This window comes from Papilio xuthus, unplaced genomic scaffold, assembly GCF_000836235.2.
Source record: "Papilio xuthus unplaced genomic scaffold, Pxut_1.1 DF825928.1, whole genome shotgun sequence".
Classification (NCBI taxonomy): domain Eukaryota; kingdom Metazoa; phylum Arthropoda; class Insecta; order Lepidoptera; family Papilionidae; genus Papilio; species Papilio xuthus.
In genome coordinates, this window is record NW_013532721.1 from 3,366,699 (window position 1) to 3,438,787 (window position 72,089).

Consider the following 72,089-nt stretch of genomic DNA (forward strand, 5'->3'; position numbering starts at 1 on the left):
TAACCTAGAATATATCAATGTTATGTAGGACAAGGTATGTACTGACCTTCTTTCAGGAGATACGATAGTTGAACATCCTGTTACATTATCATTTTAGGTTATAATATTGTATTTTACAATGAAAAGAATAAACTGTCTTCAAATTGTGACATTGAAGTTGACTTGTCGAAGTTATATTCTCTCAGAAATTGAAATAGGAAAACTTATTTCTATCCTTTTTATTTGTTTAATATTCACTATTTATTTCATACACAAATTAATCAGAAACATATACTATTTAAGATTTATTAAAACAAACATTTACATAGATTAAACATTTAAAAATAAAAGAACATCAATTAAAAAAAATGTGTTTTTAATTTAAAAACTTGAAGGAACAAAAAACAGGAACTTATAGGTCAAATGGAACTTAGTAGAATTAAACATGGTATTATACTATTTTTACACACTGCATTTTTTTTAAATTACTGTGAAATAGATTTATCTTTATTGACTAAGCATTGTTGGTAGGGTACACAGACACCGTCCTTCCTCCAATATGTCGGTTGGCATCGACAAGTCGGTAGACATTCAACGACAATTAAGAATAATCCAAATAAAGGGCATTCGCCGTTCGGCGTTGCCTGACTGCAGTCGTCTGTAGGGCAGTAACCAGGACAGGGATCGTATTCTTCGTTTTCATTAGAACAATCGAATGCAGCTGTGAAAAAAAGAAAATTATTAACATCCTACTATCTGACTAATATTATAAATGCGAATGTTTGGATGGATTGATGTTTGTTGGAACCACCGGAACGGCGCAACGGATCTCGCTGTAATTAGGCATAGAACATAGTCTGGAAGAACACATAACCCTTTTTTGATACCGCGCGGACGGACAGCTTAGTATCTGAATTTTGATTAAAAAAAACAATAGAATTCAAAGTAAAGTTTGGATACTATAATAGTATATTTATCTGTAAATTTTTTATCATTAAATTAACTATATAGTCACACATAATTTACAGTACATATAATTTTCACATATACATATTTTCCGTGTTGACTGAACGTGTTGTCACGGTGGGCTGATAGATAATTGATTCGTTTTCTATATCTGACGTAAAAAGGTAACAATTTATTTCATTCAAACTATGATACCAGTAAACAAATCATACCATGGGGAAATTCTAGGCATGTTCGGTGATTAATTGGTCTTTAGACGCAATTAAAAACTACTTATAAATTTAGTAATATTACAAATGCACATGTTTGGATATACGGATTCATGTTACAAGGTATCTCCAGAACGGCTGTACGGATCTCTCTGAAATTTGGCATAAATGTAGAACATATGAAAGTAATTAATTTTATCTAATTCCTCGCCGACGGAGTCGCGTGCGACGGCTAGTTATTTCATATTCTAAAATATAATGGTGGTCCAAAAAAACCATTTGAATCAAATTGTAAATTACATCAGCAAAAAAGAAGTGTGATAAATCACAATTTATCGTACGTCCGTCGTAAAGTAAAAAATAACTGTTAACTATTGCGTGATTGACAGGAAGGTTATGTTTTTCACGGTTCTAATAGTGTTTGTATATCTTACTGGCTGTTGTCCGCGACTCAGTCCGCGCGGAAATGAATAAAACCAAATAAATACCCTATGTATTCTTTCAGACTATGTTCTACATTTGTGCCAAATGTCATCACGATTTAGTCTTTCCAGAGATAAATTCTAATAAACATCCATCCATCTAAACTTTCGCACTTATGATATTATTAAGATTAATATTATAAATGCGATGGTATGATGGTATGGATGGACGGATGTAGAACACAATCTGAAAGAACACATAGGCTACCAATTAAGTACCTATTTTTTAACTCAAAGCAGACGGAGTCGCGGGGCGACAACTATTATATTTATATATTTTGGTTTTATTAATTCGGAAATGGATGGTGACGGTTTATTGTATAATACTATTTTCGAAGTTAAGTACTACAGAATACTTACGGCATTCTCTCGCTGGTATGCAGGTTCCATTCTCAGCTCGTCTGTAGTTAAACTGACATACACATTTCGGAGGTGGGCAATGTTGTCTGTTCGGACGTCTGCAGTTGTTGAACTCTCCACTCCTTGTTGGACAAGCGTCCGAGCAGTTTGAGGGACAACGATTCAATTCCTCATTAGGACCGCATGTTACTACCGCTGTTGATATTATAAAAAGTTTCTTTTAATTTCACTTTATAACATAAAAGTGATTGTTTGTTTTTAATTCTTAAAATATAAGCGTCACAATCCTAACAATCAGGGTTCGATGACCTTTATTTGACTATTGTCATGAACCATATGGTTTTCGACCTAATGGTGAATTTTCACTAATCAAAAATATTTAAGACAAAAAAACATAATATAAATAAGTATAAGTGAATTTAATCTTGTAAATATTTATGAAATGCCACAAAAGCAAATAACAAGAAAGTTGTGACAATATTGTTTCCTCTAAAAACTGTAAAGTCATTATAAATTATCATGAATTTAATTACCTGCGTATGCCGTGTAAATAAAAACAACTCCAACCACTAATAATATCTTCAACATTTTGCTAAATTAAAAAAAAACACTACGTTCGAAACAAATGAATATCGTGTATATTTCTAGTCACCAAAAAGTCCAAAAGAAACAAACAAAATAACCAATAAATTGTTTAAATTAAGAATAAACAATTCGTGAACTGTCTGGTAGAAAATCGCGATGTGTATTGACAAAAATTAAAGCTGCGGCTTGTATTTGTATATGATTTAAGCGGTAAGGGATTCCCTCGTTCCTAATACTGACGTAGTCAATACGGTAGTTTCACTGACGATACGATTTGGAACGCTTCTGGGGGAATGGGACTTAGTGTACTTGTGCCAAAAAACATACTTCAACGACTTAGTTATTTTTAATAAATCACGATTGTTATTAAAACTAAACTTACTTCGCGTTTCCATTGCACTAATATTTATAAAAACATCGTCGAAATGGAATATTTTCGTCAAAAATGCAGAAAGAACAGACACTGAAAATAGATTTGCATTTTCATGTTGTTACGATAAACAATTGAAGCTTAGAGTTTCCTAATTGACGTAAATTATATTTTACTAATGATAACAATTATTAACAATAGGTTTCTAAGATCAAAATTTCTGTATTCTTTGACAAAACACAGATAATGATACGTTTTTAACGGGAATTTCAGTCTGTGAAACCCACATTAATTATATAATATGCATTGAATAAATATGTTTATGTAAAATAGTACAATAAACATATACATAACAGTGCCACTCATCCTGATGAAGGGCCCCCGATGGGCTCGAAACTAGTCGGTGCCGCCACCGGACTATCAGTTTAATATAATGTCTCACGAAAGTTTGAATAATTTAATATATATAATTGTGTTATCTTCCGCAAAATATTATTATCAGCCTGAACAAAATACAGCCGACGTAATGCAGAAAAATATAATTTATTTCTTTATTGAAAAAAGCCAATTTAAGGGAACGAATTGATAAGAAATTGGATGATTATTTTTAATATAGTTTGTGTAATGTTGGCATAGAACTTATACGTTATTATTTCTCTTTTATCCTTGAAATATTTCTATTATCTTAATGTATGTTTTTTAAATAAATTGTTTGTAGTTTTTTTTGTTATGTCTCGCATACTACATGCTGCTGAGCATGTCACATCTTATTATTAAAAACCAATGACACGTTCACATCTATTACATAAATGGAATTACAGCTATTAGATACATTCTTATCCTGTTATTCTGTTTATTCAAAATTCCTTACTTGTTATCTATATTTTAAAATGTTATGTTCGCTTATAAAATTGATGATTTAATTGCGTCATACTATGACTATTAAGAGAAGAGTCTTGTTAGCTAATAAGTGTAGGTACTTAGTTAATAAGTTTAAAAAATCTTAGGAATTGAAAGTATAAGTAGCTCATAAGTTTATTAATATGTCTACAAATTTGGATGTCATTACATTACAGAGGTTATAAAATTTTCATCAAATCATATCACTATTATATTAATTGATACGCAAACAAAAAAATCGTATTAAAAATAAACATGTTCCAACCAAAAAACTACGCCAATGAAAAGTATTCCATAATAAACTTGTAAATGACGGCGAATCACATTTCAAGCAGAATCTCAACGAACTCTAAAACTGGTTATTTACGGTTACTGGCCAGTTGTGACGTCAGTAATTCCATGACATATGGTTTTTGACGTATTCTCCATATGTGCTCTAACATCTGGTTTTCCTGAATGATTATGATGATGGAAGATTTCAATTTTTATATGTATACTAGCTGTCGCCCGCGGCTCCGTCTGCGCGGGATTTAAAATATATGTTGGCCGATTCTCAGAGCGACTCAATATGCTCACAAAATTTCATGAGAATCGGTCAAGCCGTTTCGGAGGAGTATGGGAACGAAAATTGTGACACGATAATTTTATATATAAGATTAGAAGGACCTAATATATTCTTCTGTTTCAATTTTTCTATATTAATCCTAAGCTGATATAAAAAAAACAAGCAACTATTATCAGTAATACTTACTTATATTATAAATACGAAAGTTTAGATGGATGGATGTTTGTTTGAAGGTATCTCCAGAACGGCTGAACTTTCGCACACATATAGAACATAAGAAGAAGTGGAAGAACACATAGGCTACTATGTTTTTTTAATTCCGTGCCTATGGAGTCGGGGGCGACAGCTAGATGTTTTATATTTTTTACATACAACTAGTTCTACTATCTGGCCAGTAGTAAAGAAAAATAGTCTAATTAAAAAATGCTTAAATATAAAGTGATATTTATAAGTATTAATGTTTATATTGATTTACCATTACATCACTAAACGCGCATTTCACATTGACCTTCAGGATTGCACGTTCGACAAGGTTAGACATGTCATTTCTGTGTCCGGCAATGGCCTATCAGACGTTTAGTTTTATTATTAACTATTATACATTACTGCAAAAACTTCAAAGCAGCTGTTAAGTTAACTTTCCTGATTTAGTTTGATCAACAATTAAATGTTATTTTAATATTATAATATTAATATGAACAATTCTTTCTCGTGGAATATTTTTGGAAAACCAAAATATAGAATCCGCCATCTATGGAACATAGGAACAAACAAATATTTTACTTTGTTAGGCTTGGAATGTGATTTTCATCACAACCGATAGATGGCGCCATAAAGATATGCTAAAAAGTTGAATACATTTTTAAGATGTGATGTTTAATAATATTGTTTATTATATAATACTAGTTGTCGCCCGCGACTCCGACCGCATGGAATGTAGAAAAAACCTAAATAGTTCCCGGAAATTATTCGAATTTTTCTCACCTATTAAACCTTCACTTGACCTCTACGAACATTTCAAAACAAGATAAGGTAAATCTGTTCAGCCGTTCTCGAGTTTCAGCGAGACTAACGAACATCAATTGATTTTTATATATATAAGACAATGTCTTCCTATATCTTAGTCTCTTTTTATTACTACTACTATCAGCTCCATATCTGCAAAATATATCCCTTCCTCATCCATCCCTCCTGCACTACTATACAAGTTTATTTACTTTCTCTCTGCTCAGAAAGGTCCAAAATGGGGCGAACAATATCCGGTCAATTCGCTTCGAAACGGATATATTCCAAAAGTTCGGACTGAAAAAAGTCTGGTTTCAGCAATCTAAGCGCTAAATTTCTGACGAGAGGACGTTAGTTCAAGCGAATCATGCATAATTCTCACTCTAGAAAATTTCACTATTATTTTTCTACTTTACTTTGTTTTTTCAATATTAAAAACAGTGAATGATTAATTTCAATAAATTAAAAAACTTTATGAAAAGATTTAAAGATAAAATGCTTATTGTTTTCATTTAATAAAAATTGATGCATATTCAAACATGAACTCTACTTAAGTTAGTTTGTACCAGTGTTTTCTAGAAACACAGATTCCACAAAGGTCTGTGGCAAACTTCCAAATAAAGTTTGTGCGCAATAGTCTTACTTGCACAAGTGTAAACGAAGACAATCTGATACAACATTGTGAAATAAATGAATTTATAGTTGGCCTAGATATCCCGGGCTTATTAATTAAATGATAACTATATAACAACGCTATGAAAACAAAACATCTTTGCTCGCCTTTCCCAGTAGGTCGATAGAAAATACAATGAAAATCTTTCGGATCGTAAAACTTAATGTAACAAAGCTTTGAATTGAAACGGTCTTATTACTAAGTAGAAAGTCTCACTTAAGATTTCATTAATCGATAAATTATTTTTTATAATATTAGGTGACAGTGAGCTAGCGGCCAGCTGCAATCCCCGAAATAGCGAAACAACCGCTGCCCAAAAGCATCTGATATTGCAGATGCGTTGTCTACCTTTATCGACTTAGGAGGAAAAGATAATATTTCCCCTTCCTATCCATTACCTCCTCCATCAAATCTACCTCCCCTTCCCACCCTTTCGTTATTAGATAAGGGTGGAAAGAGAAAGAAGACTAAGCTAGGCGAAAGTTAAATAACATAACGTCTCAATCCTAATTAATTTAAGTATCGTCTTTATGTTATTAAATTTAATTCTCAAAGCCAACGTCAGATAACAACTACAGTAATTTCCGACTTCATTGAGTGTTTTACGTGATTAAAGACTCCATTCGTTTTGACGTAATGTACATTTTTATTTACGCACATCTACTAACAAGAAATAATAAAGAGTTCAAAAACACAATAGGTCTATGTGTACACAGCTTTTCTACGCCATATTTGTTCTGCTATTTGCAATAATGTGGGTCTTCAAACTTCAGTATAATTTTGATATTCAAAAGAATTGCTGTACGTAAAAATGTACAGTAAATTCGTTGTGTTTTATACGCTAGTGTTTTATTTAAAATCCGCATGTGAGTAATAAATATTCCATTAAATCGTTCAAACGACTTAAAAACAATTAGAGATAATGTTAGTCAATTTTTTGGCTAAATGTGATTTAATTACTCCATTTTCAAATTACAATTGTTTCAGTGTCTGGTGTTAACATTGACAATGGTTTAAATCTTAGGAACACACAACAAATGTATTTGAATAACCAAAATAAGCAAAATGGCCAGAATACAAATAGACCTTTGGATCTATCCCGTGCTGCTAGAAATAATCACCAGGAAGAAATTTTACGTGAACAGCATCAGAATATAAAAGTTCCATCTGTTAACCCATTATTTCGACAACCAATAAGTAAAATTCGAAATCAATTTCCAAATGAACATGTATTATTACCAAATAAAAGGGTTGACAATATTTATAATACTGGAAATCAATTCGCAGTGACTTCGACAAGGAATGATAACGAATTTAAAAACAATATAGTACATCCACAACAAAATAATTTGAAGCGAGAAGACAATGGACAAAGTAATCACCCAGAGAACTTTAACGTGATACCTGTTAGGCCTACAGTAGAACATAAAAATATAGTAAGATCTACAACAGGTCTATTTGAAAACAAAAATAGGAAAATTTTAATGCCCTCAACGATACAGCCTGTGTCCAGAGTACCAGATATTGACGTTAACAATGCACTTTTAAATAAATTAACGCCCCAAAGAAATAACATCCAAAGATCTGTTACAAACGATGCCTTTGACCGTCAAAAACCAATGATTAATCACCAAAATGTATATAGTCATCAAGGTACGTACAGCAAGACTAGAAATTTAAAACATAGTATTTAAAGTGTTGTAAAATTATCTATCGAAACATATTTAATACATTAATAATCAATGTCATATTATATATTTTCCAGAAAATATACAGCCACATCGAACGTTACAGAATCCCAGAAATAATATACAAACAAGTCATTCCCCTCAACATAAACGTTTTGCTGTAATTCACGACAATGGATCCGTCGAATATTTTGATAACTTAGAAATTATTATAAGAAAGTATCCCCATGTAAGGATGGCAGAAAATATTCGCAACCTAATTCCAAATCTAAATCCTAATACTCCTCTATCCAAACCCTTGGCACATAACTCTGATTCCAATGCAAATATAAAAAACAATCTGCCGTTAGGACAACATCAAAATCTACCAAATAAAAATGTACCACCGAAAACGCACACATTAAAAAACACTGTAAAACCAAAAATAGAAACTATTATCAAGAAGAAAGATATTACAGTAATGAACAAATCAAATGATAATTCTGGAACACTGCAGACAACGATATTACCAACTAAACTAGATAATAAAAAATCAGAGCACCTTAAATCTTTAACCAAGGAATCTATGAAACCTTCAAATAATACTCGAATTGCACCAATGAATTTGCAGGAAAATAAAAAGGAGAATATCGTAAGGAATGTAACAACGGCTGAAAATTCAATAAATATTGTTCCAAAGCAATCCAGTGATGTTTCTAGCAAGAACAAAACAACGCCGCTTGATGGTAATAAGCAAAAACCACCAATTGATGTGATATTAAACAATGATCAAACAATACCATATCAAGAAAATAAAATTAACGTTTCACCAGTGATTTCCAATAATAACAATGAACATTCTGAAAATGTAACTAAACTTGAAAAAGAGGATTTACATTTAAACAATTCTGAAGAAGTAATATCTCCTATAGTTGTACAAAGTAAAACTAACAACAGCACTGTTCATACACAGGAAAATAAACCAGAAATTTTAAAAATATCTTCTTCTAATAATGGCACGGTAGATAAAAGTAATGAAACACAATTTAATTGTACGAAACAAAATAGAGTTAAAAACAAGATAAAAACACAAAACCTTACTGTAATAAACCAGAAAGACAATAAGGAAACGGATGACGATTATGATGAAGGTTAATTTAGTTCTTTCATAATTTCCTAGCCTTGCAATTTTTACAGTTGCAACTTAATTATAAAAATTAATCTTGAGTTCAGATAGCAAAGAAATTAATTATTATTTAATTACGTTTAATTTTATTCAAAGATAATTTCAGATTTGGTGTCCCTTGGCGAGCCACTAATGTGGTTTAGTTCAACAGATCCTGAGTTTTGGAAGAAACTTGTTAGTGTTGATGGAAACCCTAATTTTATTTACATCATCAACGTTCAGTCTCAGCCTAAAATTGAAAAAGACAGAAAAACTATAATACATGCAAATGGAACCACTGTTGAGGAGATAAAAGAAACAATCTGGGATGCAGGAGATGGTAAGCAAGAATCTTATAGTTATTTATTAAGTAGGATTGCCTACGTGACTAGAGACCAAGAGAAATTATCCAATACTTAACGAGAAGTGACTTCTTTAGATAAAAACACCGATATAATATTACTAATGTTATAAATTCAAAAGTTTGTAAATATGGATGTATGTTTGTTAGGAGGTATCTCCTGAACGGTTCAACAGATTTCGATGGAATTTCGCTCAGACGTAAAATAAAGTCTGGAAGAACATAACTAATACTAGCTTAGTTTTTTTAATAGCACGCAGACGGAGTCGCGGGTGACAATTAGTAATGATTATAAAAATGAGTATGGCTATTGAAACACAACTGATTGCATTCATGGTCGTATAGTTAATGATATTTAATCCGTGTCTATAAAGCACTTCAATCTAGAATCTAGAAAGTTTCATGTGCTATTAATAAAACTTTACACATCGTACTAAGATGTCGATGATAAATTTTATTAAAATTAAAATTAATTTCTTTGTAGATGAGCCACCGAAAATTACCAAAACTATAAAAGTGACTCCCGCAAACGATGTTTTGGATGGAACTTAAAGTTAAATCTTTTTTAAAACGGAAATTTATCTCGGATTATTAAAAATTACAATATTCTATTATAATTTATTACAGTAATCTATAAAATATCTGTTAATACTTTTTTTATTAATAAATCTATTAAAATTTTATGGTATTATTATTCCTCATTACCATTACATTGACTACTATAAGTCTGAGCTTGGACATGCACATCGGACAAACTAAATATATGAATTTAGCCGATTAAATTAATCTATATACATATTGATAAAATTGGACTGTCTATATGTAAGGTCACAAAAAATATTACGTGCACAAGATGTATTTGCACAGCTGATAACGAAAAACAAATTTTTAATATTTTTCTGTCTGAATGTCCGCAAGGTCACGTTTCTTCCGGGTGATCTCCGGAATAGCTGGGCCGATTTCGACAGAACTTGGACGGGTTGCTTATGCATGCGGGCATAATGTTTTTTTTTTTTTAATTTAAAAATATTACCAGATTTTTTTGTAAATTTACTTATATTTTTTTTTCCATTCCAACTAAGCTCTAGACTTGTGCTAGGATATGGTTTACGACAATAGTGGAATGGCGGTATTCGAACCACCGACTACGTGGTGGGATATACGTACCCTTAGCCATTGACGCATAGGCTATTGACGCTTTAATTATAGAGTACTTTTTTACTTCTGCGCTGATCTTGTCACGGGTAACTGTTAGTTCATAACGTGTAACGATAGTTTGAATGATTTTATTCCTTTTATTATGTATATAAAAAGATAACAGACAAACATAAACAACAACATAAATGGTTGAAATACGCTAAACAGTTTTTGTTCGTTTGAAATCAGCTCACAAAGCTCTGCTCAGTTATACACGTTATGTGCTGCGCAGTTGGCAAATGTTTCATATAAATATTTATATTACCCAAAACCGCTGAGATGAGTCTGACGCATATATGTTCATAAATATATGTTGTTTAATGCAAAAGAAACATAAACCAGCCAGTGCGTAATGTCAATTAAAGAAGAAAACTTAATTCGAACGGGGGTAGAGCCTGTAATAACTATTGCACGAATAGGCCGAATCGCCTGGTGTATCCATGAGCACAGAAGACGTGAAGTGGAAGGAACTTCGTGTTCCGTCTGGTCAGCGTGGATGCCGCCGTATAAAGAAGGCCTTGTTTCTTCCGAGTAATCTCCACAACAATGGGACCAATTTTGTTAGGACTTGGAGTTGGTAGCTGTAGGTAAACGAGGGCATATTATTGGCAACTTTTTTTCGTGCGGGTGACCACTACTTAAATATATAAAGAATTATGACAGGTAAGACATCATCACCCTCCCTTTTTCATCTCTATCTGATATCACTTCCTGTATGCATACATTATTCGATTAAACCATAATTTTTCCCTACTTTTTTCGGTTTACATAAGTACATATATATTTCAGTAAGTATATCTGATTAATTTGATATAAATATTCGCGCTATTGGTGACTAGCTTAATATTTCTTTAAAATTTATTATACATTTTACGTATTCATTCTATGCATTTAATAGGAGACTTTTTTTTTGTTCGGTGTAAAAAAAATCTGTTATGTGTTTTTGGAGTTATTGGTCTTGAGGTGTGTTTATTGCCTATTGTTTATTCATGGTTTGTTATTCATCTTACATTTATAATCATTGTCATCACTGACTTTTGTGTTGCGAATACTTACTTACAAATTAAAAATGTATGGTAACGTTTGCAACGGTATGTTGAGTCTTAGCGTCTAAATATAGATGTTGTTATCGTTATCCAACATAAGTGTATGTAAAATGTACAGAAAAGTATATAAAGCGAAGTCTGCTCCAGAGTTTGTTAGTCTACATTTATTCTCTCGTGTCGAATGTAAGTTGTAGACTAATTTTATTAAAATTAATTGTCTTAGAACCGAACAAAATAACAACGTAAAGGTTATATACAACGATAAGGTTATGTTGAAAAGACGTGTATTTAATATTCTAATTAAAAATGAACTTTGAAAGTCTTTCCTTGTTTGAGTAGAAGTGTATTTTGCAATTTGTCTAACCCAGTCTTTCCCAAAGTGGGCGATAACGCCCTCTTGTGGGCGCTGCAGTTGCGGGTTATAGTAAAAGTTTCGTTTACAATTCTCCGTTAATCTTTATATACATAATTCTTCTGTGAGTGTGTATGTCACTGAACTTCTCTCAAACGACTGGACCGATTTTGATGAACTTTTTTGTGTGTGTTCAAGGGGATCTGGGAATGGTTTAGATTCACAATTTTCATCAAATATTATATTAATTTATCCAAATTAAAGACGTGTAGACAGGACAACGTCTGTCGAGTCCGCTAGTATACATATATAGGTCACAATAATTAATTAATTTAATTTGAAGTTATAGTGGTTTTTAAATATGTGAAAATATGGGGTCGCTAAAAAATATTTGTTCTCAAAGTTTGCAGTAGTCAAAATAAGTTTGGGAACCACCGGTCTAACCAATCTGTTTCAGTTGTTATAGTCCTAAAAACTTACTTGGCCCGTGGAGAATAGCGTAGTTATTGTGTTAGTTCTCACAAAAAATATGGAAAAAATTACTACGTACTTAAGCATAGAAAATAACATCCAAGCATCACCCAAGTTCCTTTGTTTTAATAGTGAAATGTTGCCTCGACTTTTAACTTTCTCACAAACCGTGGGTTTCCGAGTTCAAAATCTCAATTTAAAACATATTGCTATCTCAATGTTGTGAAAGATAGTGACATAGATAACGATATGATTTAAACAAGAATTTTGGTTTCAGAAACTCGCAGTCAATTATGCCCTTGTATACGATGAATTATTTTCTTAATTACAGATTTGGAGAAAAGTAACAATATGGATTTCATATCTAATATGTTAGCTCCAGTGGGTGCAGCACTTACAGGTTCATCTACTTCTACATCTGAAGGTTCCAACAAGAAAGAGGAGATGACAAAGGCAATCGCAGTGGTAGCAAAGGCTGTTACTGTCAACCCGCTGGTTGTTAAGGCGGTAACAACACCGTCAAAGAACAATTAATGGTATTCGTGAAATAACTATTCTTTTCGTATTACTATCGTCAAAATTTGTGTTTATTTTGTGTATTTTTCACTAACAACTTCAATCACATTTCATATGTTTTGTATATTTTTTAATAAATACTAATTGAAGTTTGGTTTTATTATTAGACTACACAAGGTTTGAATAGCATTCCTTTATTTTTGGCAACTATATATTTTGTTTGATATATAGAAATCTTATGTATAAAATTCTCGTGTCACAATTTTCGTTCCCATACTCCTCCGAAACGGCTTGACCGATTCTCATGAAATTTTGTCAGCATATTGAGTAGGTCTGTGAATCGGCCAACATCTATTTTTAATCCCGCGCAGACGGAGTCGCGGGCGACAGCTAGTGATTACATAACAATATATCACTAGTATCATGTTTACTTAGATTTATTGGCGAATTATTATATTTTCTATCGGCTTGTACTTTTTCCGAAGTACAAGTCACTAGTGAACTTCTTGTAAGATACAATAAGAAGTTATGGCAATCTTACTAATATTATAAATGCGAATGTTTCGATGGATGGATGTTTGTTTGAAGGTATCTTCGGAACGGCTCAACGGAGCTGAAATTTGGCATACATATAGAACATAGTTTGTCTTATTAAGTATTTTTAATTCTGCGCGGACGGAGTCGCGGGCAACAACTATTATTATATAGAAAGATAATTCTCATAGTTTTCTAAACCATAATGAACATTAGTTATTTCTGTATAATCAAGTAAAGGGTTAATTGTTATTGTATAAATACGGTTAAAACAATAAACAGTACATCTGGCGTCCATAGTTTGCTTAATGCAGGCAAAATTGTAGTCTCTGGGGAGTTGTAACAATACGCAAATTCAAGCGAGAAAAATGAATCATGGCGTAGTACCTACGCAAAGAGTTATAGATAAATCCCAGCTCATTTACAAATGGATATATAATATTAATGTCGAGTACAATTAAGACTATCTTAACTAATGATCTGTTACAGATTTCTTCAGATTCTTTCTGTGCATCCTCTCCTCCGTCGATTAAAGGTAGGCAACGCATTTGCAATTGCGTATGTCTGTGGGCAGCGGTCACTTCGCTATTTCAGCGATTTCAGGTGTCCGCTCGCTCGTTTGCCACCTTATGATAAAAAAAAAACAATTTAGAATAGAAAGTTATAGGGTTTCTTAATATTTCATTAGTTCAATATGATATCCATTCAAACACAAATCAAAATGTACTAAGGACTCTTTCAACACGGACTTAAAAATATAGTGACCAATGTCATCTTCTAGACATCTGTGTCAATATTGATCAAGATCCGATTAGCCGTTCCACACTTACCTTCAAAGGAACATACATCAATCCATCCATCCATCTAAACATTCGCATTTATAATATTAGTAAGATATCCAGAAAGAATATATCTTAAAACTTAAAAGTATACATTGGATTAAAAAAAAAATTAAAACGCGTTCTCTGAAAGCAATTAATAAGAACTATTTTGAGGAAATCATTAGAAGAATTTGCAGTATTTTGAAACAAAGGAACGCAATTATAAAACTTTTTCCCAAGCAACGAACAAAAGCTAGTGCAGTGATTATTTCTATACTGCTTATTAAAAACTTGTACACTATTCATATCTTAATAATCTCTTGAATTTTAGTTACAAAATACATTAGTCCTGTATTTAAAATACTAAACTTTATAGTATTTAGCACATTTAAACGTAAGATCAGGTCAATAAAAATGAAAAGGTCAACAAGGAAGTTGACAACTGCTAATCCGTGTAACTTTCTAATATTATAAATACGAATGTTTGGATGGATTAATGGGTGTATTTTAGTAGGCATCTCCAGAACAGCTGAATGGATCTCGCTGAAATCTGTAGTATTCATTGCTACTAATTAAGTTCAATTTTAATTACGGGCGGACGGAGCCGCATGCGATAAATAGTGTTTAATAAATGTATTAAAATATCACCTGAATATTCATACATAATTTTCAATATCATTAACTTTTTAAAACCTTGGTAAAAGTTATTTAATTAGCAAAGTTTTCGTTCGTTCGCTGTTGTCATTTTGCTCCGCCATCATTCCAGGGGCCTTCATTTCTTAAGGCACCGAGGCGAGGGCTCAAAAGATTGTTCCGTCTTGCAAGCTCCAAGGGTAATTAGTACTACTACAATATGCAGCTACACTCATGTTCTCTCTAATAATGTACTTCATTTTTTGTGCTAAGATTTTATTAATATTGCTACTTTTCCGACTGCCAAGATGTGTTTTATGTATCTTTTATTTATTGCCAGGGTGAAAAGATAATTTTATTTTAAGGTTGAGGTAAATTATAACTCCAGCGAGTACTCTTCCTACAATTGCTTGATTGTCTTGGTTTAGTATTAAAGGTTATTTATTCCGATGGAATGTTGTAGATGGTAAGTGCGAAATACTCCAACAGTGTTTATTATTATTTGTATTTGAAGCTGTCACCCTCGACTTCGCCAGCACAAAAGGTAGTCTATACTGTCAGTTACCTTCTCGTACCAGTCCTGTTAAACTTAGTCCAGTTCCGGAGATTATACGGAACAAATGCTGCTTTGTGGATAGACAGACAGACAGACAAAAATCTGAAAAAAAATGGTTTTTGTTATCTTCTTCTTCCATGGTGAACTGATGACTAGGGAATAAATTATACAGTGGTTTCCCGTTGCCTTCTGCATTAGACTTTTATTATACGCAAAGCAAATTTCTATGAAATATGAATTTCGTATTTCGATGTTACATACACACACTCCCAATCTTATTAATATGTAATCTTTCTTTATCATTCTTTAAGACGTATGTGTTTTAATATGAACCGTGTATGATTTATTTGTGGATGTAATCCACATAATTACCTATAATTATTAAGAGGAAAATCCGACACTGTGCCGGCGTACTGGCGCAACACTAGCCTTACTAAAATGTCGACGTTCATGTCCCCTCACTAATCATTCTGACATCTGACTTTGTAACGAAAGCACGTCATTCGCGCCAAATAATTCTAACTAAAAATGTATAAAATTATTATATATACATTATTATTACACTCGAACGCAATCAATACTCAATCTAAAGTTTATTTGCTGATTAGCGGGTATTGCACGTTCACCGCAAACTAAATCAAATTACGTCACTGATAACCGCACTTTATTTCAAATTCTATATATTTCATAGATATTAAATCTATCATGTAGTAAATTAGAAATTATAGTGTTACCTGAGCTATCCAAGAATAGTTATAATAGAATTTTTATATCTTGGAAGTTGCTGGATGTGGAAAGAAGACTGAAGAGAGAAGAGACCAAAGAACGTGTGGGTAGTCTAGTGTGAGCATCACTAGATTATCCAAATTAACCATAAATGGTAACTTAAGTTTAATTTAATTTCTCAGTTATGTGCAATTTTTATGTTAGTTGTTATTTCTTGGTTTATTTTTTATTACCTATAATAAAAACTTTTCTTTCTTCTTGTTCTCCTTCTTCTTCTTTAACGGAGAAATATTACTGAAGGCAACGCGGTATGTCTATGTTCAGTAGTACATGATGGTGATGATGTGACTATGATAGTAGATGATGATGATGATAAAGATTTAAATCTACGTGAGTATTCCTTCTCTATAGGTTATGTTAATTGTCGTGACCACCTTTTTGAACCTTTGTTGTGACGGCATTCTATATTTGAATATCCGGAGAGCATAGTTCAATGAAATCCAGTTATTCTAGACATCGTAATTATTAAAAATATTATTTTTATTAACTTAATCAAAATAACTTTATAATGAAATAAAAATATGTGAAGTTAAGTGAACAATTTTTATAGAAATAAATTTTCAACGATTATAAATGTCGGTCGTTATAGTATATTTTTACGAGTTAATTTAGAAATTTTATTTTAACGTTGAAATATGCTTCTTCCCTCTTTTAGAAGCGTAAAACCATTTCACTTAGTTATATTACTGGGTCGATAGTTCATTGGATAGATGATTGCTATTCTCGATAATTCATAGTAGTATATTTATAATTCTATTAAGCCAGAGTGATATTCGATATTGGCAATGATGGTAACACAAATCGCAATTTTAATTGCCACTTAAGCATTGCTAATAAATGTATTTGTCAATATTTCCAGAAATGAACATTTTTATTTAGTACTAGCAGTCAACCGCGACTCCATCTGCGCGGAATTAAAAAAAAACTTAATTAGTAGCCTCTATGCTTTATTCCAGCGATCTCCATTTAGCGGTCTCCGGAGATACCTTCAGACAAAAATCCATCCATCTAAACATTCGAATTTAAAATATTATTAGTATGATTTTTACATAATTTTGTAGTTTTTTCGACCGTAATATTTAACTCTATTATCAACACAAATAGATTTACAAAGTTAAATAAATATTTAATTAAAATACGATGGGCAAATGGTCCAAACATTATCTTTCAAATAAAATTGGAGGGGAAAAAACATCATCTTTGGTTGTTAAAAGAAACATAAAAATTTATTTGAATAATTTAAAAAGAAATTCAAAGATAATTTTTCTACAGGTACACTTTGAGAATAAAGTAATATAATTTGGTCACGACGTCAGATTCATTCGTAAATATTAATTATTTTTTACGACAATGGCCGTCAGAGGGCACTTAATTTTTATAATCCGTTTTTCCATAGTTTATTTTAGATAGTCATTTTTTTACGTTTTACAAGCTAGCGCTTGACTACGATCCCACCTGATGTTAGTGGAGATTTGGTCGAAAGGTGGTACGCGCTAGTTTAGTAAGTGCCTATTCACCCTACTTTTGAAGGTCCCAACATCATATTTGGACGGAAAAACAGAGGCTGGCAACTTGTTCCAATCTTTTGCGGTACGCACAAGGAAGTCAATTAACATTAAAAAGGATTTTTTAATTAAATATATAGCAAATTTAGGAAATGATATGTATTAGATACGTTTACTTACCAATTACTAACATTTGAAGATATAACGTTTGAAAACCGTCCCTTAGGAGAATTTTACCTTAAACGGCTGTTTACTTAAAGCTGTAAATTACTTTGATAAAGGCGGTTACTTTAGTTTCAATTTAAATAATCAAAAGCATAATTGAATGTAAAAAAGTACACAAAAAATAAATAAAAAAGTACTGCGAAATGTCTATGTGCTAAAATTTTATTTCCGTTGCTGAAATAAGCGTATGTTGTCAACTTTGTCACGTCATAAAGTGGAACTTTATGCCCTTGTAAAAATCCGAATTCGGGATTTATGTGCGTACCGTACCGTACCGCCTTACTGTAGAGTTAAATTTTAAAAAGCCTAGTATTTGAAAATACTTATAACAGACAAACAGAAAGTGATTATATAGAAAATGTCTGCTATGTTGAATTGTTACTAGTTATCGGAAGGTAATAAACGTTACGATTTTTGATTGTAAAAAAGTGCTTTATTGACTACTACTACTACCTTAACGTCATCATCATCAGCCCACTATACGTCATAGTCCAAGGGGCTCGGAGCCTACCCTAAGTTTAGGGTGATTAGGCCATAGTCCACCACGCTGGCCAAGTGCGGGTTGGTTGACTTCACCCATATCTTTGAATTTCTTCTCAGATATGTGCAGGTTGCATCACTATTTTTTCCTTCACCGTAAGAACGTCGGAACTACTACAACCTACGTTAGATTTATTAAACATCTTAAAACTCATATAACTTTCAATTAACGATTTAAACCATATTCTTTTGTGTTTTAACCCCTTGGGTACGGATTTATTTGAAAAAATATTTGCATGTGGAACGGAAATAATTTTTGGTTGCTTGGAGTTGAAGTAGAGTAGAGTAGTATGTAAAGGCAGTACATTTTTGTAAGAATGTATTTCTTTCTAAATACGTCTTTCTAGATACGTCATTAGCTCTTGGGGGAAAAAAGTGAATGTCGTGTCTCAGATGTCAAATGTACCCAAGGGGTTTAGCCGATAAAAGTAAATTATACAAAATGCTATATTTATTCCGATTAAAAATCACTAATCACAATCTACCTATATGTTTTCTCTTTCTGCAAATATTTAAATATAATTCTAACTGTAAACACATCCGAACAAAAGAATATTTTTATATCAATTTATGATAGAGTGAAAGAGATGATAATATACATGTGTTTCTTCGGTGGATACCTAATTTAATATTCATATCAAAAGTTCATATCATTTCATAAAAAGTTAATAGGATTCGTTAGAAGTGGGACATTGTAATGAACAAGGTTTGACCCTTCTCATCCTGACAACTGACAGTATACGTAATGAATGAAGAAAAATATTATTTAATGAATAAATTAATCATACTGTATTTCACTGTTGTTTGTATCACGATAAGTATCGTTATTTTTTTTAAATATACTACAAAAGAGAAAAATATACAAGAAATAGAATGTTGTGTTCAGCCAGTATCTATTATTGTCTGTAGGCACTGGTTACAGTAAGTCATGGTTAAGGTGTAAAAGAGTTATTCTTTTGGCTATGATGTGAGTTTTGTAAAAATATTGTTTACTAGAATATAATTTCAAAAACGCCAATAGCCTAATGGGTAAGGTTGCCGGTTACTGGTCTAGTAATCGTGGTTTCGAATCACACCATCGACTGTCGCAAACCATATCCTAACACAAACTTTAACAAGCTATGGAATTACACGAAATGTTAATATTTTATTAAAAAAAAACTTTAATATGTTGATTTACCACACCGGGAGTCTGTAAGTGTGGTTTTAGTATAACAAATCTAACAGTACACACCTAGGGACACCTTAACCAAGAAACAATTCAGTGTTCAGCAGTTATATTTACGTTTGATGTTTTTTTTTTAATCTTTTGATTTTTTTAAAAGACATGAACTAAAAGAGAAATATAAATTAGATTACTTGAAATTGTAGAATAAATTTCTTCTATTTTTGCGAATGAATTGAAAATCCTTAGAAACGTTTTATAATACCTTTGTAATGATATTACTGTGAGTAATTTTCTTAATGAAAATATAGATTTAAAATCATCTCAAAATTTCCTTTTTATACTTGTTTTATCAAACGAAAGATAAAATGCGTTACTTTTTTGTTTATCTGAGATATATAGAATTACCTACCTAATCTTCCTGCTATTTCCATAAGAAAATGGTGGTAAGAGGAAGAGGACTAAAATTAGACCTCCACGCACACTCATCAGGTGAAATGCGGAATTATTTCCCTTCACGCTCTGTGTGGTCGCGACACCACACCGGTAGAGCAGGCCGATTTGTGGAAAAGATGGTATTAATTTTTTCTATCTAGTTAGGCTGTTCCGACATAGTGGTAATTTATTTTTTAAAAATAAATTAAATTTTTCCGAGATATAAAAAATTCTATCATTGAAATTAAAATTTCTTAAGTAAGGACATAGGTTAAAAAAAAATGTACGCTGAAAGTAATTCAGGTAAGACTTTAAAAAGTAAAGAAATACGTATAACAGAATTCAGCACAGACTATTTTCATTAAAGGAAACAATTATAACATAAGCCTTTGTTTAACGCTTACGCTTCGAGTTTCATAAATAGTGAATCCTTTGTTTTAGAACGTTGGAATGTGCGATAATGATTTTCCATTAAAACAATTCTCATGCAAGAAGTTAAACTATGATTTAACCCGAAATTAATGTATCTACATAAGTATAGAAAATTATTAATTACATATACTGTATTCTATGATAGCTTTTATAACGAAAAATTGCCAAATAAATGTAAATTATATCATTTAAATTAATATCATTATATATTTCTCTGACGTCACCACAATTATACCGTAATTTACAATATCGCATCTTAATATATGAAAATAGTAAGCCGACCTTAAATGATATAAAGAACAGAACTGAACAGAACAGAGTAGAGAAGAGCGCCCACTCCTCCATCAAATTCGCCTTTAAAAACTACGAATTGCTATTAATTCCGAAGTGTTAAAAACATTTCGGTATAAGGTAAAATGTCCATCTAAGTCTAAACTTCCGACATAAATGTTAAGTAACTTTTGTACATCACCTGAACTTGCAAGTGAACTCAAAACTAACATCGCCGATGTTTGCAGAAAGTGCATTGGAAGTGAATTTGCGTTTAACAAACTCCAAGCATGTTTACGGAGTGCATGATGTGAGTTTTCGTCGTGAGATTATCGATCTCACAGCATCCAACTTGGAGATACCGAGACACTCTGATAATAACAAATAAGTTAAGCTTATTTTTTTAATCTAAAGGTTCATGTGATCTACAAACGAATAGTGGTTGATATTAGAAGCTGCGCTGACGACTCCGATATAAACAATCATATCCAACAATTTCGTAATTTTTCGATCTCTATGATGTTTTTCACAAATACATCTATGTAAAATTAAAAGTTTAATAAGAAAAAATAGATTTCTCTAGATATATACGATCTATCGTATATTGCTTTTGCATGCGGCGTAAGTTTATAGTAACAATTTATGATTTTACTTAATTTCTTTAATGCATAAATCATTGGAAGACTGGTAGAGTAAGACTTATAAGTAGGATTCTCGAGCTACTTTCCGTAGTCGAAAGCGCTCAACCGTAAATTCAGCTAAAGTATTCATCGCACAGTTCTTGCGGCGACTTAAACGCTCGGATAAACGTTATTACAGAGTCAATTGCCGCTCACCTCGCACTGATCGCAAATGAAACGGAATTTGAAAAAGAAGAAGCAATAGAAGTGTGTTTTATACTTAATTTTATAAGATACCCTTTCAGCTACGTTAAATTATCACATTTACTTTACACTTCGTGTTTTTATAATAATATTGTATGCATTAAGATTGCAGCTACCAATTCTTCATAGTCTAGTTAATTTTTTATTATGCATATATACCTCCAAACCAAACTGCCGTATATATACGTTTTACAATATATACATGTAGATTTTGTATGTATGAATTCAATGTTTGTACTTAGTAAAAGTCCAAAGTCCTGTTGCATAATGCCTCTACTGCAGGCTAATTAGAACAGCTGCGAACTCAATGCGGACCTTAAACTTTCTGCGCAATGAAAAACGTTTGTACAGCTTTAGTATTTTTACAAAGTTATTTAGATACTAGCGGACCCGACAGACGTTGTCCTGTCTACACGTCTTTAATTTGAAAATTCGAATATTATTTAAAATTTGACAATGCGATGGTAGCGCCGTCTGTCGGATCCAATGTAAAACATTCCAAAATCAACAACTACTAATAAATTAAAAATTTATTAAAAAAACATTGTCCAGCGGACAAAATTATGAATCTAAACCATTCCCAGAACCCCTTGAACACACACAAAAAATTTCATCAAAATCGGTCCAGTCGTTTGAGAGAAGTTCAGTGACATACACACTCACAGAAGAATTATATATATAAAGATAGCAACAAATACGCTAGCTTAACGAACGTATGATCCACAAAATTATTGAAGGAAATGACACGTTTTAAAATATGTTTCGACTTTTGTTTTATTAAGTTTCCTTATACGTTTTATATCGACCCTTAATTCAATTATGCAGACATTTGTCTCGGTTAATGAGTACAGTCAGGGCCTTTTGCAGTGTTCAAATTACAGAAAAATATACTTGTTTCACCCTTTCTTACAGCATAACCATTTAGGTAGCAGTGAGTTGCGCAAATGATGGCATAACAGTAAAAAGTAATTACCGTGAGTTTCAGAGACTAAAATGCCCGTTAAAAATAGTGACAAGGATGACGATATGTTTAATATAGAAATGTGGGTGTCAGAATCCATCTGTAAGAAGAAAAAATACACAAATGGTTTTAGTGTTTATTTTAAAATTATCTTTTTATGGTCTTCTTTAAGAACACAATTTTAATCAGCCAAACGCTATTTTTTTTACAAATCATCGTTTATACTATTTACAACCTTTGTATACAAAGACGGTTTAGATAACCCATTATTAAATTTCCCTATTTATCATTATTATATAATGGCATGTGTTTATTATTATTACATTATATACTCTCCTATAATAATATAAGAAACAAGTCATGTAAAATAGTAAATATTTCCTGTAATATAGTAAACATAATATCAGCAGTGCATTAAAACTAATGTGCCTTATAAATATTAGGTACATAAATTAATATATTTTCGTAATACAATAATTAAATACATAAAGATGACTTATATCTAGAAATTTATTCTATATATTGATAATGATACAAAATGTTATATAAATTCATATTAATAAATTGTAAATAATAATTTCAAACTAGCGTTAAATTTATTTGTGATAGATAAAGCAATTTCTAACAGCATAATCGCGGTTGGTATTCGTAATTTCTCATATGAATAAAGTTTATTACTCAATTACACATATATTAAGTTGTAATATTATATCTTTTGTATGCGTTTATCATGATTCAAAGAATTAACAGTGGTAGACTCCGCTTTAACATCTTCGCACGAATCGGCCCGGCACGCCCGGTGAAATACCACGACCACACAGATGACAGGCGTGAAGTGGAAGCAATTCCGCGTTTCGTCTGATGAGTGTGTGTCCCGGAGGCCTAATTAAGTCCTCTTTTCCTTCCCACCCTTTTTCTTATGGGGAAGGGATGGGAAGTGTAAGTGGACTTTCCGGATGAGAGGATGCATGGAAGGGGAAGATATTTTCTTTCTGTGCATCCCCTCCTCCGTCGATTAAAGGTAGGCAACGCATATGCGATTGCGTATGTCTATGGGCAACGGTCACTTCGCTATTTCAGCGATTTCAGGTGACCGCTCGCTCGTTTGCCACCTTATGATATAAAAAAAATTAGAATAGCTTTTGTGATAAAATAATTGGAATGTCAATTCATTACCATTTAAAAGATTTAGAGATTTCTTTGGCTTTTTGCATATTTGTTAGAATTAAACATAAATTACTTTCCAAAAAAGGTTGAGAGGAATAATATACGGTCTACTATGTTATGTTTACTCTGTTTCCATTCAATTTCGTTGTGACAAGGGACTTAAGCGTATGCTTAAAATATCGAGAATTTGCTAAAAAATTCGAATAAAATGAATTTACTTTAGTATCTTGAGTTCGACTAACTTGAGTTTATATTTTGCGACCGTGAAAATTTAACCCACTTTGCTTTATAGTTTATAATAAAGCAAAAGTCTCGGAGTAATTATTAATCTTAATAAAGTCCTAAATCTCTCGAAGTTATATTTGGCACATTTAATTTATTTTTATGTATTATTATTTATATTTATTTAGAAATACTTAAAGAAAAGACATTGGTTTTGGCACTATTACAAGCTCCGTCAGGGAAACTAGAAATTTTGTATTATTACAAAATGATTACTATAAAATAATAATCAATAAAACATAAAAATATTTAACAATTATATTTAAAAAAAAAAAGTTAAGCGCAATTATCTGATTATATTAATCTAATAAATATAAGTAAATAAATTAATACAAAAACTAGTTCACATAATATTAGTTATTATACAATTCTTTAAAAATAACCTCCTGTATATTAATGTTGTTATTATTTCTATTTAATATAAACTAATTATAATTACTTTATATTTCATTTTATATCATATCTAGTTGGTGTTTCATTTGATCTCGTTTAATGTATTTCACAAAATATATTTTAAAAATATTTTTTTATCTACATTTTAATATAGTTGACTGTTACAAGTGCAAATCGCTTTTCAGCGAATAAATTGAGCTGCCGATTTATTCTTATTTTATTTTTTGTTATTTTACATCAGTATCTTTACATGTCCACTTAAATATAATTTAGTTTATTTATATTATTTCTTTACACTATTAAATAGAATTCAAATTTTATGCTAACACATATCCACAAAGTACAACTAGACATTTAAAAGGATTGTTCTTAAATCTAAAAAGATATTTAGTCATAATTAATAGGTAGAGCACGGATATGTTTCCCAAGTGGTCGGCGTAGTAAGGTGAATGTAGATTCGGGCGCATTGGGCATGTAAGTTTAGGTAGCCTTCTAGTTGAGTCGTTCAGCTTAGATAGCGAGTGAGTTGGGTCGTTGAGCTCAGATGGCGGGCAGCAACGGGCTGGGCGAGCGCGAAGAGCGCGGGGAGCGCGGGGAGCGCGCCTGGCGCCGTAAACTGCCACTCCACTCCATCATATCCTCGTCTCCCTGCACACGCGCACTCGACATACTCTCACCATCATACTCCTCAAGTTCCCAACTCTGAGATCGAGATTTTGAGATTGTTTAGCGGTAGACATGCTGCTTTTTGATACATTATTCTACAATACCGTTTCCGTAATATTTATTTCGATTCATGGATAACATTAACAATTTAATATATCATAAAACAAATGATCAAAACAGGAAAACGAAACTTTTTACAAAATAATATTAAAATTGTAATCAACTTTATAATTCCATGCAATTCTATAAGGATCACAAAATTACTGAATTAGATAAAATAAAACGACATTTTTTTCGTTTACACGCTATTCTATTCTATTTGTACGCGTGCAGGTTTGGGGGCCAGAAATTTAAATCACGTATTACGGTGTTAACACTTACATATAAGAGGTAATTACCATCATCGTGTGTGGCGCTGCAGTCGTGGCGTGGGTCGCGGGCGGTGCGGGAGGCACCAGTGGCGGAGGAGGGGCGGGCGGTGGCTCGGGGGACGCCGCCGCGGGAGAAAACGACGAAGGAGCGAGTGGCGACTGAGCTGTAAAAACACTTTAGCATTTAACCAAAACTTTTTCAGTAAGCAACAAAATGTTATATTCCTTATATTCCTAAAGACGTATAGATGGACTTATTAAATACCTGCAGCTGTAAGAGCAAGCACGAACTGACTCCAGTGCACGCAACACCCGCAACAGAGCTGGAGGGCGGCACGGCGCAGCGCTCGGTGCAGCGCCATGAACAGCAGTGGGTTCACCGCCGCGTGCACATACGATATGTGCAGTGTTATTTGGAAATACATCTAAACGTACAAACAACCATAAATATAAATATCATATAATTTTGCACCTCGAAATGCTGTTATTTTTGTAATTAAAAAATAAATATGCAATTTGGTTAGGTAAAAGGAGATTATAAGATCTAACCACAGTTAAAAACTTCTAAGCCCAAATACAAAACTTTGTACGTATAAGAACGCATAAAAATGAAATAAAATCTTACTTCATAAGCTACATGCGAAGTCAGGGCCGGATGATGTAGCAGCGTTATAATAAACAGCGGGCCCCAGAAGAGGACGTAAGCAGCGGTGATGACTAGAAACATGCGTACGCGCCGCACGCCCTCTCTCTCCACACGAGCGAGATACCCTCGTAGACGACGGCCACCGCCCAGAGGTAAACTAGCACTTCCAGGGCACTGACCATCAGCTATTGCGCCATCTACAGTCTAGAAGTTATTTTAATCACAAGATAAATATACAAATAAGCCATAAATGTTTGATTATTTTTCTAAAAGCAAACATCTTTTCCTACTACTTTTTGAAATTAGTGAAATTTGCGAAGGCAATTGAGTAAACCAAAACTCATTTTGATTATTTCATACGTTTAGTAATGAGTTTTTTAGTTATCACAGCATAAGACTTTGAAAATGAAATAAAAAATAACAACGAAAAATACTTAAATTATTAAAAGTTAACAAAGTTATCTGCACTTTGAGAGCATAAATATTCTTAGCCCATCGGGACTCAAACTCTTTAAACAAAAGATTGCGGAAAGAATTAACAATACGAAACATTTTAAAATTTTACCATAACTACATAGATTCCTGGAAATTAGAATAAAGGCAGAAGGATTAAGGGTGCACACAGATATAATATTTACTGTGACATAAAGACACGACAGCGAGAGATGGACTATTTGTTCCAACATGCACGGTACTCACTCTTGGTCCGACGCTGTTGGGCAGCGAATCCATGCGCCTGTTGTCGCCAGCCATGCTGACAAGCGTGGTCACTAAACCAGCTACCCGTACAGCTTCTACGTTAGCCTGCATGCCATAAGATTTAAATTATCGATACCTAAAATTTCCTTTTTCCTAAGACCGGCAAAATGCCAATGATAGTATAATTTGAAAGAGAACATCAACATTACAAGAATCCAATCACGTTGTACATCGAATACGAAAATTTAAATCTTATTTGCTTATAGAATACGTGGTGATATCGGCAGATTGCCAACGGCAGAGTTTTGATGTTGTATTTGCATTTTTATAAAATATAAATTTCACACAAAATATTACGAAATTGTTAATATAGAATTAATTTTCTTTGCCAGTACCTGTGTGCTGTCAAAACTACAATACATTGTACACACTTATTACTGTATCTACGACTCTATTGTTTCTTCTTGGAGCAAGCGCGATGTGATTCATGTTAATATCTGAATCGAATGATTGTGAGGAAGTGGGAGATCAATGGTAGCTTTTTATCTAAGCCAGAACATAAATTAATGCGACAGCAATATATTCAACAAAGCGCCATTTATACAAATTACTCAAATCAAAACTTCTCCGTGCTATATTTATTTTATTAAGCCAAATAAAAGTTAAATACGAACCTTCGTAAGATCGCGGTGAAGTTTTCTTAAATGGAATAAAGTAAGTCCAATACAAACTGCGTTGACACCGATCCAAAGAGCGTTGAGTACGTAATGCCGGAAAGGTCCACGTACTAATGGGCAAGATGGGGATGGACCGTAAGAACCATAGGAGCCTGCGCTTGCAGCTAGAGCGCCGGATAAGAATGTTGGTCCTAGATTTATAGTTATTGATGCAAACCATATCATAAATGTTCCAAAAAGTACACACTGAAACAAAACAAATACATTTAAAATAATTCTATAAAATATCTACTAATTGTGAACTACGTATATTGGAACGAACTAATGAAGTACTTGTGGGCTATCCATAAGTAAGGGAGCGGTTAAGTCGGCTTGCTCTTCTTCGTTTTCAGGAAATATAGGACTATCATTTAATACAGTAGTTAGCATATTAACTGTTGACACAGTGACCTAAAACAAAACATTATATATTGTTAGAAAAATAAATTTTCCATCAAAATTTCTCTACATGAATGAGTGCTTCAATTTATTTGTCACATATTGCAAGAAAATGCTCTCCCTCTAAGCTTATATCCATGTGAAATATCATATTCCTAGTTTTTCAAACTTACAAGTAATAAGAAAGCAGTTTCTACTAGTGAACATTTATAGACGGGTTGGCAACGAAACACAGCAATGCCAAGAGGTAGAAGAATAGCGGCGCGCGCACAGTCCACGACCGCCTGGTGAAAGAGGAGACCATGCGACCATCTGTAAAAATTTAAGAAACGCATTTAAGAAAATTAATTCGTACATGAATTACTTTCGATTGTGTCACTAAGTAGAGTTTCCAAAAATTCTTACTATCTATTTTTTCTACTCTGTGACATTACGAGAGATTCTTCGCTACTTAAAACTACTTAAATAATCTTCCAAAATATTTCATCAAAGTAAACTTATTGGGGAAAGTTAAACAAGATTTAAAAGCTGTTTTCACTCTTCACAAAGTATTTTAACTAAAAGTCAATACAGATCTGATCAACTGTTCTAGATCAAACGGATTCACAGACGATGTTTAAACTTACGTCGGTGAAAATAGTTCCTCTAAAAATTTACCGTACCCTGTCAATTGATAGAATAATAGAGTGGCACTTTATGCTTAAAATGTAAAATCAGTTTCTATTAAGAATTATTTACGTTATTGTTTAATTTTCCGTCTGAGTATTTTTGACGAACCAAAATAGAATTCAGGTTCGATCAGACGCAGTATTTTTGTAAAGTCATATAAAATATTTAAAAATCAATTCATCGTCTCGGTTTTATCTATTTCATATCTAAATTTAAACGGAAAAAGAGTCTAGAATGGCCTGAAGCTACTTTTAAATAATTTGTATTATTTAGGATCATCAATAACACTGTCACTCCTAACTTAGGGTAGGCTCAGAGTCCCTCGGTGGGGACATATGGTGGGTTGATGATGAATAACAAGTTGTCAGTGGTACACCTACCTCCTCAATTGTTTTTTACTAAGTATGACAGTCATAAGCGCGATGTTTGCTGACATGCCGAGACTGGACAGGGCCAGGAGTGCTGCAGCACTGGCCGCGCCACCTGGCGGACAGTGCCTCGTGTTGTTTATTATTGATGCATTGTTTGCACCAGACGAACCGAACCGTAGGTTCGCTCCTATCATAGCAACCGCAGATCCAGCTTAAATAGAAGAATACTTATTACATATCAAAGAGATTGCTCAACAGAACTGGCTTGAATAGAAATATATTTGTGATTTATTATAGTGCCGATACATCGATCTATTTGCAAATTCAGCTGTGACAAGGGATAAGCAAGATTAAATTATTATGATGTAGTAGGTATAATCTAACTACATATATCTTGCAAGCCACAAGCCAGACGGTGTCGAAGTTCGATGTCTAATTGGCTTACTGAAGTGTCGATGTGTCACAGTAAATTCACAACGAACTTCGGACTTTACTTATAATTAAGTTTAACTACCTGGGGATCTTTTGCCGTCACTTTCTCAAATATAACTTCTATAAACTTGCTTCAATGACTGCTAAGGAGCTTCAAAAATATGCAAAATGATACAAAGGAATATTAATAATGGAGCAATAATTTGTAATAAATATCAACTTTAACAACAAAACTGAACAAGATTTGGTTCAGTCAAGTCTTTTAAAAATAGTCAACGTTATCTTTTAACCCAGATATTTTTATTTGGATTAAGTAAAAATAAACTGAAATGACATACCTGCAGACATCATGTAAATTTTTTTTCGGTTTTGTCTCTTCTAGGTTATAAATGGCTTTAATTAATAGTGGTGGTAATTAAGTCCGTATATGAACTAACACCAGTTACATCTTCGGTAATCGATTGCATTTTTTAATATTTCACGCCAGAGTCTGTATTTCACCATTAGTGCAATAAAATAGAATTATTTAATTATGCAATTACAAGAATACGGCCATTTTTTTTTAAACTTTATTAGTTCTGGTTACGCTGACGTATATATGATGTTTTTGCCTGAAACAATAAAGAAAAAATAAAAAATATACAGGAATTTATAACAATAATTTTATAACATTATATGGATGTAGTTTTGAATAACTAATCATATCCCTTCGTTGTATTCTAGATTAATCTTATTAATCTAAAAATACATAACCTCAAAAACGATCAATTATATTCCAAACTTGAAGAATTACAATTTCTACAAAATCAATCAATCTTTAAAAGTAACATACAGTTATATTTCAGTAAAGTAGAAATAAGTTTTTAATTTCACAAGACGCAGTGTTAGAGGCTGATGTCGAAACTTCGTTGTAAGTGTAACAGATTTTAATAAATCTTAAGCACCTGCGGAATTTTCATTTTAAACTTTCTTTGATTTGTTTGCGTTGAAATATGAATCCAGCTGTATTTACTGTTCGCTTATCCGAACGTAATTTAGACGTATTTAAATAATTTATCGTTACAATTTTCTATATTTGGATAAATTTTAATCTTACTAATATTATAAATGGGAATGTTTGGATGGAAGTGGACTTTCCGGATGAGAGGATGCATAGGAAGGGAAAATTTTTTCTTTCTGTGCATCCTCTCCTCCGTCGATTAAAGGTAGGCAACGCATATGCAATTGCGTATGTCTATGGGCAGCGGTCGCTTCGCTATTTCAACGATTTCAGGTGACCGTTCGCTCGTTTGCCATCTTATAATATAAAAAAAGAACGCCTTTGCTTCTTTGAGTAATTGGTCACAGATGTATAAAAACAGGAAAACTATTATATATACATATGCTACTATTTTTATTTTAATTCAGCGCGGACAGATTACCCGGCGACAGCTAACATATTGCGTCGAAAATTGTATTTGGACCCATTTAAAAAAAACTTTATTAAAACACAATTTTAGACTAAAAATATTATTAAAAAATATGTATTTTTTGAACGGTAAGATACTGTGCGTATTACAACATGCCAACGAAGGAATTACTGAGGGCACCTTTGTTTGCATTTTTACGACCGAAGCACGCGCTTGAAAAATTCTATAAGTAACCGAGGCTTTGTTTATCTTTTAATGAATCCAATTATCTCATTAATTGCTTTACATTGCTTTTTGCTTATTGGAAAAATTAATATGGAGAATTTGCTTTTTCGTTTGTATATTTTTAAAATCGACAACTAAGTTATAATTCGTAATATCTTGACTTAATTTTATCTATATTTAGGTCTGTTACCAATGAAATACGTTTTTTGAACTGTAACTGTACTGACTGTATAAAATTTTTTTATGCGAAAAAGCTAATTTTAACAGCTCATTTCTTCATAAACTCAAGACGAAATGTCAAAGAAATGAAATCGTTGGTTTGCACAACAAAAAAATCACACAAAATGCCTTGAACTCGACGGCCCCATTAACATTTCAGTGAACCTGTCCCTTCGCGTTTTACGTAAATTTCTTTGTGCACCTTTTGGGACAATTAATTCACGTTTTAAAGGCGAAGAACAAATTTGTTTTATTTTAGTGAATTATGTGGGTTACCTTTTGTGAGTCATTCAAAACTGATGTCGATGGGAAATGGATTAATGTTGATCTTAAATGAGTCAGCAGGATTAATTGTTGATTTTTAAAATTGCAAATGCCTTTTTGTTGATAGGGTTAAAACAAAATTTTGTTGTCTACTGGTTCCGATTGTGATACTACGTTTAATATATGTTAATTTGTATCAAAATAATATGATTTTTCCTCAAATAAAGTCAACAGAAACAGTCTGCAAAAAGAATAGATGGAAAGCTTGTTAAACAAAAAAAATCTGTGTTATTTTTTGAGTTTTGAAATAACTTCTCAATTCAAAAAATTTAAAACGTCGCTGGTGGTGCCGTCTATCTATCAGAAAAATGCCACCTCCGTTACAACGATTGTGTAATTTATGGCGCTTTTTTGTAGACCTTCAAACGCAGCGTTTTCCGAAAAGGGAAGATAAAACAACAGATTTGACAAATGATGTTTCATCTTTTTCATCATAATCATTATCATCAGCGTGTGTCTGTTCACTGATGGACACAGGGTTGGACTTTGATTTTACTTATTTAATAATAAATGGCTAAAATTTAATAATATATTTAAATGATAAAAATATATGCAAAATTAATACATAAATATTATTACGTTTATATTTAATATTGAAATAAAAGCAAATAAACCGTTTTGTAATTGATTTTTATTAAAATATAATATGTTAATTGTTGAAATCAGTGAATGGAAAGTCTATTAAAATTTTATTCGAATTCCGTGCTTTCATATGATAATGACTATCAATCATATGTGTAACGTTTAAAAAGTAAGAGAAAATATTACTAAAGCTATTTATTTGGTTTTCATATTTTTTAAAATATCAAAATAAAATATAAACTTTTCAAACTATTAAAAAAAAGTTAAATGTGAAATGTGGTAAATAATATATAACAAAATAAAAGGAATGTTTACTGTATTTTCAACTGAAACTTTAATAAATATCTCGTATTAAAAGAATTAAAAGAGAAATACGCCAGCAGTAAACTTTATTTGCACCGCTGCTAAGGGGAAACTTATTTAAATCAAGACTATCTTTAAACATATATTCAAGCTCAGGTAAAAAAATACATTTAACGCTTCTCATTAGACGCTCCGAAATTAAAAATAGAGAGTTTTCTTAGAAATAAAAAATTGTTCATCATCATCAACTTATTATATACGTCTCCATTGAAGAGCTCCTTCTCGGAGCCTACCCTAAGTAAGGGGTGACATAGCCAATAACGCTGGCCCAGTGCGGGTTGGTTGACTTCACACATATCTTTGAATTTGTTTGCAGATATGTGCAAGTTGCATCAAGATGTTTTCCTTCATCTTAAGAACGTCGGATGTAAATGTACACATGTAAATCGAAAACGCATTGGTACATGGCGGGACTCAAACCCCGGACCTGCAGATTACAAGTCAGGTTTTTCCTCTCCAGGTACGGAACCCTAAAAATTAACAATATAATAAATATTTATAATAATCATTACGAATAATTTGTTTAATGTAGGTCAGATACAATTGAGTTGAAAATTTGAAGTGTTTGCACTCGGTGTGAGTACGGCCCGCTCCCGTAAACGAAATTGCGGTTTTCGAGCACAACAACCACAATGGCGGGTCTCGCCTTCTCACAAAAAACTCACACCAGCCTAATAAAAGTGTACAGACCGCATCGGTATAAAACTTTCAACATTTATATTGAATTTTTCAAAGTTTCAGTGCAACACAAACAATACGTTGCGCAGTAATGAGAAATGTATGAAATAATACTAGTTTTAAAGTAAAGAGATTGAGTTGCAGTATACAGGTGGAGGTATGGCTATGCGAGTCGTTAAATACATGCTTTAAATATACCGTATACATGATTAATTGCATGAACAAAGCGTAAACATATAGTAATGTTTATTTGCAAGGCGATTGACACAAAGCTTCCTCGCTTTTTGGGAGTGAAAAGCAGATTGTAGAAACAACACTGGTAACAAGCGTCAATAAACCTAACCTAAACAATTGCAAAGTGTAGTAACGTATCTTACGTGAAGATTTTTATGTTCCCTTTCGTATTAACCTTCAATTAGTCAAACAATTATTTATTCAAGATCATAAAATTGCAAAGTCAATCAATTACTGCGAGATTACAAAAAAGTAAAAAGACAAATCTTTTGAATAAATATTTTAATTTTAAACATCTCTTTGTGATTTAAGGAAATGATAACAAAACTTGATATTTCTTAGAGATAAGACAAAAAAAATACAAAGGGAATGAGTGACAAAGGTTAATGGATTCCTTGCTAAAATAAAACTGTCTTATTACGATTTCAGTAGACTCTACCGTAAAGAACATCGGTACTCTAGCATTTTGTTTTTAGCTTTGTAAGTCTCAGAAGATTTTCTTTGATATGGAAATCAAAAATATTTATTTCATACAGTTTATTTTAAAGAGTACAGTAGACTACAGTTTGTAACTGTCATTTTGTTTAAATGTATTTCTGCTAACGACAAAACTCTCTGCAATAGTTAAAAATCAAAGACATTCTACATTTATCTATGAACTAGTAGTCTCTAGCGACTCTGTCCGCGAGGAATAAAAAAACGTATTTATTAGCCTATGTGTTCGTCCAGACTATCAATCAGTATTAGTGCCGAATTTCATCAACATTCGTTTAGCCGTTCCGGAGAAACCTTCAAGCAAACATCCATCCATCCTTTCATGCATCCATCCATCCAAACATTCGCATTTATAATATTAGTAAATAGTAAAATTGAGGTAACACGTATTGTATTAGCTACTTATTTTGCCTCTTTACTAAAATGTTTCTTATATATGAATAAAATAAAAATGAAATAAAGTGACTAGTCCCTGTTAAATTCCATGAATAAATGAGTTGGTTATGCACAAGCGCTGCTGAGCTTCGATATATGCAAATTCAAAACTAGATTTATTAAGACACAAAGCCACGCAACACTGAAATAGAGCAATGCATAGGTCAATGAGTGTTGCTAAATACAAAGTTCAATCCGTGTTTTGAAATTGTTTTTATCTACAAAACAATGTTTTCAATTTCAAAGCTATGGAATTTCAAGCAAAAATCTTTGCGAATTTAATCTTTCTGACATTTTAGGTAGCAATAGATTTCATATGTTAAAGATATATTTTAAACTTAATTTCTAAGTTTTAATTAGTTACTTATAAACTCTCAATATGCATTAAGGATTATTCGTAGTTTAATTACGTATTTACTAATTACTAAGTGTGTGGAAAATGTATAAACTAAATAGTTTTGGCCATTAAAATTTTGATTTATTAACTAGCGGTCGTTCGTGACTCCGTCCGGATAAAATAAAAAAAATAGTAGCCTATTTGTTCTTTTAGAATGTGTTCTATATATGTGACAAATTTCATCAGTTACATTCAGCGGTTCTGGAAATACCTTCAAACAAATATTCATCCATCCATCCAAACATTCTTATTTATAATATTAGTAAGAAACTTTCAAATTTAAATGCTCGAACAAAGCAATCTTTATAAAATACTAGCTGTTGCCCGCGACTCCGTCCGTGCGGGATTAAAAATAGATGTTGGCCGATTCTCGGACCTACTCAATATGCTCACAAAATTTCACAAGAATCGGTCAAGCCGTTTCGGAGGAGTATGGGAACGAAAATTGTGACACGAGAATTTTATATATAAGATTTCTCGAGTAACAAAGTGTGCACACGTATAAAGGGAGTTTCGAATTGTTTCAAAAGACGTAACAATAAAAAGGAATGTATTGTCGAAGCGAGACAAATAGTCTTAGCTGGGATTTCTGCAGCAGTTCGACTTTATTCCAGCGCAAATAGTTGTGTCCAGAGAGTCGTGACAATAAATTAACTTTGGTCTAGGAAATAATTTGTCTTGCTTCAGCTTCGTTACTACACAAATGATCCAAAGTTTTTTTTTTCTGTCTAAAAATGTCTTATGTATAAAATTTCTCGAGTCAATGTTTGTTGGCATATTCCTCCGGAACGGCTTTATCGATTTTTATGAATATTGATATTTAGTAGATCTGAGAGTAAGCTATTATCTATTTTTAATCACGCACGGATGGAGTCGCGGGCAAGCACTAGATGAAATAAAAAAATACCAAATAATTTAGTATAACACTCATCATATTAAAACCGTATGTAATTAATAGAAAAAATACTGTAGTCGACAGAATTTCGAATATAAATTACATAATCGAATTTTATAAGAGTTGTTATGAAAATAATTTTAGGAAATAATCACTTAGGTAAAACCGACTTAAAGGTCTACAGCTGTAATATCGTAAGTACTCCATTTTGATTATAAGAGGTCCTTTACCCTTCGCAAAGAAGGGCTTGAGAAAGGATTAACGTATTTTAAGACGATGGGAAACTGTATTAGGGATTATCTTTAAATATTGTACAGATAAATGTATGAAGCGAATGTTGCTACCAAAGTCTCGGATGTAAGGAGAAGACATGTCGCTACCCGTGGGATTCTAAGACCAAAATCACCATTTAAAACATATTGTTTTGTCAAAGGTAATAACAGGGATGATGATATGTTTTGGATTTGATATGGGATTTTTGGGTCAGAAACCCATGGTAAGATGCGTAACATAAGCAAAATGAATGTACGGTGTAACAAGAAGGGATAAAGTTAAGAATGTATATATAAGGAGAAGTTTGAAAGTAGCACTACTGGTGGAGAAATTGAAACAAAAGAATATCGTGGTATATACATATGCGGGGAGACAATGACCTCACAAACAAGAAAGCAATGAGATTGAACGTGCATGGCTACAGAAGTAGAGGAAGACCGAAGTATGAAATGTTTGTGTGAATGAGAGTAAAATCAGTTATGACTGCTGATAGAGATGTATGGAAGAGTACTTCATACTAGACGACCCTCAATAAAGAAAAAAGGCAGGTTGATGATATTAAAGTGTCCTCTCATAAACTTATTGATTTAAATATTCTCCGGCGCTTAAGAGATAATAAATTATCATTTTTATTCTTAACCCTTAACCTTAATGATAATGATAGACTTATTAAATGATAGAAGATAATGATAACTCTTGAAAGGCCTTTGAAATCTGTAGGTAACGAAATATAATAATGCAAATATCAAATATTCATTACGAACTTAATTATAATTATAGATGATCATCACCCCCAGAGTATCTGCGTAATAATCTTAATTGCTTTTTTAATCCGATTAAAATGAGGAGTTTTATGAAAACAGGAAATAATTTCCATGTAATGTATATTGAAATATTTTAAGTAAGAAATTTTTATTTTTTTATACATTATGGAAATAACAAAAAATATTTATGTTAAACAGAAGAACGAACAAGAAATGCTAGTTGATAATAAAATAAAACTTTATTACTGTCTGTCGCCCACGAGTCCATCGGTGGTTATAAAAAAGTTAACAAGAAACCTATATGTTCTTCCAGACTATGTTTTACATGGGTTCCAAATTTTATCAAAATCCGTTGAGCCGTTCCGGAGATACCTTCAAACATCCATCCATCTAAACTCACGCATTTATAATATTAGTAAGATTAGAGACACTGTTTGAGAACAAGTATTTGATATTAGGACTTTGAAATCACTTAAACCTAAATAGAACCTAGTTTTAGGCATAAAGTTTTTAATAATTTCACTTTAAATTTCCTATTATCTGTTTTTAGTTGTATACATCGTCAACGAAGTCAATGACCTCGGCGGGTGCTAGAAAAGCAACAATGGCTTCCGAAACAATAAAGACAAAGCGTCGTATTATGATTTCAGAATGCGCTCGTCGCGTAAACTTCGTGTAGTATTTTAGACGAATAGTCTTTTAGTATCTTTCATCTCATATTTTATACTAACATCGTAATGTTTTTCTCTTAAAATGTATTCTTTTTACTTGCAATTTTCTAGCCTTCTTTTATATTATTCTTCATTTTACTGTTTATGTTGTTTTTAAAATTTTTGTTTTACGTATTTCTACATTTCCATTTTTTATTTTACTTTACATAAAATTAATTATTTTTGTTTTTGTAAATTGCAGGATTCATCGTTAAAGCTAAGCGTTAAAATAATAATTTGAGGTTATAAAAAGATTTTCACGATTTAAAACGAATATCGAAAGAACAAAACTGTGTACAAACTTTTATGACTTTGTATACCGTGAATTTTCTTAGCGACTATAATCGATCGGTATCGGAGATTTACGTAGCCCTGTACGATAAATAAAGTCTCGTCGATAACGGACTAATAAAAAAACGAGAAAGTATTTGTTTTCCCTCAATGTTTTTCGAGATTGAAATCTAGAATCAGATCTCTAAACAAGACTCGATTCTATCAACCCGTTTGAGTAGAGGACAGAATTGAATCCATAGATTCAATTCTCCCAAACAGTTTGGATACGTATAATAACATCGGACATAGTAGCACTTGAAGAACTGCCTTGAACCTTATTAAGTGGACGTTCTTCGTTATCGTTAGTTAGCATACTAATAGCGAATGAAATTATTTGCTAAAAATACTTTTCTTCGACAATTTCTATTTTTTTTTAAATATAAAAAATAACACAAAAAATGTTGCGATAAGTAATCCAACTTAATCATTTCAAACTTATCACATGTCAAACTTATCATCTATCACTACCGTTATCTGCAACGAATCAGAATCACTTTAATTTAGGCCGTAATGAAATTATTAACTGATGTCCAATGTCAAAACACTTTTATAAATTCATATAGTCATCTCTTTTACTCGCTATGAAAAAATCGAGATATTTTATACAAGTATTTTGGCGGTGTAATTTCACAGACATTGATTGAACATTATATTGTAGCGCCATACTGGTTGTAATGACGTTTATAACACATTGCTTCGACGTCTATCGGCTTCATATCCCTAATAATTTTCGGTTTCCATTTCACTGATACAAAGTGAACTAAGCCTCAGGGGTTACAACGATGTGATCATTGCCTAATGCTTTAGAATACGCAAAGTGATTCTAACGGATATTTGCTATTCGATTTTAACTCTGAATCATTGCTAGAAGTGATTACTCGGCTTAAACATTTTAGTAACTTAGAAATGTAGTAATGTAATTCTTAAAGATAATTTAAGAGATAACGCAAATAAAACTTAATATTTTCTATCTCTGTCAACATCAATAAGCTAGACAGAGACATAAATAACACTTACTTTGAAAAAGAAAAAATCTTTAACAATAAAGACGCAATATGCTACAGTTGTGAGGATATCAGAAAGTAAATGGGATTCAATAGAGGACAATTCGAGCGAGCGAACGTCGAACTGATAGGCCATTTAGCCAAACATTCTGCAGGCTTCAAGAGTATTTGCGAAGGGCCTTATAAAATTGCGCAAAACGAAAATGCTTGCGGCAAAGGTAAAACATACGGTATATTTTCTTTAAAACCTTATCTTTATCTAATTGTAGTCACCGTGTTGACTATGGCCGAATCACCCCTAACTAAGAGTTAGGCTTCGAGCCCCTCAGTATAGTCAGCTGATGATGATGAGTCGCCGTATGACTTAATAACTTTAATGGTATAAGCAGAGATAAAGCTTCAAGTATTCAAAGTGATAAGACAACAGGCTTTTTCTTTTACTTATCAAATAAAACATTCATACGCGCGTAGCATATACGTAGCAGTAGTGTAGCACGTAGCACAAATACACATACGTATACAAATGGACGTAGCATAAAGATCAAACTAAGCGATTTCTTATAGTAAGGGGTTATGCTGAGTTTCATAATCCACATTTTTGTAGCATCATAATTACTATGTTAACCTCAATACAAATTAAGATATGATACAAATATAGCTTTGGAAGAATGTTCAACGACAATGATTTTAAATTGAGCCGTCTCAAACTTAGAAAAAGTAAGATCGCGTTAGTAGCCTGTCTTTTAAGCCAGACATCTAACGAGATCCTAGTAATACATTATTTTGCGTTTAAGCCAAACATATATGACGATTCGTCACCATATATTTACTACAAACCGTACAACGCTTTGGAAGTTTTTTTTCTATTTTATTTATCATGTTTTGTTTTGCATGAACAAGAAATATATTTGTATCTAAATTATTTTTCACGGTTCATTATGTATAGAGATAATCAACTCACCTTATCAATATAGAGTTATTAGTTTAGACAAAATGTTGTAATTTGGCATCTTGACGACTTACGAATTAGAAAAGAATTGTAACTCCAATGTAAGAATCAAATATTTTACGTAACACGCATTTCATTTTTTACTTAACTCTTACAATAATTTGATTCTTACACCTTGTGAATTATAACTATATTTGGTAAATACAAATTGCGAAATAACTATTGCTTTAATATTATTATAATAATACTAGCGTAGCCCACGACTCCGTCCCCGCGGAATTAAGAAAAAACTTAATTAATAGCCTATGTGTTCTTTCAGGCTATGTTAGAACATATGATGTAGACATCTATGCCAAATTTCAACGAGACCCATGCAGCCCATCCATCTATACATACATCCAAACATTCGGATTTATAATATTAGTAAGATTAGATAAACATCAATAAATAAAATCGTACAATTATTACGACACATAACAGCAGTGTAATTGTTTGACATACTTGAATCGAAAAGGTCAAATACACTATTTTGGTCGAAGTGAGGGTTACATTTTTAGCATTTATATAGGGTATGTTACAAATATGGAGTATATTTAAAGAATTTATCGTCATAGAAGCTAAACTTCAAAGGTCAATCACCTTCAGTTAATTATTTATGGCAAATACTACATATAACTATATAATTAAAGTGAAAATAAATCTATCAATAATTGAATAAAATTTAACATAAATATATCATGAAATTTAAATCCATTCAATAAATGTAACAGACTTACAATAAAATGTGTGAACAGTTCCCCAAAATCAGGTATATACAGAATAAAAAAACACAAAACAATTCCCACAATAAAATATAAAAACCAAAAACAGTAATTTCTAAAAACTCACGAATCTCACTATGTAAACTCGTTGAAACTTACAGAAGAAAATCTACTTACAACACGTTAAATCTCAAAGAATTCTACTAAAATAATCATATTAATATTAAATACCGTTTAAATCACTGATCATTTGTGAAATACGCAGTGTTTTTTGCTTAATTATTTCAATTCGTAAGATTTGTTTAAGCTCGAAAGCGAGAACCGCTAACAGGATTAGTGTCGACAACCAGCCGCGGCGGCGGTTGGGCGGGTACTGTCTTTGCGGCAGGAGCCTGCGTCACTACTGGACCCCAACACCTTTTTGCGGGACCCCAATTAATAACAGAACGTTATGCGGACGCGTTCGATAACAAATCCTTGATAAACTGTGATAGCTGCTTATAATGCTGCAATAGGTAAAGTAATTCTAAAAGATTTCACTCTAAGTTTCTTTAAAATAATTTTAAAACGTGAAACAGAACCTTATAAACAAAAAATAAGTATTATAATTTTTAGAATTAGTTGTCGAATTATTTCTAGATATCAGACTTTGCGGATGATAGTTAATAACAATGTTATGGTGAAAAGCAATCGAATTTATCATTTTATACAACTTTGACTGTCGTACTAACAACGTAGCTCGTAGCAGCGTAGCTCAATAATAAAACTCATAAGATAAATGTTGGTAGATTTATCAACACCTAAAATAAATCGAATTTTGTATGAGTTAGTGAACTAAATTAAAAACAACACCAAAACAGGCCATTTGTACAAAAGAAGTATGAACAATAAATATCATTTTATTACATCGAAACACGTTATACAAAGATAAATTTGGTGTACGAAGCGAGCGAATGTAAATCTATTTTTATCGTTATTAATCATCGTAAATCGTTTTATTACGATTATCTGGAGCTTACAGTAATTTTTGTTTATCCTGAAAATGCCTTTTTACGTCTACTTACCGTTGGTTTCTGAGACAAAAATATCTGTATATAACATATCGTCATCCCTGTCATTATCTTTGACAAAACAGAGACAACAATATATTTTAAACGGGGATTTTAGTAAGTTATGACTGAACTTATCAACCATAGCCTAAATGCTTACTCTCACATTAAGAGTAGTTTGACGTTTAAATAGTAACTAAATGAAGATTTCTTATCCTATTATATATTGACAGCAACGGTCTCCCTGAATCACTTAAGAACTCTTTTTGTTTAAAGGCAATTTATGTGGTAGGTTTTATATAGCTTGTATAACGCAAGGAAAGCTTAGACTACATTAGCTGTTCAAAACCTTTAGCAAATGTATATCACTAAACAAATATTTCTTCACGGATTTGGTCTTGTTTGATCTGCATTCTGTTTGGTTAACATTTCAAACGTAGCAGCAGAGCCGTCGTCCGGTCTCACAGCGACAACCACTAACTTATCGTGGGTTGCCGAAACCAAAATCCATGTTTAAAACGTATTGTTATCTCGTTTTTGTCAAAGATAACAACAGAGATGACGATATGTTTTTATAGAGAAATTGATCTCGGACGCCAACGGTAAGGAAATCTAAATAATATGGTACTGCAATTTCAGTATGATATATTCGTAAGAATTTCATACTGAAAATGAAAATAATAGAAAATCCTCTTTTAAAGGTACTGAAATGTATTTCGCTTTATGAAAGTTAATTTTAAGCTAGTCAAGTTTTGTATTGTTTTTTTCGGACAATGAAATAAATATGTAGGTTATTTTTTTAGCTACTTAACACAACGAAGGCTGAAAAGAATGTATCTCGCATTAATTTGTAATTAAAAGGATCTTGAATGTGACCTACTTAGTATGCCGACAAACAATCGGAACTGGCTGAAAGACGAAATAACTCCGCACAGTAAAAATGTCTTACGTAATTAACTTAACTTAGTTGATTTTAGTTCTTATTGCTCAAAAAATAAGAGTAATTTTCGTTTGTCATACGGTAATCATAATGGAGCTATTTACGAACAGATATTTCGGCAGACTAGTTGTGAGAAAGTCGGTAATGGTTTTATAAATACGTTACAGAAAACAAGTTTTCGTTTTATTTTACGTCAACATTGGGTATAAAATAAAGCTCCTATGTGAAATAATTCCACTTAATTGCACGAAATTGAATTTATACTAAGTTAAAAATATTTACTTTTGCCGTGAGTTTCTGAAACCAAAACTATCTATAATACATTTCGTCATTCATTATCTTCGACAACGTAGAAATAAAATTATGATTTAGACGAAGATTTTAATCTCAGAAACCCACGTAGACGTATCGGGCAAGATAAAACAAAAAATGTTTTTATTTTTCGATATGCTTGCACTATGGCATGTGATGTTTTTTGACATTAGCGTAAATCTGACGTTGGCATTGCGGTTAGCTAGTTAAAAACTTTTTAATGCTTAAAACTCGAACAGGTTTAAAAGAAAAAAAAAACATAAACGTTTCGCTGCCTATAAAAGTTGGCTGTGAGCCAAATTCTAACCCGCATCTCATTATATTAACAGATACGATGGTTTCTTTCATGCATAAAGAGGTACATCAAAAGATCCATTGAATCTTTGGGTCATCTTCAATTCTCATCCATTAGATAATTTAACCTTAACAAGTGTATTCGTACTCATATACCAAAGAAATAATAGCGAAGAAAAAGCATTAAAATTTAATATTAGTTTGTGTTTGCACTTTTGTCTCTTACAACACTAAAAGCCCACCAAGATTTTATTGACCCCACGAAATATCTGCATAAAAATTAAGTTTTTACGGCAACTTATAATTTAACTTTAATAATAGAAAACACATATATAGCACCCTATAAAAGAAGTCGTTATAACATAGTTATAAAATTCTAAGCAGTGATACTTACAGACCTCCCATTGTGATGGAAATTTCATTATGAAGATGGCGATTTCCCTTCAACGTCCTTTTCTTGTGTGCACGGATATTTATTGTCCATAATAGCGTTGTCAGGCTTCATTGCTTCTTATTTAATAGTAAATTTGATCTATTTTTTAGCCAACTTCATAAACAAGGAGGTTATAAATTCGTCTGTATTTTTTGTGTGGTACCAAGTAACTCCGCTCCTGGTCCTCCGATTTTAAAAGTTTTTATTTTAATTTGAAAGGGAATGCTTACAGATGGCTTCAATTATTTTTATTAATTTTTAGATTAGAAGGCTAGTAGATTTTGAGTTTGTTACATATGCTATAAGGGATAGTTTAGACAAAGCGCAGTAGTCACTCTATTACAGATGTTTTGTAGTTTATTTATACTATCTTTGTTTAACATATAGGCGACTTGACCACTAAAACAATTATTTATTTTTCTTATTTATTCTGTTTTCAATACTGAGTACAGTTTTGTACATCATTCATAATCTTTCTTATATTGTACGCATATGGTCATGATAAATTATTAATAGAATGTAAAACGAAAGTTTTGAATACTGCTTAAACATTTGAATTCAGAACTTTTGTAACGTGACTGTGCATTTATTGGTGCTATTACTTTTCTGAATCTTTTCGCATCACATTTTACAATGTTACATCACAGGCTTCGGACTCTGGCAATAAAAGGAATAATAATTCACATTTATACTACCTATTTGAATGCGAATATTTAGGTCGTTTCCAGTACAAACTTGTGATCTCTGCCTATTTTTTCATTTTACAAAAAGCCTGATTATTATTTTAATTGCCCTTAAAACTTAGTATACACGTTCTATGTTTAATGCATAGAATTGAATTTACTTTATGATGCTATTAACATTTCTAAGAAATATTTAGTTAGTGGAAATAAAGCGGCATTTTCCAGTACTGCTTAGAATCTCTCGTAGTTGCCTTAAGCTTTCACCTTTAAAGGAGCTTCTGTCTCGCAAGTGCGCTTCATGTTTTAAACATCCTTTGATAGTTGCTTTTCCTATCTGTTATTTCACTAAAATTCTCTTTTCAGTATAAAGTATATAAAATATTTTATAATTTAAAAAATATATGTAGATGAGAGAATAAATTAACGATATGACAAAAAAAAATTGTAGGAAAATTCGTTTATTCAGTGCTACGTCGTAGTACCGTAGAATTATGGGCTACGACTTTACATAACCTATAGTTACCCGTAGACATATTATAGCAGTAGCGATAAAAGGGCTTAAAAATTATTAATAGAATTTTTGTACTTATACTGCTATAGCAGCTATAGCTATAAGTAAAAAATAGGTACAGCTACGTCGTAGCAATATATCCGTAACCGTAACATTATAGGCGTAGGTTTAAGTGTTAAAATCAGATGATGTTCAATGTAATACCAACATTATAATATTGCTCTATGCTTAATCAAAATAGTTATTTTAGTGTACAGATCATCATCAGCTCACTATAAGTCCCCAATGAGGGACTCGAAGCCTACCATAAGTTAGCAGTGACTAGGCCATAATCAACCACGCTTGCTCAGTATGGATTGGTTGGACCTTCATCACGATGTATTCCTTCAACGTGAGAAGTCGGATATATGTACGTATATGTAAATCGAACATAACTAAAGATACATTGGTACATGTCGAGTTTCGAACCCAGGATCTGTAGATTATAAGTCAAGTGCTTAACTCCTGGGCTACCGACGCTTACAGATAAGTTTCCTTAATTACAAACCCTGAGTGTCTCTAACGCGGGGATCGTATGCCAGCAAGTTGATTACGATTTTCGCCGGAAAACATTACCGCCAGCAATCTAGGTCAGACACATTTCTCCTCGTTTTTCGGCGTCATTGTCTTGGCCCCTATGAAGAAAAGATTCTTACAATATAATATTAGGTTCTCAGATGTCAACCACTACGATCCATTTGGTGAAATTAATACTTTGGTTTGTTTGTTCAGTTAGTAGATGTGACATTAAGTTGGATCATGTCCTATAATATTAAGTTATCTGAACTTATATAGAAAGCTTTGGTGTTGTGTAGGTTTAATTACTCATTTATTTATGATTATAATTATTTTATACCACGAACTTCAAATAGAACGTATTCGCTATTTTTATACGTTTCATTTGTTTTTAATATGTTTTTTTCTATAAATACTTTTTGTATTTGGTGGGTTGGCATAAAGCTTTTTAAATGTCAAACATGTAAAAGGTTTTTAAGACGGAGTGGAAAATGCATAGTAGATACTTGACCTTAAATGGAAAGCTTAAAAATAAACTAATCGATTGTGCTACAACCAAACAACAATCACAAAAAAATAAAGCAATATTGAATTGCTTTTTACGCAAACATTTCCGATTGTGTTTTTTTTTAATCTGCAGGGAAATCAATGAAAAATATCCCTCATTATACATAGCACATAAATATGGATATAAGTATTTATGTAAATAGCATCCTTGTAGTGAGTTAAAGAGTACTCAGAATGCAAACGGCAACCAGTAGCCTAACATTGATCCAAGCTCTCGGCCTCACGGCGCTTAATTAAATCTTGTGTCGTCGCTTTGACAAGGTTTCGTTACTCTTCCAATGTACCAAAGTGAACAGACAAAATTAACTTAACTCCCGATAGTGCGAATCAAGTTTGTTAAGAATGAAAATTAAATAAGGAAAAGTCGTCGCACTATCGAAATAAAATATAAAAGAATCCGTCTTTTTATTTTAAAGAATAAATAGTTTATTTTATGTCAAAAATTAATGTCATAAGTTGGTAAGTTTAGCTTTCGTCCGCGGCCTTGTCCGCGCGGAATTAAAAATAAACTTAAAAAGTTGCCTATGTGATTTTCCAGACTATGATCCGTTGAGCTGTTTTGAAGATATCTACGAAAAAACATCCATCCATTCATCTATCCATCTAAACATCCGCATTATAATATTAGTATGATTAATTGAAGTAATGAGGGTACGAAAGGTGCATTTAATTTACAAAAACCTTTAGATATATTAATCCAGCAAACCAGCAAAGTTTTGAATATTTGAGTAGATCGAGGATCTTAGTTAGTTCAGTGAGATTAAATTCTAAGTAACGGAAGTCGCCTTAAAATTAATCCGGGTTATTACCACTACGTTGCGGTGTTGATTAGTTCACCTTTGAGCTTTTAAGGTTGAACAGCAAAAAGGCTTCATAGATATTACGCGACGCAAAATTAAATTAATTTTACGTCACTAATTATATACTTCAGGTATGTTATATTACTTCATTTAGAAATTATATGTAGTTATTAAGTCTTTAAAGCTTGACTATACAAATCTACAAATAAAATCATATGTGTAGCGTTCGTTGCGTTATATTTGGCTCGTTGACGTACCGACACGTGTTGCCGGTCCAAAAGTCTGTCATCGACTGACGTCCCCTCTCTCCGACATGTACATATGGCGTGTGCGCTCGAAACAAACAACATTACGTTTATGCATACACTACATCATGTATGTTCTTGTAAGACGACATTGTTACAACAGCTTTGGTGAATAACAATTCTTCGTAACTGATTCTTCATACATCTACTTTTAACATTAAAAAAATGTTTAATTTCTCCTCTTGTTCACTTTTTCTTCACTGTCAATAACAAGTAACGAGCTTGAATATTTATTGATTGCTTATTGAAAGCTTAATATCGTATAGAGGCAAAAACAAAAGTCATACTCTTTTAATCTTTATACTCGTAGTATTTTGGTTCAACATTTCATCACATTAAATTGTTTTTAACATGTAAATATATTAAAGAACATACAAAGCTCATTTTATTCACATTTCTTGCGTGAATTATGGTCCCCAACATCCTTGACCCGTTACGGCGGAAATGAAATAAAAGAAAGGGAAGAAAAGGGATCTTTGTTTTTCATATCTACTCAAGATGATAGCAATCTTGTGACCAAAATGTGTATGAAGGAGATTCTTCGCTTTAATGACACTCTTACGATTGTTTTATGTTGTTTGTTAAAATTGTACATAAAGAAAGGAAAATTTCACCATAATAATTTAGGATTTATTATTTGAATACTACATTTGTGCGAAGAAGTTATTTTAAGTGAATCTAGGATTTGAAATTATTAATACGTGTAAAACTCTACTTCCTATAAAATTACGTCGTACTTTTTCAGTCTAACAGAATTTTTGGGACAGTAGCTCTCGATTTTCGTGACACCAAACTGTTCAAATTACCCTAAGCATTGTGGGATAGACAAAATAAATTACAGTTGATCTCCTTCGAGCGAAACCAACACTAATAAACCAAACCTTTTAAATTACTTTTACAATACAAAAAACAAGGATTAAAGTTCAATTTGTTCATAATACTGTCTTGTTTTACTTGTCTAAAAATATAAAACTCTCTTCGAGACGTTCCAAATGGTAAAAATTTCAATCGAGTCGAACGTGTACTGAATGTTGAAATGCGAAATCTTAATTCTTTTCTAAGGCCAATAAATTGGGAAGGGCCAATCATTCAACAGGTTCGTCTTTATTGCTTTTTCTCAACCATGTTAGAGCTAGACTAACTATGTATGTATAGTTTAAGTACTTACTTCGATTATGTATTTTTGCTTGCAACTTCATCAGAGTGGAAGTTAAAAAAATAGTCTACGTTTAACGAGTGGAACCCCTAATATCTGTAAAAGTGACAACAACAGTTCAGCTATTTTAGAAATTACCCAAAGTGGACAGACGAAAATGTTAAAAATTGTTTTTTCGTCATGAGTAACGCATTTTTTTTAAATAATAAATACAAATATTCCAAAATTTATTAACTATGCAGATTTCTGCGCTGTACAAAAATATTCTCTTTACATTATCAACTGTGTAGAAATTAGAATTATCGAAATTCAAATGGCGTAGCGTCAGATATTATTAGTATTTACCAGCATTGATAATCCGTACATAATTGGGACTACATCTTTAATTAGATTATATTAATACGATTATTGCTATTGACAATTATTACGGCTTAATACCCAAATGCTAACTAAGTCGCGGTAACATGATCCTTGTTAATGTGTGAGATGACATACACATGTATCGTCAGTGGAAACCCACATTTGCTGTCAAATTTTTGACGATAAAATGAATTAATTAAGAAACACGCATGACCCACTTTAAGGCGGTTTGTGAACAGAACATAAACTGTCGAGATGCTTCATAATCAGTTTTTATAAAGATGAGATGCGGTAATATCTTTTCACTTAAAGCTTTTCAAAGTTTAAACGGGAAAAAAGCTTTTGATATTAATTTTTTAAAATTTTAGTTTAAAAATCATAACATTCGTTATATCCTGTAATTGTAATAAGTAACAAAAAGGCATGATTCGCTTCCAACCTTCAAGAGACAAACTCGGTTTAGAGAGAGACCTCTATAAGCGAGAAAAAATCGCGGTCCCTTGGACTCTCGCTCATCTAGGTTCGACTGTATACATCCATATTGTTCTAGTTAAGAGGTATATAGCATTGTGTTGGAAGAGGGATATCATTTTCACAGTTGTATTTGCTGGCAAACGGCTCTTTTTTTATGAACAAATACAAAAGTGGGGAGCGCGGTTTGTTGGCGTGTGAATCGTTGAATCCATTGTTACGTTGCCCTATGATTGTGAATAGACGATTTACATTGTTATTTCTATCTATTAATAATTATAGGAATGAAGTTTATGTTTTTCAATTAACTATTCAAAAATATAGTACTTAGGTACTTATTTATTTAATAGGCTATGCATATATGATGTGTAGTAATTTTCTTCAGAACATTCGTGATATATATGACAGATTAATATATCAGTTTTAGACAAATAACCAGATTCTTATAGCAATAGTAAAAAACACATCACGTTTTTGGACCAAATCTTGAAATGACCCAAATCGACACATGTTTACGACTCAACATAAAAATAAATAATTCGTGCGAACACTGTATTGGCAACTCCCTTGTCTGTTATGTGTCTTTTGGGACACCTCTAAAAAATGGATCACAATCTTGGAATCCTTACACATATTTTAAACTTTTCATGTATTTCGGATGATATACGTATAGGCTTAATAAAGTTATTAAGTTATCAAGACTTAAAGAATCTTTGTTGTCGATTGCGCAACAAAATCTATGGATCGAAGTTTGTAATGTTGACAAGGTGTAAAAACAAAACTTAATTGGCTGTGGGCCAGTAACATCTGCCGGATTATACTGCGCAGTCAAACTCAGCAAACTGCATGCCTTGTAACGTTCAAAAACAAAATAATACTACTAGTTGACGTGAATCCAAATAGTACAATCACGATATTTGCACAATTTTTCAACAAAGAGGCTGCAAATATTTAAAAGAATAAGCTTACGAATTTAACTATGACATTATTTTAAGTAAATAATACAATAAATAGTCACAATTTAAGGCTAAGCTTGAAAGTAATGGATATTTTAAAATCTATTAACATTCTTTTGTTTTTTACAATGCAATAGTTCTTTCATTTTCAAATAAATGGAGTTGTATTTACAAACTTTGTTAAAGAATAAACAAAGCTAAGTTTGCTTTGAGGAACTATGTTGAGTTTAGTTTTTACGCTTTAATCAAAAGTTAGTCACTATACTACAAGATTGCGGAGTTTAAAACTGGATATTTAAGTAAGATTTTCTAAATCCATGAGATGTTTTTTACAAAAATATAGGTATTTTTTACTATCTTTTATATGTGTTTACAGGAATGGCCTGAAATATGTAATGTTACATACAAAGAGAATCACTTTATAATATAACGATATTATTTTCTTATGATATATTACATCTCTCGACTTTTATTAAGATTATTTTCATACCTCCAAAAATAGGATACCCTTATACAATTCACGGTAAGACCCGTCAAGCCATTCAGACCTACGTCAAATAACTGAATTAATTTCTGAACGTCTGTCCAAAAAAAAGCTTGTGGAATACCAACCATCAAAACCATGATTTTTTTATGTTGTATTGATCCACCCAAATGACACAATGGTACTGCTGGGTAAGATAATATTTGTTGGTAGTTATAACTATTCATCATCATCAGCTCACTATACGTTCCCACCGAGGGGCTCGGAGCCTACCCTAAGTTAGGGGTGACTAGGCCATAGTCAACCATAGTTATAACTATTAAACTAGTGAAATTTTTAACTTACCTACCGTTTCATTTCATAGCGTAGTACCAAAGTGTCTGGACAAACCCGCAATGGGTTTATAGACACTTTTATTTTAAATTTGTATTTTATTCCTTGTTTATATAAATAAATAAATAAAGACTAATAGAAATTCTATCATATTTACGATTCTTACTTAGTTATTCGTAGTCTAAAGTAGTAGTTGCTGTCTAAAATATAAACAAACACCCAACACTAAAATTTCGGGCAACGGTGTGACAAAACTGACCTCTCTGGCCAGAGGGCTGAAGTTTGTAAATTAAATTTCATACAAATATTATTGTTATTACATACCACAAACAACACAAGATTTTACATAGACAATAGTCATAACATAGACATGCATAGAGACTTTTACTTTTATTATTTCTACTCTAAATTTTTTCTATCGTATCCTAAACATGTTTCCTTCGTTACACGCTTTTAAAATAGCATACAAAATGACTTTGGTTACAACGGGTTATTTAATATGACACCTCATATCCCTAGTCTTATCCCGCTTCTGTAGGGTTGGCGTGTAAGGTAATTAAAACCCTAATGTTTTGGCTAAATTTTTACGGCCTTCCGCGTGCTTGGAAAACAAATTTACATTAAATATTTATCTATACTTATATTATAAAGCGGAAGAGTTTGTTTTTTTAAACGCGCTAATCTCAGGAACTACTGGTCCGATTTGTAAAATTATGTTTTTGTTGGATAGTCCATTTATAGATGACGGCTTTAGGCTATATAACATTACGCTGCGATCAATAGTTTTTTTTTTATTCGGCGCAGACGGAGTCGCGGGCGACACCCCCTTTTTATAAATTAAGTAAGTATAGCTAAGCACATTATACATGAGCTTTATAGTACTAGCATTGTCCAAGTCACTCCGCCCTATTATTGCGCTTTACCTACACTGAATAGTTAATGTAAAAGTTTAACATTTACGTAAAACGGTCCTTGTAACTTAAATTCGTTTAAAACAAGGCGACGGCGTAGGCGGTCATTTATATTCCCTTCCATTTGCCAACGGGCCCCTGAAGCAATTACAACTTTTTAAGCGACTTTTAACATGTTCAAATGAAACGTTAAATCTTTATGATTGTGTGTACTTAGGCTCACAAGGATTATTTAATCTTCAAACAGAAACAATGCTTGTATTTGTATAGGGTAGCTACTAAGTATATTACATTTATACAGCTTAAGTACCAATTTTCACTAACGAACAGTCGCGTGACTCATAGCGTTTTACTAACTACTTTACTCGAGGGCAGCCGCGCGCGGGCTGAGTTCTGCGAGCTTTCGTTAGTGGAAATAGGCACTAAAGAAGTACAAACATTTCGTAATATACGTATGAATTCGCCCTTGTAGAGCTCAGATAAAGGTTTTGCGGCAACACATATTCGGGCAACAATCTTGCGCTTATATTATTGAATAACATAGTTATTAATATACAAAATTGTTTTTACTTATGTTGGTTTGTATACAAAAAACTTAAAGATAAATTATTTGCGTCAAATGGATTTTACGGGCGGTGTAAGTTGATTATTGTTTTTTTATGCAATAAATATAGAATAATAACATACTGTTGATACTGGCAGGTTAAAATATGGAACAAAAGAAACATAATACTTCCAAATACTGCTAGACGACGTTCCAGTATTACTTTCTAGGGATCGTAGTTAAAATGAGTCAGATTCCAGACAAACAGCTGTCTATGTTTTTGTTACTTCCAATTAAAACTTTGACCGAAAATTTCACTGTTTTGTTCAGTTTATAAGTTAAAATAATTACTGATTAATTTGGTTTTTGTTCAGTTGAATCAACGAGGATTCAATTTTTTTAGATCGAATCGTTATTATATAAAGTAAATTCACATATATATATATATGCCGAGGATATAAACTCAAGCAGACTACAGAATAGACAAAATAATGTTTTAAATTTTACGAATTCACTTGATTTGGAAATTGACGGACTTTGATCAATTTCTTTTTGTGTACTTTAGAACGACTTTTATCTAAAAAGTAAAGAGATATCACAAAAGTAAAAACTCTATTTGATGACAGTCCATTTTGCACTGACCTTGGTACATTTCTTTATTCTATAGGCTTATTGACACGTGAATTTACTTTTACAAAACCAAAATTTGACATCAGAAATCTTACTAATATAAATGCGAATGTTTAGATGGATGGATGGATATTTGTTTGAAGTTATCTCTAGAACGGCTGAACGGATCTCGATGAAATTTATTATACATACTAGCTGTCGCCCGCGACTCCGTCCGCGTGGGATTAAAAATAGATGTTAGCCGATTCTCAGACCTACTCAATATGGTCACAAAAATTCGGAGGAGTATAGGAACGAAAATTGTGACACGAGAATTTTATATATATATATATAGAACATAGTCTGGGAGAACACATAAGCACACTAATTATATTTGTCTTTTAATTCCGCACAGACGGTGTCATGGGCGACATCTAGTGTTAAATAATATATAATTCAGTACGAAAAATATAATAGACACACAATTTTTGGATTGTACATTTATAACACTACATAGGCACATTTTAATTACAATTTAATAAATATACGTTATAAAGGTTCGCCGAGAACTTGCCACTCTGTAGATTATACATCGAATTGTTTGTATTGAATTTGTCCTCGTTGCCAGAGTATCAATATTTGTTCATGGTAGGCAACAAATGATGTTTCGATATTTCGTTTTCGTTGTTGTTTTGTTGTGTGTAACTTCAGCAAATTGAAAAGCTTTATCGATTTGTTTATTTTGCTTTCCAATTGTTAGGTATGGAATATTTATCTTGTTATACATTTGATTGTTGTTTTAGTTTAATTAGTAAATAATTGAAAAACATATATAAGCTTTTATACAGCTTTTTGGTATTTTAATTACCTAATAACAGATGTTGCTTTCGGAAAAAAAATTGTTCAAAATACTTACCTCATTACTAATAATAATACAGGCTTTGAGTCGACATATTAGTTACAATTTGAGGGATTTACAGTTTTCAATTCTTCCAATTTTGTAAGAAAAACTTTAAATAAATAATGCCTAAGTATCAAGTCAAATTAAGTTTCTAAAATTAAGATTCCTTTAAACTAACATTTTATAATTTGACAAGCAAGTCATCATCCATTTTATAATTTAACTGGAAATGTAAAACTTTGTCAAGTGTACTGTAGATTTAAATTCTAACAATTTGACCACAAAAATAATTAAATGCTTATAAAGCAATTCTGCACAGCGGGCCACAATTATTTAAATTACGGAAGTTTCGGACTTGAATTGTTTGAATAATTGTTGTCTAAGAGGGACAACGAACTGAGCTATTTATATTTGAATGCTTGAAGTTTCGTAAACGTTTAATACTGCAATTAACATAATGTCTTTAAAAAAATCACATATTCTTCGTATATTCGTCTAGCTGTCGCCTGCGACTCCGTTCGCGTGGAATGAAAAAAAAACTTATTTAGTTCCCGGCAATTATTCGAATATTTCTGACCTTTGAAACCTAACCGAAATGAACATTTCAAGACCAATATAAGATAAATCCGTTCAGCCGTTCTCGAGTTTTAGAGAGACTAACGAACAGCAATTGATTTTTATATATAAAAGATAATTCTAGCTGATGAAATGTATCTGTGGGTTTCCCACTATCAATTTAATTGAATAAAAACATTCTCTTTAAGCAAAATAAACAAAAATATTGTGCAGGTTTCAATATAATTTAAATAAGTTTTAAGTAAAACGTAAGTAAGTATTACTTGTGTTGAATATGTTTAATTAAAATAAATAGTAACTTTAGCTTAACTAATGTAACCAGACAATAAGAAACTTTGTAACACATGAAGAAGAAACAACACAATGTGTACTATCACGAGAAACTTGTCGTTGCATTTGTATTAAAACGAAATGTCGTTTCTGTTTATTGAAAGAGTGTCAGAGGAATGACAATATGTTTACATGCCAATGTTTGACAGTAGAAAATCAACGTTAGGAAACATCGTTTTTTTTATTTTCACGTCACGTAATATTCACAATTCTTTGTTCTAAAATAAAATAAATGAAAATAACGTTAGACAAGTCTTGATGTGTTCTCTCGTACACGTGTTAAACTTTACATTTCCCTTGGGTTAGAGCGGTATGCGGTAAAAGATTTGTAAAGGTTTTTTTCTTTTCTAACTTATGTAAGTTAAAGCTCATTCATAATTTTCAATTTTGCAGTTAATTATTTTTAATTTAAAAACCTAAGTTTCAGCTGCCTCATACCTATTTTTTTTTTTGCTTATTGAAATTTTAAATTGTTAGATCGATTAAATAGTAGAGAAAAATGTGGTTAGTTCGGTATTGTTATTAATTAAAATATAATAATATTTCTTAGTGAAGGTCTTTGCCATTTAAATGAGGGACGGTTGCTACGTGACTGTGGTTGCTACGTGACTACGTCATTGCTACGTGACGTAACATTTCCCTCACGTTATTGCGGACTCGTCGAGTTTTTGTATCAATCGTTTATCTACTAACTACAGCAATCGCTACGAAATTACTTTACTGATATTTTTGATTAAGATATAAAAACAATAATGTAACTTCTAATGTTCAATTAAGATTATGTCTTTAAATTAACTGTACAAAGCCTTGAAAAATTCAAAGTCAAACAGGAAATAACGATATGCGGGTCGCCTTCTGTGATACAAAGAACATAAAAGTTCCCAGTAATGTTACTAATATTATAAATGCGAATGTTTACATGGATAGATGTTTGTTTGAGATTTGAGTCATTAAGTTTTTTTTAATTCCGCGCGGACTGAGTCACGTGTGACAGATAGTCATTTATATGTATAAAAATTAGATAAGGACTGGTAAAATAAATTCTGATTTTTCAAAATCTTATAGTTCTAAATCTACTATACCAATAATGTTTATTACGAGTGTGTCAATAGCGTACATAGCAGCTGAGTTTAAACATAGTACTTGAAGTCACCGCAGTATTTCGTCGCTCAGTGGGGTGATGTAACACATTTTGAAACATTAACGAGCACTATAAGACAAACAGTTACAGACATATCTAAACGTCTTAATGTCGCTAGAGAGTAGTTACCATAATGTAAAGTAAGAAACGACTTATTTAAATTTAAGAGGCAACTATATGAAACTTTAAAGTTATTTGGTTTGGTTCGATTGTTGGTAAATCGATTGTAGGAAAACCAAATTGCTAAAATTAATTTTAAATTTTTACATTTTTTTTTAAGTTGATAGGTAGTGGGTTTCTGAGACCAAAATATTTGTATAAAACATATAGCTGTGTCTGTCAGTATCTTTGACAAAAGAGAGAGATTTTCATCTCAGAAATCCATTGAGTCCGAAATACTAGCAAAATTTAATAATAAAAATGTGAGTAAATTTTTACGACGTATCTTCTAGTAAATAGTGGTATTACAAGTGTATCAAGGAAAATATTTTACCATTGCATGGCTTCACTAAGAGGCTCGTTTATCTTTCATTCAAGACTCGACGTTACAAATCCCCCTTATCCGGAAGACGCTAAATTGATGCTTACAAGAATTTCCCTTTTAATTCTTATAAAAGGATAAGTATGACTTGACAAATATTTATGCATTTTTTTTTCTCTCTTGGTTTTTGTTTCCAAATTTTAAAAGAATTATATGAGTGTTACTATCAAATTTTTACCGTGATCTTGTATATTATGCGACAAAGAATGAGCCTTCAATAAAACAGAATCAAACAATGCAAAATTCAATAATACAATGCAGACAGGCACTCCGAAATACATTTCTGTACGTTGAACACGCACGAAATACAAAAATGGAGCACGTCTCTCAACAATGCATATATCTGACGACATTAAGGAACATAGCCATATTACGTGACCTATTTTTTTTAGTTTTTTCGACCCCTCCCTCCCCTCGGTGACCACTCATAGTACATGTCAAGATCCCCCCCGCCTTAGTTTTAACGTAGTAATTCATAATTATGATTTTTAATTATTTCACAGGAAAAAATAAAAATAATTTGGCTCATACTCTATACATACAGCGTAAGACTGCATGCATACTTAAATTACTAGTGAATTATGTATTATGAAAAAAAACAACTAACGACTACGTAACAAAAACCCGAGCCATCGCCCCCCCCCCTCCTGTGACTGACTGTAGCATTTTAAGGACTCCCCCCCGCCCTAAACTGGATACTTAGTATGGGTACGTTCCCTTATTATACTCTTGCCTTATTTTATACCGCAAAATGGATGGATTTAAATATTAAAACGCGGAAGACTTTTCAGGATTTTAGACTAATTAAATTCAAACATGAAAACCATCTTTAAAACTTTCAATTTCTAGAATATAGTTAAAGACGAGAAAATCGACACTCGTTTGTTTTTAATAAATATAAAAAGGATTGTAACAGACTTTACAACTAAGAATTACAAAGAAAAGATAATGATTACTATTAAAAACAAACTTCATACTAATAAAATTTATTTAAAAGTCAGAACAAAATCTATAAAAAATAAGTTAAAAAAAGTTGTACATAGATCCCGTCTCCCAAAGCATAACTTACGTCAGTGCTTGTGAATTTTTATAACAACGTTTAAGTTTTTTAACATAGATTTTTAACAGTGGTAGAGCCCGCTTTAACATATTTATTTGTCGAATTGGCCAGGCTCGCCCGGTGAAATACCACTACCACGCAGAAGACAGGCGTCAAGTGAAAGCAATTCCGCAGTTTCGGCTGATGAGTGTGCGTCCCGGAGGCCTAATTTAGTCCTCTTTCCCTTCCTACACTTTTTCTTATAAGGATGGGAAATGGAAGTGGACTTTCCGGATGAGAGGATGCATGGAAATGTTTTCTTTCTGTGCATCCTCTCCTCCGTCGATTAAAGGTAGGCAACGCATATGCAATTGCGTATGTCTATGGGCAACGGTCACTTCGCTATTTCAGCGATTTCATGTGGTCGCTCGCTCGTTTGCCACCTTATGATATAAAAAAAAAGATTTAAATTCTTACTCGCTTTAAATATAATCCATCATCTATCAGCGGAGAAAGTTTTATAATATATCTCATTACATCTACCATCAAAATTGAGATTACTTCAAATCGTTTTAATCGTTTTAAAATGCACCTGAAAATTTCTAAGTGCATAATTTTCTTTAAAATACTCTTGAAAATTCATAGTTGCTTAAATCTAAATATTTCAGTATTCAAACACTGTTGCTTATTGCGCTGTTTACATGCAAATCGTAGCGTTTACTTCGTTATGCATTCCAAATACGAACAGCTAGTTGTGACCGCAGACTTGATTTGACTAATTTGCTACACGAAAAGTGAACATGAATTTTGTTTCTAAATAATTATCGGAGTGCTATTTGATGTTAGAATTAACTTGTAAATCTTGGCAAATTTTTACATTCTTCTGATAATAAACTAACTTATTTATAATTATAAAGGGGAACTGAACTGACTAGTGAGAGAGCTTCCAACGATCGAGAAATTAAAGCAAACAATATGCAACTACATTGGAAAAATGTTCTACTTTTCTTAATTTTGAGACAGTCAACAAATCTTGATATCTCAAATATTCAACAAATGTTCTGTGTTCAGTTAGTTTGAGGATATATCTATGTCTATTTCTACTATTTAGTCTACGTCTTCGCGCTCGTCATATCCACATAATACTTAACTTTAGCGCGTGTGAACGCCGCACGTAAACTAGGTCAAGGACGCGCGTTATCCCAATATTATTATAATTTTCTACTTGATATATTCGTAAGCGTAAGTCCGTGAATAAAATTGGCTTCCCACTTAGGATTCCTCATCCTCATCACCTCACTATACACCACTGAAGGCCTCGGAGCCTACCCTAAGTTAGAGATCACTGGTCAATAGTCAACCGCGATGGTCCAGTGTTGGTTGGTTGACTTCACACATATCTATGAATTTCTTTGCAGACTGCATCAAGATGTTACCCTTCAACGTAAGAACGTCGGATAAATGTACGTATGTAACTGAAAAACACATTGGTACATTGCGGTATTCGCACCCAAGGCCTGTCAAACTCAACCACTTAGGCTTGAATATCATAAATTACTACATTACATAGGTAAGAAATAAAATTTACACGCTAAATATATCGATTTTGCGGAGTTGAAATTGCTTAATATATTTGTAGAAATAAAATCTCTGCTCTCTTAGTATTATGTAATCCGTACAACCTTCAAAAGAAGTACAGGCGACCACATGCCATTAATAAAACAACAAAAAGTCATTCACAAGTTTTCGAACGTAGTTGAGAGAGACGATAAATTTGGCGCCGGTCTGCTGAAAGACGTAGACTTCGGAGAATTTATCGACGCAAGAAATAGAACTAATATTTTTGATGAAAAGGTCATTCTTATTAATGATAGAACACTTATAAATTATATGAAACACATTAAATTTTTAAACATTTTTACAATAACATTTATGATGGGTTTTTGGGGCTAAAATCTCCGTTTAAAACATACATGTTATATCTTTTAAACGAAGACTTTGTTTTGTCAAAGATAATGACAGGGATGACGATATGTTTTATTTAGATATTTTGGTCTCAGAAACCAAAGGTAATTCGGATAACATTTAACTTTATATTATGCATAAATTCCTTAACTGAGTCCGTAAGTTCATACATATACCCTTTTGTTGCTTTTATATTCGGTAGAGTACAATATTATAGAAAGATAAAGCTTGAAATTTTCTTATTATCAAATTATTTTATAAGAAATCATAATATTTAGTTTACTTCTGTACTAATGCTGTACTATATCTTACTTATCTTATATGCGAAGTTTAGATGAATACATATCCAAAGTATCTCCAGAAGGGTCTTCAGATCTCGATGAAATTTGGCTTATATAACATAGTCTAGAGGAACACAGCCTACTAATTATGTTTTTTAATAGCGCGCGGACGAAGTCGCGGGCGACATATAGTTTTTAGAATAAAATTATTGCTAAACAAATAATATAGTTAAATTATGTTAGCTAATCACTATAATAGTTGATTACTTTAACTACGTCCTGGTACGTGAGCCGCTAATCTGAATAATTAGTAGAAACGTGATTGGGATGTTGTCACCTACATTGTCAATCATTCATCAGCTCAATCTGAACTACGTATGCACTACTGGCATTCATTTTAGTAGGAAATAGTAGCCTACCAATGTCCATGAAAATGTTTTGTCGTTATAAGTCCTTAAATTTTAGTGTTAGGTGTTCCCAACGATTAGCGGTCGTAATGAAAATCTTACATACTTATCATCTCTTAAAGTGATGTCTTTTGATCTACAAGTTTATAGGAATATTTTTATAATCTGCCATAACTATAAGCCACTCAACAACTAATTTAAAATATCTTAATAATATTAAAAACATGAGAGCAAATAAAAAGACGAGAAAACAAAGCTTAAAGTCCTCTAAGCGTAAGAAAAAAATAATTTAAATTTAAAGTCACAAATGACAATGGATATTCCTTTTCTAGTACTCGAAGTATCAACAATGGAAGTAACAAGCTTATGTGTCTACCGAAACCACCATTATGTAACACAAAATATCTCGCGACCCGAACAATGGCGTGAATTATTGCTGAATTAACTTTCAGTGAGGGTGAATTACACGTATCAATATTTTATGTTACAAATATATATGTAACGTACTTAAAGTTATTATAAGCCTAATAATTTTCTAGGTTAGATGTGCATAAGAAACTGAAAAATCTTGCTTCTTAGTAATATTCTGAATACATTGGTTTAGATGGATGGATGTTTGTTCGAAGGTATCGGGAACTGAACGACGGATCTTGATGAAATTTGCCACAGCTGTAGAATTGTCAATTTGGCAAAGAATAGTCTGGAAGAACACATGAGCCACTTCTTAAGTTTTTAAAATCGCGCAGACGGTATGGCATGCGGCAACTAGTATGCAAATAAAGGTAAATTGAAAGCTACATTTTACAATGTAACAAGTAGTATAAATTCTTTTCGGATGAAATTGTAATATTAAGGCAAGCGACGCCGCGCGCAACTGATGTACTTACATTTATAATTGGTATTAAATTGTGTATAAAGTAACACAATTACATGAATTAATACACAATTATTAATGTTTTGGTAAATTAAAGCGGTAGATATATATATAAATAAAATGGGAATGTCTGTTTGTAATATTGAAATAACCTTCTTTACTACACTTATGTATATCAAAATCACATTATGTATACAATTTTTGTCTGTCTATCTGTTTGTTCCGGCTAATCTTTGAAATGGCTGGACCCATTTTGACGGGGCTTTTATTGACATAGCTGATATAATAAGGAGTACTTAGACTTTGTTTATTTTAGGAAAAACTTTAATTTAGAAAAATAAAGTAATGTTGCAATATGCAAGTACTGTCCAGTGCGCAGCTCAAAGACAGTATTTCACTCGGACGTAGTCGCGCGCACAGCTAGTGCTGAAATAAATTACCAATGATTCGTTATTTGTTGAAAGTTATTGTGTGTTGACAAAGGATTTCCACTAAATGAGTATTCAACTACTTTCTTTTCAGATTCATCATAGGGTTTTTTTTAAAAGTCGAATGCATTTTTTAAAATTTTTAAGAACATTATTCATTCTTCAACATTTACGAATTGTTTATTAACGGATATGTTTTTTTATTCATAAATTCTTTTAAGTGATAATCTGACTGCCTAATACTTCTATGTATTATATTATTTTTATTTTGTGGTCATTATTAAATTGGAAAATTGTAAAGGTATTTATGTACATCTATAGCAAACGATTTATGCTTTAAATCTTTGATGGATTCTAAAATAGATTTATACTTTCATGTAGAAGAGGCGAATGCTGCTAGAGGTATAAATTTCAGTGCAGTCATAACAATCCTTATCTGCTACTCAGAGCGTACACTCTGCTTCAAAATATTTTAGGAATTTGATTTTTAAATGCAACATTTAAGAGTAATAAGATTAAAAATAATACAAAGATACATAAACAGTTTTTTTTTAACTTTTTCAACACTTATTAGTCTTTTTTTAAAAAGTTTAACTAGTACACTAGCTGTAGCCCGCGACGTCGTCCCCGCGGAATTAAAAAAAACTTAATTAATAGCCTATGTGTTCTTCCAGGCTATGTTCTGAATATGTGCCAAATTTCAGCGAGACATATGCACCCTTTCTTTAAGTACCTTAAAACAAACTTCCATCCATCTAAACATTAGCATTTATAATACTAGTAATATATATATAGTCACAGTAAGCTTACTGATAAGACACACAGATGACGCAAAACTTAAATTATTATATCTTCCTAAAGAAATAAAATTTCACTAAACCAGAATGCACTTTTCTTCATCACTCATGTCGTTTTAAAATATACGTACGTTGCATACGAAATGAGAGCGGCTATATCTCGTTTTATGCCGCAACTTGAATATAATAAACCTTTGGAAAACGTGCATGTAAAGATTCTATGTTATATCGTCCATGAAGCTTAAACTTTGCAAACACTACACACTACAAACACAGTGCTAGTTGTTTGTGGAAATTGCATGAAAAGTTATAATTAAATATTCTTAACTGATTTATCATGTTGTTGTGATGATTAAAGTTTCGGAAAAAGAAACTCTAAGTTAAAAAAATTGCTGTTGTTTCGCTTAAGTTAGGGGTCAAAAAGCTGACCGAGGACTACTCTGTAATATTTATATAGCTCTAATTTTTGGCAAAACTCCGCCTGAAATCGCCGCAAACTATTTTTTAGTTATAAAGCATGACTATGCAAGAACATAAAAACGAATACAACACTTCTAAAGACATGTCACTGACAGACTTTATTCCACACTCAATTTCAGATATCGTCATGGATCTGTTGGTTCTAAAACAAATATCTCTTAACAGTTTTAGTGATCTCTAATTGTTAATTTTAGACTAGACATAGCCCACAGCTTCATGTAGATTGGAGGGACTATGACCGCGGGGCATAAATAACAATTATAAACGTATAGCATAAAACAAAACAACGGACAAACTTAATTCCGGATAAAGCATTTGACGGAGTTAAAAGGATTAACCGGCCGCTCGCTGCGAGTGACGGATACAATGTATTTAAGCTCCAACTCATTTTAGAGGCGATGTTCTCCCATCCACGAGTGTGAAACAGTCGCGCGTATTTTATTATTATATTATACGTTCACTTTTTATCAACTACTAAATGTAATAATTATCCAGTATCTTCGGGACCTTGTCTAAAGGGACTCCTTTAATAAAATTATTTTAGTAAATTATTCGTTTTTTAATATTTTTTTTATGTCATAGATTTAAGACTATTCGTTAGATTCTTTTTAGTTTAGTTAGTTTTTTGCTAAAAATTGCATTAGTTGTACTAATAAATCATTATTACGTTTATACGGAATCTTATTAAATAAGAGTCTTTAACATGTGCAGTTCTAAAACCATAAATAGTAGGGCGTAAATTTTTATTCATATAATTAAACGGCATATTATACTGACTAAAATACAACAATATTTGTAGCTATATAACTCAGCTCTTACAATACAAAAGCGGGCTAGAGATTTCATATAATAATGATTAATAATCCAAAAATTGCCTACCTATTCTTGCAGATTATGTTCTACGTACAGTCAGCGTCATAAATACCGTAATAGACAAGATATGCAAATATTTCATTCCACCAAAAGTAATCAATTATATCGGTACAACAAAAAGCCTCAAATTAATAGATACATGCAAAAGTACCTTCTAACAAACATCCATGCATCCATCTATTTAACTATCTCCTAGCTCAAACAGCTCTTAGCAAAAATATCAAAGTACTTCTATTCTAAACTTATAGAGTTTCTCCTTTAGTATTATTGGATGTAAATGTTTAATGATATCGCGTCCAGACACGGCGGGGATATATTTATATCTCGTACGATACACGATTGATCTCACTTGCCAACTTATAATAAATATACAATTTTATATATTTCATCATTTTAGGTAAAAATAATTTTATAAAAGTATTTTAAAAACTATCTCAAATATAATTAAAGTTCAATTCATTTGTTTTGCTATTGAAATGCTACAAATTATGTATTTTTTCGACAATACAAAAAAAATTAAAAAATAACCATTCTTTACTAAGTGACAAAAGATTTGTATATTTATAAATCTATCTATAAATTAATATGCATGCATGCATGCATGACTTGCGACATTGAAAATTGAAAGAATTGAAAACCATGCAATAGTTTGAACAATGCTAATAGCAATATTTGAATAAATCAGAATATGTATTCTTCGATTGTACATTATTTATCGAGTAAAGTATCTCAAAGGGTACATTTAGCGTGTCCTGTCTTTCATCTACACACTTCGTATAATATATTATTCCCTTTCAGTTATGACGTGGGTGCTCTCAAGACAATGAAGTAAAGTGCTAAAGCATCGTTAATGTGTCACAGAAATTAATAACAATTTGTATTGTGCTAAGAACATAGATTACACTTAAAATAATTTCTACTTAAGGCAATTATGTGGCTGAAAACTTTTTCTTTTTATATATCGTAAGTTGGCAAACGAGCGAGCGGCCACCTGAAATCGCTGAAATAGCGAAGTCACCGTTGCCCATAGACATACGTAATTGCATACGCGTTGCCTACTTTTAATCGACGGAGGAGAGGATGCAAAGAAAGAAAATGTTTTCCCCTTCCATGCATCCTCTCATCCGGAAAGTCCACTTCCACTTCTTATCCTTTCCTTATGAGAAATAGGGTGGGAAGGGAAACTCACAAGTAATATTCCAGTCTGGCCGAATTACCAAGATTTTTGTGATTAAGATATATTTATTTTTAGAAACTATCTTTCAGTATTAACATAGTGTGGTTTTCTGTGCCAAGATGTTTAATAAATATTACGATCTAACTAATTTTCGGATTGGTTAAGTATTAAATCAATTAGTATATTGGACAAAATTATGCTTGAAGCTAATACAAAGGCATGATTGTAAACATGTCAATCGTAGAGACTGATGGGGCGCCGCTTTGACGTTAAATGGCCTCTACGAATTTGTGTCACTCAACATAGATGTTTCTGAAATAAAGATATCCTAAACTAAATAATTGTTAAAATAGAGTTAACTGACGAGGCAGGTTAACATGATAGAATTATTCTTTATCTTAAATTCCAATTGGTGTACCGTGTATATGTTTTGCAAATGAAAACACAATTAAAACAATTAAAATGAAAACACAATTTAATTGATAAAAGCGAGAAAAGTCACTATGTTTTCAACTAAGTTGTTATTGTATCTGAATGCATCGGATAATCTTAATGGAAAATGCTTGTAGCGAATACTAGAGTTAAAATACTGTATTAAAAATATCCGCCGGCTAAATTCATCTCTTTCGTTCTTTCAATAAGGTATTCAAAAGCAATTGAAATAGAAAATAAAAATAAATATTGACGCTTTCATCAATTTATAATATACTTGCATTCCATGCGTTTAAACTACCGAACTATCCGGACAAAAATATATTGCTATCCCTGTCTTTTCAAAGAGAATAAGAGAGATTATATAATGTTGATAAAATGCTGGTTAATGAGAATGATGAAGTATTTAATATGAAAAAAAAACATATATTTGCGATGCTTTTATAACGTTATCATTAAACCAGACTTAATTTTTTTTGTGTCTATCCGCAAATCCGCGTTTGTTCCGGATATTCACCTTTCGTAGATTTAGCTGAACCGATTTTGACGTGACTTTTCCTGGAATATATGCGATAATGTTATAGGCTTCTTGTTTCAAATTCCACGCTGACGATATCATTTAATTAATAAACATAAGTTATAAAATATATATTTATATATTATCTGTACTAAATTATAGCAATAACACGATATTGTATATCACCAATATAAAGAGAATTTTAAATGGTTGTCGGTGTTCCTGCACGAGATGTGCGGTTGCTGTCTGCGGTATGAAATAGATGGCATATGCGTATAAGCTTATAATATGTTTCAATATACATAAACAATCATTTTGCCACTAGGCTTAAATATGTTACAGAGTATACTATTCTAAATCATGGACTTTAACTATATAATAAAAGACAAGTCACATTTTTTATTAAAAATATTCTCCTTTGAAAAACAATGATTGTATAATTTTGCTGTTTCAATAATACTTTTGATGACAAAAGATTAGAGTGTAGAACATTGAACAAGAAATTAAGGAGATTGATAATGAATCTTTTCGAAAACAATTTTCTTTTTTATAACCCCGGATCATGTTCATTCCATTGTAAAATTTTGTTTTGTCTTGTCATTTTTAAAATATACAAAATCATACTGCTATAATACATACTCCTTATTAATTAGTTTTTACTTATAGACTTAAAATATTTTGGAATACAACTTCAATAGAACAGTGATATTCACAGAATAAATTCTTTATGTGTAACATAATGAATTGGAAAGTTAAATTGTCTGAATCCACTCTAGATTCCGGTTTATTATTGTTCCTTTATATCTTTTACGCAAAGCAAATCCATGATTTAAATAAGACATATGCTCTTTAATGTCATTAGTTTATACCCATACGAGCACCCACTAAAATAAGGGTTGTCCCTAAATTAGCGGGTCCTCTTATTAGGGGGTCTTCAAAACAATAGTTCTAGATGACTCATATAACACTTTCAATTTTATCTTTCGATATATCTATCATAGAGTACACAACTCTTATAGAAATAAAAGGTAAAATTTCAAGAGCGCAAAGATATTATAAATCCAACCCATAATATTAATGGAAAAAATACATTTTATTTTCGGTTCCCGTTACCTGACGTAATCAAGAGTAATGACGAGTATATTTCATTAAAAAAATCTCTTTTTTTAAAGCATTCACTAGACACCAGGTAAACAGGAAATTATATTTATACGTACATATTTAAAATTTCCGTTACGGTAAGCGAAAATTTCTGTATTTATAATATTAAAAAGAGTTTAAAATTAAATTAAGTCATTAACAGTTTTTCATTTTTATCTTGCCCGTTTTATTATTTATTTATTAACTCTTAATGCTACAATATGTAAAAACATGACTAAAAACTAATTTACATAGCAATTATCCTTATCGCTATAGGCGATCTCTTCCAGGCAACCCAGTGGGACAAGAGAGACTAACATGCATAGAGGGGTATATAATACATACCAGGAATATATAAATAAGAGCAAGAAATAATTATAATGAATATACTTGTTACATACGAATATACTAAACATATTAAACGACTTACATATACAATATACATGAATATTCGAACATATGAATAGAAATATATAAATTTTAGTATATAATTTTCATGATATCTTGATTTTACAGATCGCTAGAATTCATAAAATAAACTACTATTCGTGATGTTGGGACTCAATATCACGACATGCCGAAGACAGGACGGCGTGGAGGCAGCTGGTCAAGACAAGCACGACCTTCAGTAATGAAGTATAAGTAAAAGAAGAAAAATTGATAAAATAAACTACTCTAACCGTGGTTATGAGATGTTTACCGGAAACTAGATCTGAGACAGTTGTAGCTAGGTTATCTTCACTTACATCCGCCATTTATCATGGTAAGTAGTGCTATTATTATGGCTAGTTCCGTAACCGCTCGATGCGATTGTAATTCGATACTTCCTTGCCGTCGCACGTACCAAGTGATTGATGTGTTTGCTGAGAAATTGCACAACACTAGAGACCTTTACGCCGGTATCTTATAACATTATTCTAGAAGTTTAACAAAAAAATATTTTTGATCCAGTAGTTTATTTGGAACTACACTATTTAGTACATTTTTACGGGATTTTTACAGGCTAATTTTAGGATCTAATAACATAAGGTACCAATAATCAAGCATTTTCTTTAAATCCTAGATCCTTAAAACTTCGTTGTATAATAAAAAATTCAATTGTGATAAAAATATCTTAAGTTTTCTTCTTCAATAGCTAAATATTGAGCAATGAATTATTTCGTTTCAATCATACAATAGCGTTTAAACGAGAGCATTTTATATTTCATAGACTGCAAAACATGGACCCAAAGAATGGAGCGAGAAATTCTATCGTTTGCAATCTTATTTCAATCAAGATGGTCGCGATACTTGCTTGAATAGTTTCTATTCTTTTGTATAAAGAATGAAAGAGGAAATCTTCTATTATTATTTAATACTAGCTATCGCCCGCGAATCCGTCCACGAGGGATCTATCTATGCCAAATTTCAGCAAGATCCATGCAGCCGTTCTATCTACATACAAACATCAATCTATCCAACATTCGCATTTATATTTTATATCAATTAGAATTCTTTATTAATAAATAATTCTTAAAATATATTGCTATGTGGATTTGTTGCTATTTTCTGTATAAATATTTCAATAATTATGTAACTTTTATGGTGAAAAGTCTTACAAATGATAGAGAAAAATTTGTATTATCGGGGCCAACGGTACCGTAGGGTTGTAACACCAAATGGTCGATATCGTAAAAGGTGATGCGTCGACCGACGTTTATAGCGGTCAATGTTCAACCCTAACACAATCCACTTTTGTTCGGATGCAGTCGTTTATGTTGATGGTGTAATACCAAAGGTTGAGCAAAAATTATTTAACTTTTGCGCCATTTTAGCCTAAAATTCAAACTTAATATGAAGTAATAAGGCATAAAAACTAAGTACCTTATGGAGGTTATCTCTTAATTTAACTGAAAATAAAGAATTATTCATTCAAAGCTTCAAAATAGACAATTGTGATTATAATAAAGTCAAATTAAATTTATACAAGCAAAAGCAATCCATTACATCAAGCGGTGACGTCACACTTCATACCACTCCAAATTCATACAAACTGTGTATTTACAGTACTGTAGAGCTGTAGTACTCTACTAAATACTCCTATAAGTCTGAAATTTTAAAACTTAAAGCAATGGTAAACAAATTTAATATTTCAGAACAATTCGTCGTGTAAGATAAATGCCACACGGGCGACGCAAAATAACTAAGAATTTCGATGGATAGTGTAGTGTAAAACGTGCGATATTACCAAATGGGTTGACGTAACGCAAGGCACAGCGTAGTAGTCTTAGAATTATATTTCACTTGAAACTTGATACAGTAAAAAATTCTAAGCTGCGGTTCCGCACCACTGCCGCAGAGTTCGTTTGATATTTATTTGTATGTCTAAACTTAACCAAATGTTTTGGTTTGAATTTACACTCACGGTTGTGAATTCATCGTACATTGCTCGTTGTCGACGTAAATTACGTTAATTTAAATTTACGAGTCAGAGCGTTGAAAGCGTATAAATTTTAGATTGGGTATTTTGTTTATATCTAATCTAAAATTTATATCCTATTTATTGCTTACTGCTAATAATGTTTAACTAGCAGTATTAATAATTAAAATGCTGTTGTTATTGCGATTGTTTGGATAATTTCATACGTCACTACTTATCAAGGGAAATGGCGAATTATCTTTCTCCTTGAGACATCCAAAAAGGTTGACGACATCGTGCTGGTCTATGGTGCCGCGAGGAATGATATAAAAGAGAATAGCTTTATATATGTCCAGGTGTGTATCTCTGATGGCTGATTTAAATATCACTTATGATAATTATTTAATTTTATATAAATAATTACGTACAACGATGTGAGACACGAAAACATTCAATAACAAGCTGTTTTGGCAATTTTCCATGAATCTGTCGTCGATTATCGATTATGAATAGTGCCATTATCTTTATAACAATATTCATAGCTACAATTTTACATAGCTAAAAACTAAATAGCATTCTTAATTCTTTTACAGGATAGATAGTTTTTATTAAACATGACTAAGTCTTAACGAATTAAGATTTAAACTTTAGGAATAATAATACTACTTATAAGGTGAGTGTGATTATTTTTGATTATACAAAATTATCACAATCGAGATGAATATTACGGTTGAAATAAATAGCTAAACTTCACAAATGTCGGTCGCCACGGATTTCAAGCGAGTAACATTTTATTAACAGAATCACGCGAACTATCCTTTAATTAATTGAATAACTGGAGCGACTAATGAAAAGCGAGAAAATTTCGTTAAAACTCAAGCTTCGGTGACAAAATTTTTGCATTTTCTCTTTATTTAATTGTAATCTTACGTATAATTTTATTTTAATCTTTAAGTATCGTTCAGTATTTTAACATTACTAAAATAAAATGACAATTTAAAGAATTGTATAATGGTCAATAGGACAATTATTATGCTCCATATGGCAAAATATCATCATAAAAAAACAAGCCTGAATATATTTAATGACATAAACATAATAATCCTTAGTGAGGAAAAAACGTAGATTAACTAAAGAGGACATTGTTGTACACAAATAAAGAATATTTCGCCAACAAAGCCGCGTCCCTTTTGACAGAAACAAAACTCTATTGTTAAAGGAAAACACTCGCCTTGATGTTTCGCGTCATTTTCTTTAATATTTGAAAGTGAGTGGTAACTCTTACGCCATTGTTAGCAAATATTTTGTTGAGAAATTAGGGAGTACATTTCTCTAGGTAAATAAAATCTGTATTTATTTATTTCAGAGAAATTCTCCCTCAAAGTTATTATCAGACAACTTATAATAATTAACAGATTATATAGATTGGTACGTAATTTTATATTTTTAAACAAAACTTTACTTACAGCCAGTGGTAATTTAGTAATGACGGATGACCATATATTTATACAATTTTTATATATTCTGCTTTTAGTTTAACTCAAAGTAAAATAATAAATATTTATACAAAAGTACTATCTTAGCAATGAAGAAGAAAATGTTTCCACATTTACCAGCTGCTTGAGTCTGTCGGTCTATCGATCAAGATGTGATATTTCTGGAAACACATGACGTTGAGCGCTAGAAACGGAATGGAATACATTTATATTTCGTGAAGAGATATCGCCTCATATTCTATGAATAGAGGTGAAAACGATTCTGCAATGAATAAGTACAGTAAATTATTAATGACAAAATGCCGTACTCAGATTCGTTCAATGGTCAACAAAGGTACTCTTTAGTGTAGATTCCGACATGTCATGTCAATTCCCTTTACGTCTAGCTATGTGCTAAGTTCTGTGTGCTACGAGCTACGTGCTACGAGCTAGTGCTACGAATACATTTAAACAGGAATACAGTAGAACCTTGCTAATACGATTTCTCAGGGACCCAGCCAAATAAATAAAATAATAGTGATAAACATAGCCTATATTGCCCGGAAATAGTATAGTTTCCCAACAGTAAAAGAATTTTTAATATCGCCTCTGTTGTTTTGGAGCTTATTCAATGCAAACAAATAAACAATCAAATATTTTATCTTTATTATACATTATTAGTTAAAAATTTAAAATATTGAATAATTACAAGTTAAGAAATATAAATGTTTCATCGTTTGAATCTGAAATTCAAAGAAAACAAGCCAAAATTCTTTACTATTATAATTTACATGATATTCTCGGGACGCCAGTTTCGATAAGGCTCTTGAATTGAACGGAATCGATCCAACCCTTGTTAAATTAATGTACAACATAAACACAATGCGAAATACGATATAATGAAACATTGGAATGTAAATAACACAGTACTTTGGCATATTTTAATAATTGTTTTTACTACCTATAGGTTATTAAACACGAAAATTTTGAATAAATAATTTAACGTGATAAATATAATAGGATAAGAAATAAATTACGTATACGATAAAAGTAAATCTCATAACGGGACTAGCAGCTGAAATTTATAAAGGCAAAGACAAATTTAGAATTCAGTGTTTCTAGACTTCCTATTGCAAAATTAAGTATAGTAATATTTTTCTTGTGTACATATACTTAGCATCTACTCGTATTGTAAAGTAATTTATCTTCTAAGATATTATCTGAGACCTTATCTTTCAATTTAATTTATTTATTTAAATGCAGTTAAATAAATTGAAACTGAAATGCTTTATTTTTTCAGTATTCATGGGAATAAACATTTGTAAATATTGTGGTAAAGAAAGATTGAATGCGAAAACTTTATATGACGATTCTTTGTTTTCTTTGTATGAAAGTATCCTTTTTGTAAAAACTTTCCAGTCCTGCTGAGAAATGGCTACAATATTCTTGTAACATATTTTTGTTTTTTTTTTCAATTTATTTACTAACGTTATATTTTTATTGTAAACTAGCTGTCGCCCGCGACTCCGTCCGCGTGTATATATAAAAAACTTAATATATGGATAAG

At 31.8% G+C, this 72,089-nt stretch overlaps 3 protein-coding genes across 4 annotated transcripts; 1 reads left to right on the forward strand and 2 right to left on the reverse strand.

Annotated features, from left to right (window-relative positions):
• Positions 1–2: 2 nt before the first annotated feature.
• Positions 3–2,688, reverse strand: LOC106125187 (inducible metalloproteinase inhibitor protein-like). The gene is given in 3 exon segments (NM_001312313.1): positions 3–700; positions 1,997–2,191; positions 2,530–2,688. Coding segments are annotated over 3 exon segments (486 nt in total). The 5' UTR covers positions 2,585–2,688; the 3' UTR covers positions 3–464.
• A 4,197-nt stretch (positions 2,689–6,885) lies between these two features.
• LOC106125184 (GATA zinc finger domain-containing protein 14) lies at positions 6,886–9,856 on the forward strand. 2 transcript variants are annotated; one of them, XM_013322287.1, is made up of 6 exons: positions 6,886–6,960; positions 7,082–7,291; positions 7,382–7,747; positions 7,860–8,912; positions 9,054–9,266; positions 9,772–9,856. In XM_013322287.1, exons 1-6 carry the CDS (start codon positions 6,906–6,908, stop codon positions 9,837–9,839), a joined length of 1,965 nt encoding a protein of 654 aa, XP_013177741.1. In that variant the 5' UTR covers positions 6,886–6,905; the 3' UTR covers positions 9,840–9,856. The 2 variants fall into 2 exon arrangements, with proteins under 2 accessions (XP_013177741.1, XP_013177740.1); XM_013322286.1 differs by having other exon boundaries at positions 7,082–7,747.
• A 14,944-nt stretch (positions 9,857–24,800) lies between these two features.
• On the reverse strand, positions 24,801–29,900 carry LOC106125229 (uncharacterized). Its single transcript, XM_013322338.1, has 10 exons — positions 29,766–29,900; positions 29,005–29,206; positions 28,129–28,267; positions 27,851–27,967; positions 27,515–27,763; positions 26,841–26,945; positions 26,121–26,345; positions 25,761–25,920; positions 25,523–25,659; positions 24,801–25,160 (listed from the first exon to the last, which is right to left on the reverse strand). Exons 1-10 carry the CDS (start codon positions 29,776–29,778, stop codon positions 24,999–25,001), a joined length of 1,509 nt encoding a protein of 502 aa, XP_013177792.1. The 5' UTR covers positions 29,779–29,900; the 3' UTR covers positions 24,801–24,998.
• Positions 29,901–72,089: the final 42,189 nt, after the last annotated feature.

Coding starts and splice junctions, on each gene's coding strand:
- LOC106125184 (XM_013322286.1), top strand. CDS start 6,906: ATGTACAGTAAATTCGTTGTGTTTTATACGCTAGTGTTTTATTTAAAA. Junction 6,961..7,081: donor GTTTTATTTAAAATCCGCAT/GTGAGTAATAAA, acceptor CAATTGTTTCAG/TGTCTGGTGTTAACATTGAC. Junction 7,748..7,859: donor AAATGTATATAGTCATCAAG/GTACGTACAGCA, acceptor TATATTTTCCAG/AAAATATACAGCCACATCGA.
- LOC106125229 (XM_013322338.1), bottom strand. Junction 27,764..27,850: donor TACTTATGGATAGCCCACAA/GTACTTCATTAG, acceptor GTTTTGTTTCAG/TGTGTACTTTTTGGAACATT. Junction 26,946..27,514: donor TTCACCGCGATCTTACGAAG/GTTCGTATTTAA, acceptor TATGGCATGCAG/GCTAACGTAGAAGCTGTACG.